Source organism: Daphnia pulicaria, chromosome 7 (assembly GCF_021234035.1).
Source record: "Daphnia pulicaria isolate SC F1-1A chromosome 7, SC_F0-13Bv2, whole genome shotgun sequence".
Lineage (NCBI taxonomy): Eukaryota > Metazoa > Arthropoda > Branchiopoda > Diplostraca > Daphniidae > Daphnia > Daphnia pulicaria.
In genome coordinates this window covers 7,995,065-8,065,412 of record NC_060919.1, presented here as the reverse complement: position 1 = coordinate 8,065,412, position 70,348 = coordinate 7,995,065, and the positions used below count along the sequence as shown (strand labels likewise).

The 70,348-nt window shown below is 39.1% G+C and overlaps 6 protein-coding genes and 1 non-coding gene across 10 annotated transcripts; 3 read left to right on the top strand and 4 right to left on the bottom strand.

The window, feature by feature from the left end:
* Positions 1-304: 304 nt before the first annotated feature.
* Positions 305-2,782, bottom strand: LOC124348371 (geranylgeranyl pyrophosphate synthase-like). 2 transcript variants are annotated; one of them, XM_046798565.1, is made up of 7 exons: positions 2,276-2,782; positions 2,055-2,209; positions 1,850-1,961; positions 1,653-1,773; positions 1,451-1,590; positions 1,100-1,138; positions 305-1,022 (listed from the first exon to the last, which is right to left on the bottom strand). In XM_046798565.1, exons 1-7 carry the CDS (start codon positions 2,348-2,350, stop codon positions 768-770), a joined length of 897 nt encoding a protein of 298 aa, XP_046654521.1. In that variant the 5' UTR covers positions 2,351-2,782; the 3' UTR covers positions 305-767. The 2 variants fall into 2 exon arrangements, with proteins under 2 accessions (XP_046654521.1, XP_046654520.1); XM_046798564.1 differs by having other exon boundaries at positions 1,850-1,994; positions 2,276-2,780.
* Positions 2,783-7,220: 4,438 nt separating this feature from the next.
* LOC124351023 (rho GTPase-activating protein gacU-like) lies at positions 7,221-12,933 on the bottom strand. The gene is made up of 4 exons (XM_046801776.1): positions 12,193-12,933; positions 11,885-12,003; positions 8,378-8,734; positions 7,221-8,305 (listed from the first exon to the last, which is right to left on the bottom strand). Exons 1-3 carry the CDS (start codon positions 12,658-12,660, stop codon positions 8,440-8,442), a joined length of 882 nt encoding a protein of 293 aa, XP_046657732.1. The 5' UTR covers positions 12,661-12,933; the 3' UTR covers positions 7,221-8,305; positions 8,378-8,439.
* Positions 12,934-20,155: 7,222 nt separating this feature from the next.
* Positions 20,156-21,811, top strand: LOC124348492. 2 transcript variants are annotated; one of them, XM_046798714.1, is made up of 5 exons: positions 20,156-20,224; positions 20,357-20,538; positions 20,680-20,855; positions 21,135-21,343; positions 21,409-21,811. In XM_046798714.1, the coding sequence occupies exons 2-5, from the start codon at positions 20,401-20,403 to the stop codon at positions 21,513-21,515; spliced, it is 630 nt and encodes a 209-aa protein (XP_046654670.1). In that variant the 5' UTR covers positions 20,156-20,224; positions 20,357-20,400; the 3' UTR covers positions 21,516-21,811. The 2 variants fall into 2 exon arrangements, with proteins under 2 accessions (XP_046654670.1, XP_046654671.1); XM_046798715.1 differs by lacking the exon at positions 20,156-20,224 and having other exon boundaries at positions 20,347-20,538.
* Positions 21,812-23,217: 1,406 nt separating this feature from the next.
* On the top strand, positions 23,218-27,060 carry LOC124350982 (uncharacterized protein C05D11.1-like). The gene is made up of 7 exons (XM_046801714.1): positions 23,218-23,336; positions 23,447-23,764; positions 23,829-24,792; positions 24,855-24,982; positions 25,051-25,489; positions 25,555-26,442; positions 26,514-27,060. Exons 2-7 carry the CDS (start codon positions 23,458-23,460, stop codon positions 26,902-26,904), a joined length of 3,117 nt encoding a protein of 1,038 aa, XP_046657670.1. The 5' UTR covers positions 23,218-23,336; positions 23,447-23,457; the 3' UTR covers positions 26,905-27,060.
* An 832-nt stretch (positions 27,061-27,892) lies between these two features.
* On the top strand, positions 27,893-30,388 carry LOC124350983 (mitochondrial proton/calcium exchanger protein-like). 2 transcript variants are annotated; one of them, XM_046801716.1, is made up of 4 exons: positions 27,893-28,971; positions 29,049-29,821; positions 29,896-30,021; positions 30,086-30,266. In XM_046801716.1, the coding sequence occupies exons 1-4, from the start codon at positions 28,014-28,016 to the stop codon at positions 30,116-30,118; spliced, it is 1,890 nt and encodes a 629-aa protein (XP_046657672.1). In that variant the 5' UTR covers positions 27,893-28,013; the 3' UTR covers positions 30,119-30,266. The 2 variants fall into 2 exon arrangements, with proteins under 2 accessions (XP_046657672.1, XP_046657671.1); XM_046801715.1 differs by having other exon boundaries at positions 27,895-28,971; positions 29,896-30,388.
* A 36,614-nt stretch (positions 30,389-67,002) lies between these two features.
* Positions 67,003-67,773, bottom strand: LOC124348682 (brachyurin-like). Its single transcript, XM_046798957.1, has 4 exons — positions 67,585-67,773; positions 67,412-67,500; positions 67,208-67,343; positions 67,003-67,140 (listed from the first exon to the last, which is right to left on the bottom strand). Exons 1-4 carry the CDS (start codon positions 67,771-67,773, stop codon positions 67,003-67,005), a joined length of 552 nt encoding a protein of 183 aa, XP_046654913.1.
* A 1,508-nt stretch (positions 67,774-69,281) lies between these two features.
* Positions 69,282-69,353, bottom strand: Trnac-gca. The gene has a single exon. It is a non-coding gene; the product is annotated as a tRNA-Cys (tRNA).
* Between the last annotated feature and the right edge of the window lie 995 nt (positions 69,354-70,348).

The window sequence follows — 70,348 nt, the reverse complement described above, 5'->3', positions numbered from 1 at the left end:
CCCCAAACAGCCCCCCGAAAGTCCCGAAAAGTCCCGAGAGCTACGACCGTCGCTTGAGTTGACGCCTTTGTGATATCACAGGACTCACGAAACTCTCCTCCTTCACGCAACTGACAACAAGCTGCAAGCTAGCGCCATCTGACGGTCGTTAGTCAAAACGTTGGCAACGCCATCTGATGATGGAAATGCGCGGAAATCCAAATTAACGATCAAAAAACAAATAATAAAAAAGTAAAATAAGATTTTTAAATTTAGACAAGTGGAGAAATGGGGGGGGGGGACAAAAATTCCGAACAACGAAAGCTCTTTAGCACTCGAGATCTATTTTTACATGCATCAACGTTTTTGTTGTTGATTTCCAAACAAAGATACAAATTCGTAGATAAGAATCCGCGACAACGCACGGCCACATCGTCCATTACGTAATTGGCGAAATTAAGTAATAATAACAAGGATGGAAATAACGGAGTCAGCATAGACATTGAGGAATCTTGTGTGAAAAGAACACGGATTTGAAATTACACGACCAGAGAAGAATGTGTCATGAAAATAACGAACTAATGGCTCAAGAGCGAAAAATACAACAGTCGTATGTGACTTGGCCTCGTCTAACCCCTTTCGCAGCGCGACGAGTTCTTTCTACTACAGATGTATTTTTAACGTGCACTGATAAATATTTTTTAAAAGAGTTGTGGTTGGTTTTTGGAATAGATGCCAGAGGCTATATGGGGTCGGCATTCCGTCGACTTGATGCTGTCCCAACAGTCTCACCAGTTTTTCAACTCGTCCAGCACGCGCTCCAAGATTGGATTGCCGCCCAACTTTTCAATCTCCCGTCGGGCGTCCAGATCCAACTGGATGAGTGTCTGGCGCGTGTATTCAAACGAACCAAACTTCTCCAACAGGGACACGCAGTAGCGCTTGACGTCCATGTCTTTGGTGCGTTGCCTCAGGATGTTGATGATCTGTTGATCGTCGGGACGGCTCCGAATGGCGTGAATGACGGGGAAAGAAAATTTGCCCTAAATAGCACGTACAAAGAATTTTCGTTCATTTTGAAATCAAGGAATTTCAATTTTCAATTTATTAAAGTAATTACCTCGGTCAAATCTTCGCAAAAGCTTTTGTTTTCCGCGTACTATTTGGAAATAATTAAAAAAAAAGGGCGTCAATCGACAACTCCAGATACATTCATTAAAAATCTCTTGCTTTGATTTGCCATAAATTCCATTAACAATTCTTTGTTCAAGCGGTCGACTAGTAAAATTAAAAAATCATGAATCCGCTTTTGCGTTTACAGATGAATATGGATCAGCGCAAGCGCAGATGACTTTAATTTATACCGGTTCAGCAAAGAATTGAATTATTGAATTTGATGAATAAGTTGTCGTCATCAATGTAAAAGGGAATATTGAACTTTGAATAGACTTGTAACAGAAGATGATTTTACCTCTTTTAAGTTCAAGTTTGCATAGTCATCTCTTATTTGAAAGTATAGTCCTAGTATGGCCATAAGTGGATTCATATCAATTGTAGTTGTACTAAAGAGTTGCATTAGACGAACAGCTAAACCAAACAGTCCTCCAGTTTCTGGGAAATAAAGTGTTATCAATTGTATATAATTTTTATTTTTCAAATTTGTAAACACTTACTTCGAACAATCATAAGTCTGTACTCTTCTTCAGTTGGACAGACATAACTATCTCTCCAGTATATCTCCATTCCCTGTCCCCGATGAAGCTCCAGCAGTTGTTCACAAAAGACTTCAGTGGCCTTTTGAATGAAAGTTTACAACAAAATTAAGTTGGTTCTATGATTTCCTATTGCGGAAAGCAAAATTTTAACTTACTTGAGGATGATTCAAACCCAATACTTTCTCCAATCCTAAAAAGTAGACATAGTTGGCGGAATTGATGGTGGAGGCCACTCCATATATTGAATGGGCCACTGGAATACCTCTCCTGAGAATGGAGTTATCTTCAATATCATCAACTCTAACAGAACAAACCACATCATTAAAGTAAATGTAAAGAATGAGTGCGTAAAAAGATTACAAAAGACTAGCATTGTGCAACATTTGAACAACATTGTTGATGATATTTAGTTTTTCTGGGTTGATGTGCAGCCAGTAGTCGAAAGCCAACGAGAGTTTCACCCGAATCTGCTTTCCCTGCACTTGTAGCAGGTAGGTGAATGGCTGCAGCAGTATCTAAACAAGTGAAATGAACGTCAACATTGAGAGAGGGGCAAGATTTAAGAGTAGTAATATGAATACCTCGTCTTGGGAGCGATCTCCAGATTTACTGTACGGAATATTGGTAGCACAGCCATTACTTTTCTCCCCAGCCATTTCTTCCCTCCGCTATTCGCCGAATAGGGTGATGGAAAACGAATCGAATAAATCCAGACGGAACAAAAACAAAACTTTGGCTGATATTCTTCGTTTCGGTCTATGTATACTCTAGTGGCCACACGTCCACTGCAGTCGAAAACTTTTCCGATGTATTGCGTATCTTTTGTGCTCTCCAATCTCCACCGATATAACGAGAAATTTATCAACGAGGAAAACAACAACACCGCCAACGAATATCTTCACTGAATCTTGAACAAAAACGATTGGCTCGCGACGAAATATAAACCGCAGACGACAAGGCCTCGCGTCCCGCGCAACTCAAACGTCAAATGCAGACAAGTTTTCACAACAAGGAAAAGTTTTGTAAAAACCTTTTTTTCTTCTGCTAGGGTCGCTTGGATACACACCGACTGCACCTTACTTTTACAAAAGCAAACGTGAGAACTGTTGGTTCATACAGAGGCAATGTCCTATAATGAAAACGGGATTGCCAAACAACTGATGACGCATGACGTTTAGTGTACACATTTTCACCATGGAAATACCTGAAGTTCTTTTGCAACAACAATCGTTATTGACGTCATATCTCCTCTCTTTTATCTTCGTTCAAAGACGGAAAATGACAAGAAGCAATAAAAGAATGAGTGAAGAAATAGAAAGAAAATTGAAAAAAAATTCTTGACTCAAATGCTTCTTCAGTATGCAAATAAAATTCTCCCGGCAACACCCAAGCGAAGAAAAAAAAATCCTTGTCAATCACGAGAATGAGTCACACAAAAGATAAGAAAGTTTCCACTAAAAAAACAAAACAAATAAAGTCCCTTCACTCTGGAAGTGATTCGCAGAAATTCTTTTATTCTTTCATGTTCGTACGAATTTGGTCATTACAAGTGGTTTTGATTCTGAAAAACTCGTTCCTTCCTAACAGGTAATATACCGTACTTGTTCTTCAAATTCATTAGCAATATTTCAGCTAGTGATACCTAAAAAGGGGCGGAAGATCGAGTGGCCGTTAGATATCTACAGAACAAAAGAATCAATCGGGGGGGGGGGGGGGGACGACGACGAGATAAAGAAAAAACGATCACTCTTGACGAAAGTTGAGCCCTGCAGATAACAGAAAGTTGTTTCTCCAACCCCCGTGGCAAAAAGAAGTCGTGGATGATATTTCGTGGAAAACACACACGGCAGTATTAGTGTAGGAGGATATACTACTAGTATACCATTGCGGGAAAAAGATATCAAGTCTTTAAATGATTTAGTTGCATTCGTATTGTTATTATTATCCTGCAATGCCATGTTTTATGCAGAAAAAAAAAGAAAAATATCGTGCAGCTCGTTAAAAAAGGCCCCCCCCCCCCACCCATCCGCTGAAAGACGCCCGTATGGACGAGAAGTTGCGCAGCACACAGCACGTCCCAGGAGAAACGCACATAGAGTATTAGTTATATAATGTGTATAGTAGGTTCATGTAATAGTACTACTGCATCAAATAGAGACTGGTGTGTCAGAAAGCCAGCCGAGCAAACCATGAAAAGGGCCAAAAGGCTTTGGAGATATTAGCCGTCGGTTGAATATATATAAGACTTGGTCGTATAGTAGAGACGTCTAGAATATATATAGTAGACTAATGTCAAACGAAGAGTTATTAAAGGAATGATTCACTGAACGGGATTATATTTCCAACAGTTTGATTATGACAGCCGAGCTACACATATTATGAATTCAAATGTCCTTTATTTTATTTCATTTTATTTTATCAACCGCACAGAAAAATTGACGTGAGAACTTTATGCTGCGGTCGATTCGATTACAAACGGAATTCAAGTGCTGTTATAATTCGCCTTCTCGATGTTGGGTGGCGACGGGAGCGACCAAGACGCTTTATTGATGAATAATTTACTAATAATAGGCGAGCCCGTTAAAAACTGATAATCCCGAAAAGGCGGCGTACATCAAGCTATTCATCACCATCACGTCGAAAACGGGGAATATAGGAATAAGACCGACTCTCGGGTGGGTCGTGGGTGTTGGATGGTTAATTACCAAGTGTATGAATAAGTTTCCAACCGGAGAGGAAGCGCGGACAGAATAATGAATGGTCCAGCACAGCCCCCCTATTTCATCCAGGCTGCAGTTTCATTTCCAGCCAAAGGAAACTTGTTCTCTCTTGCGCTGGAGATGAGAACGTCGAAAGTTTCGAGCGTCTCATTTGGCAAATTCCCAATCGGCAGTCGATTCAAGATGAACGGATATATTATAAGTGTCTATCCAGCGGAAGGAGACAACTTTTCTCCCGAGCTCTAGACGCTGTGAGATGCTGTGGATGGCCACATCTATACTCGATGTGTGTGCCATTGCTGCCGCTGCTGTGCGCACATAAAGTCCTTGTTTTTATAGGCCTATATCTCGGCCGCCCTGCTGCGAGGCTTTTAAGACTATGGATTAAGTAGAGCAGAGCAGAGCAGCCGTAGCAATTTAATTACATTTCCAGTGAAATGGATATCCCGCGACATCTCCAGCAGCAGCAGCAGCAGTACCGTAGCAAGGGAAAAGGAAATAGCCCGGAGACGATAAAGTACTACTGCCGCCCCGCCAACTAGTTGTGTGTAATAGTTGGATTCACTTGAATCCAAAGTTAACAATCAAGCTTTAAGCTGTGCGATGCGGCGAGTAGAGGGCGAAGCTTTTGCGTCGGACGACGACGACGACAACGATGGCCAAAGGAGGAAAGTAATCAGATGAAAAGTGAGTAGAGTGCCAATCGCTGTGATGTTGCCCAGCGGCTGAGGTCGGGTCCAGTTAAGCCGGACGAAAATGAATGTGCGCATAGAGTTTCTATTCGATATATGCCGTCTTCAGGGGGAAAAAATAACAGCAACTAGTCGTGCTGCTCGGCCGTGATGGCGCCTATATTTAAACAAAAAAAAAACTTCTCGTGTTATTTCCTGAATCCATTTGCGAGAGAAAATAAAATCAAGAGCCAAGCCAATTGAAAAGAAAATAGAATATACAATACAATGGCGAGTAGACGTACGTAGAGGAGAGCTGTCGGCTCGAGTTTCGCTCTGCGTGACGTGATCGCATCTTGTCTCCCCGGCCCACCAGCAGCCCGTCTGTCACGCTCGTACCGTGCGCCCATTGACCGCGACAAAAGACTCAAAGGAGCGAGGTTCTCTCACGAGTCCTAGATTATCTCTGTGATCACTTTCATCCCCAGCCAAAAGCATTACCGTATAACACAGCAGAGTATACAACTATACATCTCACGACACGGTGTGTGTCTATATGGGATGGCTAGCTGGATGGCTTGATTTCAATAAAACAATGGAAATCTTTTGGGGTTAGATCTCCATTGAATTGGACACTCGAGCCAACATTTGCGAGTCCCTGCCAAGGGCATTATAAGGCCGCGGGAAAATCTATTGGTTTCATTTCAAATCAATTGGGTGTAGTACACGCATGTAGAATTCATATCATCATCCCCTGTACACATTTTTAAAATATGGAGAGTCTAATAAATATGTTATTCCTCTATTTGTCTGATCGTGAATACTAGCTACCACACACACACATGGAATATAATACAATATGCAAGAGAGGCTGGTGCGACACACACACACAGTATACAGACATAGAGACACGCCACAATGTGCGGAACGTGTTCGTATAGTGTCACGGGTCTCCCGAAAATGGAATATCTAATCATCACCAGTCTATGTATGTATAGGAAACAGTATATCCCGAAGAGAAGAAGCTATCCTATACACACACAGCAGCTAGCATAGACATGGGGAGGTTCGTGATCTTGTCCTGATCCACTGCTGCGGGCCAAAGTTTTCTTTCCATATCTTTCACGACTTTTTTTTTTCTTCTTCTTCTTTTTTTCGGGAGATGGGGAGGAGGAGGGTGGAGGCATGTCTGGAGGCGAAACTATTCGGGAATACCAAATATGACTCCGCAGGGCTCGCCCATAGCATCCAATCGGGCAAATGGGATCAACTAGGATCGTCTCCTATCCAGCAGCGCCTTTATGGATGTGAGCCTGTCTGTGTAGAGACAGAAAGAGATATAGACACACACACGCACACAAACCACAACTTCATCGGGATAAAAGGCCAAAAATAACAAAAAAGGGGGGAAATATCAAACAAATAACTTTCAATGAATTCAATTATCTTCATCGCGGGGTTTTCAATTCGCCAATTAATTGACTTTGGTAGAGGAAGAAAAAAAAACTTGTAGCCTAGTTGCAATCGCTGAATACGTCTAGAACGGACATGCAATTCAAGAAGACGCCTGGGGCTATATTAGCGCGTTTCGGTTGCCGAGGACAGCCGTTGCCAAAGTAGCGGGGCGACTGACTGGCACACGCGTGACAGATCGTCTTCAAGAGCACATGTCGTCGAAAAGTCGAATCAATAGTCACCACTCTCCCTATATTCCCGCCCTGAATAATAAAAAAAAAAATGAATCGAGTCAAAAGGAAAAAAATTCAACGAGCGAAAGAATTTCGACGGCGTTGAAAAATCGATTTTGTCGTCAGGTTCCTTATTCATTTTCTTATCCATTCGCCCTCTCTCTCTACTCTTCTCCCTCCCCCCCCTCCCAACAGCGATGTCATCTCGAGTCCATATCCCTCAAGTCAGAAACAGCAGCAGTGTGTACAAAAGAAAGACGTGTGTCCCGTGTCGGCCATATATAGACGCAACGGTGAAGTGTGTATAGAGAACGAGAGAGAAAGAGAGAGACGGACGAGATCTATTGACATTCGGAGCCAGCAGCGTCGTGAGGAGGGGTGGGGTGGGGGGGGGGGAATTCGTCGAATAAGGAAATGATAGAAAAGGGAGTGAGCAGAGAGCGAGAGTCTCAAATTCGACCCGATTGTATTGGCACGAGTATTATACAAAGAGATGCCGAGTATATATTTATATTATATATAGAATATAGTGAGGGGGAGGAGGAGTATATAAGGAATATAAGGGAATAACCCAAGAAGAAGAAGATAAGAGAGAACACGAGATGGCAGAGAGGGGGAGGGTTGGAGAATCCGAGGAACGGTGTTTATATATGTGTACTGCGTGTATATATTATGTTTATATCTATTGTGTAGTAGAGAGAGGAGCAGTAGCAGTCTATACACAACTACTCCGTGCTCGCATTCGTCCAAGTCAATTTCATCAGAATATAACACACACAAAAAAAAACAGCAGTTGTTGTGTAACGTACAAGACTCGGAATGAAGGAATTTTTTGGTTATCTTTTCTCTCTCTCTTGTTTTCTAAATTTTTCTTTTTCTTTTCTTTTGATTCAATTCTGGGATTTCTTGATTGAATTATGAAGACAAGAGCGACTCCCTTTCTTCCTTTTCTTGCGCCCGGGACGGAGAGACCGAAATAAGGAGGAGACATTGGGTGAGTATCGAATGAGAGCAGAGGCCAGAGACAGAGACAGCAGTCACAGCACGCAGTGAGAGAGAGAGAGAAAGAGAGAAAGAATAATAATATACGATATAAGTATAACAAGAAACAATAGTGCATCAGGAGGCAGCAAGGAGAGCAGCAGTGGCAGCAGCAGCTAGATAGATAGAAAAATGTGTGTCTGTAGAGTCTAAATAACGTCGTCAGCTAGGCCAGCTCACCGTTGTACCTCGTACACACAATCAAGTGGCAAGTTTCGGCGGCGGAGCATTCCTAACGATGTCTAGCGCGCACGTCTAGACGTAAGAAGACGTGTGTGTAGTTACACACACACACACACACACACACTGCGGATTGAGATTAGACATGGCGACTCGAGCGGATTACGTAATCGAAAGAAAATCGGCAGTGTGGAGACTGTCACATCGAATCAAAGTGTTTTTATTTCTCAGAAAACAAAAAAACAAAACAAATGAGAGTTGATCTTCCTTGGAGCAGATCGGACGGCCGTGTAATACAACACGCAATTTGCCTGCGTAGAGAAATTCATTAATGATTAATTCGATATCTCTATTTATTTATTTAGAATGAATCAAAGACTTACAGCATTCATTTTTTTCTAATTGGACAGAGCGAGTAGTATTTGAATCGTCGTATAATATTTCATCAGTGCTGTTGCTGTTGTTGCTGCTGCTGCTGTTGGCTATTCCAATCGAATTTACGGAGGACGGCGAAATGGGTGGGCTGGAGCGAGTCGCCGTGACGGCCCCGCTCCAGCGTGCCGGTCATCAGGTAGCCGAGATTGACGTCGGCCGTCGTGATGTGCGACGTCAGGGCCAATTTGAATTGCGGCTCGGATGACGAGAGGTCCGGCGACGACGACGACGAGCTCTTGAACGAGCCGACCACGTAAACCGTTCGCCGGTCGCCGGCGTCGATCAACTTGGCCTGCGTCGTACTCCTTTCGAAATATATTCCCATTTGCAATCAGAAATCAGAAATTAGAAAAAAACATTGAATAGAGATGTGGTATACCGTCTAATAGCTACCGTAATATAGCTACAAGACAACAATTGACGTGTAATGGATGGAAATCAGGGAAAAAGGAAAAACCCCAAAAATTCATTGCGCAGTGCTCACTGGGTTGATTTGGGGGTTAGATACTATAGGCCGCCACCCCCACGCAATAGACGAGAGAGCGATGCAATCAACAGCCAAAGACATCCGGTCCCAACGAGAAGGATGACAGAACCCTCGATCCTCTTTGGGTGTTTCAATAAATAACCCAAACAGTTAAAGGGAAAATCAAAAAACAAAAAAAGAAAGAAAGGAAGGAAGGAGGACGACGATTGAAGAACAAAACGACGAGCGATTGTAGATCAAACAAACCTCCTCCTCCTCCCCGCAGCACCAGGAGAATATATTTAAAAAAAAAAGAAAAAGAGAAAAACTTTTTCATTGGGGGTCCATCTTTCTCCAATTCTCTTTTGTTTGACTCCACATCGTTGATGTCGTCTCTCCTTTGATTTACTGCTGCTCAGCTGTATACATTTAGACGTTGGCGGGATGGGAAAAAAGAAAAAGAAAAAGGAAAAACTAGACCACCGCCGCCAACCAATCGATATCTAACCCCTATTGCCTTTCTCTCTCCCGGACTATTATATGCTGATGGTTGGTTGTTCTCCAGCTATCTACTGTAGATTTGCTCTTCTTCTTCTTATTCTTCTTCCTCTTCTTTCCTCTTTTGATTTCCGGTGCTCTACACATCTGAGGCGAAATGCTATCGACTTGTCTTGTCTGTCTGTCTGTCTGTCTGTTTGTGTTACCTGCCGACGGCAATAACTCTCGTACATCTCTCTATCCTCTACAGTCTCAACGAAATCAATGATCAATAGAGACTGTAGAGCAGCTACACGCAGTATAGAGGCGGATATCGCTAGTTCTATTTGGCAAGCAGAGAATAGACGAGATAGCAGCACAGAGAGAGAGATGGAAAGATTTATAAGCCGCCAATGGCGTCGTCGTCATCGATTTCCCGCGCTCGACAGAGAGAGGAGAGAAGCTGGAGAGGAGAGAAGAGACAGCAGCAGCAGCAGCCGCTTATATAGATAGCGGAAAACTCAGGTTCGACAGAGCGAGCGTGGACTTAGGTTACGTACATCAGAACATCCATCAAGTGACGTCGACCGTGTCCATGTCAAACATTCAACTCGTCTTTGATCGCGTCTATCCGGTCGCGACCAACTTTCAATCACCGGCTCTTATACACACACACGCACATCACACACACACCGGGCCCCTTATACGTTATATTAGCCAGCGTGTATTATTACCCCCCCCCCCCTCTGCAGTTATAATAGTAATAACGTTTCCCTCCAAAACAAACAAATCTATAACTATTTCGAATATTATATTCAAAGCTTTTTCAATATTTGAGCGGGGCGGGCAGGACCGAAGAAGTGAAATAGGATCACGAAACATTGATAATACATTCATCGTTTCTCGTTCAAACATTCATCTCCTATACTAAAAAGAGAATAACACTTGTTTTTGTTTTTTGTCCCCTGGCAACTTGGCATAGTGCTTTTATTTCCGCTGCAAATGTAGCCTAGGCCTATCTAGTTGGGCCAAAGACTATACAGAGAAAAGAAGGAAAAGTTTACTTACTTATATATGTGTAGACTGTATAGCGACTAGAGTATACGTCTGCGAATGTCGTATAAATATATGGCAACTATTAGATCGTTGGGTGGGGCGAGCCGAGCGGGGGCCGGAGAGAGTTTTGGGACCTGGGATGATGATGTTGCTCTTCCTTCATATGTACTGTATAGTACATATAGTGTACGGCTACTGCTGCCGCAGGGCGGGGGTAACATAGAAGAGGTCCAAGGGCTATATCATTCGTGTCTAGCAAAGCTCTAAGAGGATTTCGGGGTCTTTGTAGGAGCCAACGTTCTTTGTTCTTACACGGCGAGTGCCACCACGGCGGCAGCGGCGGTGGCAGCGGCAGCGGAGCGCGGGAGTGTATCAACTAATCGATAAAGATGTTTTTGAAAAAAGAGCCGACAGAGACATGGCTCGTCCTGCTGCTCTGCTACTGCTTCTGGGTCGGAGGACGAACGGACGGACGGTTATTCCAGCAAGGGGTGGAATAATCAAGGAGCTCCTTCTCCGTTTTTATTTTTTTATTTCCACCCCGCAAAACATCAGCAGACTTCCTCTCTCTCGCTCCTTTTGCGTGAGAAAATCAATCGGCATTCAGCCGGTAGCACCAACGTCCACGAGAATAAAGGAGAACGTCTCGTAAAAGGACAAAGTCTCGAGGCCCTAAAGGAGAACGAGCGCGGGAAAATTTGATTTTCTCTCTTTTCTTCCCCTCCACCCACCCAAAAAGGAGCGACAGCCAAAGACCTGCAAGTGAGGGGGAGGCGGGAAATGTTGTACATAACATCATCACCATCTCCTTTGATTCACATCCGGTCCCACATGAAAATAGGAAAAGAAAAAGAAAAAAAAGTTTTCTCTTCCCCCTCTCCCACATCAACACCCGGAAAAATGTCTCGGCTGTTGCGCCTTGCGCCGGACACATTTTTACATAATAACAGCCGTTTGATGTAAATTTAAGATTTTTTTCTTTTTTCTCTTTTTAAAAAGAAAGAAAAAGAAAAAGGAAAAAGAAATGTCGTCCCGTGTTTATGCGCTCGATTTCCCCCCCTCGATAAATATCCCATTTAGGGTCTCTCTAGCTGCACATATTTAGACGATGGGTAACCAATGAGTCGTGTTTACACAACACACGCACACTTTGGTCATCAACCAATAGGAAAAGTGATCCCGGGGACCCCATCACCGTGTCTTTCCCCGTCACGATCGATCGATACCGCGTGTTTGGCTACCTAATAATATCCGCACCGAATATCGTCGTCGTCTAGATATATAAGTTATATAGCTCCCGGCGTCCCATTTCAATGCCATTAAAAAAAGAAAAAAGAAATAAAAAATAAATAACAACCCGAGCACTAGATAGAAGGGTCCTATATGCAATATTGATTTAAACATTCAAGTTTCTACTTGACGGATGATGGGATCGATTTGATTTTTTTTGACTGACCTCCGCGTTCCGGCGACTTCGACGACTTTGCAGCGATTGCGGTTCCACCAAGGGATCGACAGGAGCCAATAGGCGTTGGTGGCCGTTCTGGCCCATCCTTCTTCCGGGTAGAGTAAAACCTTCCAAATATAATAATAGTTGTTTTCCCTTTAATGTCGTTAGATGTTGTACATAAAAATAATAACGTAATTGCTAGAATTGCCGGAATGGCGCGGCTGGGCGGTTTTTGCTGGACACATCTATATAGCTATAATGAAATCTTTGAGCCGGCCGGAGGAGGAGCTGGGCTGTGGTGGGTCTAGCTATACCTTGGTGGGTGTACCGTCGTGTCGGAGTAATTTGGACCACCGGACGTCATTCTCGACGGCGGAATAAGAGTTGTTGCCATTGCTGGATGTGCCGCCGCCACTGATGGGCCCGGAGGGATGCGGAAGCGTTGCCCCGCATCCCGGCCCGCTGCTGCACGGCCGACTGCCGCCGTTATTGGCCGGCTGCGGCCAGAAGCGCGCAAAGGTGTCGTTATCATTGACGGCGCTGGACGAAGTGGGCGACGAAGACGTCGACGAATTGTTGTTGTTGTTGTTGTTCCGGTTTTTACCCATCGGCCGCAGGCCAGCGCCAGCACTAGCCCCGCTGGTTTGCTGGTTGGCCTGCTGCTGCTGCTGCTGCTGCTGGTAATTTTTGTTCTTGACCGGCTGGCCCATCGGATCGACACTGAACGCCGACGGCGGGTGATAGGACGAATGGCGGTGATCGTACGATTGCTGGTGAACCATCTTGATCAGACTTCAATTGGTCGTCCAGCTGTGTACAGGCCAGCAGTTGTCGATGCAATCAAAGATGATGCGGTGATTGGCTGTCAATAGGCGCCGAGGATCGCATTGCAGGACGACACTGGACACATGACCGGCGGGCTCTATACAATTATGTAGCATATAAACCCGCAGCGATCAAAAATACTATACAAAATCTGATAAAAACAACAACGAAAAGAAACGAGATGTAGCAAAATGGACGCAAGTTCGTTTGGGAAACCTTTGCCGCCGCTGTATCCGCGTTCGACTGGCCCTCCAAGGAGCTTTGCACCAGTGTCTATGGTTGCGTGTCTATAAGCGCGGACCAGCAGAGCAGCAGCAGCAGCAGCAGCACGCACGAGAGTTTAGACACGGCGCAAGCGCTATCGATTTTGAGCGACGGAACAACAAAACGTACAATTTCTTTTCTTTCTTTTCTTTTCCTCTTTTTTGTGTTGGGAGGGCTGATTCGATTTCTTCTTCTTCTTCTTCTTTGAGATATTCACTAGTACTATATACTACTCCCGTCGGCTGACTGGGCTGGGCTATGTGTAGTAGCCTAGTAGTATATGATGATTCGATCGTTGGCTGTCGATCGTTTTCTAGCCTCGTTCTTTCTATTTGCCCTTTCACATGACTCGTTTCTAGGCCCGGAGAGCTGATCCAGCACAGCGGATTAAATATAGGCACCGACTCTCGCTCTTCTCTATGGTCGTTTTTTTCCTAGAATTTCCGCATTTGATAGAAGCTACCAGGAAAATCTTGGGCCTATAATATGTCAATGGTAAACTGAGATGCTCGACGGAGCTTGGATGACATCATTATTTGGCCATTGAGTAGCATCAGTATAGTTATACGTAGAGAGGGCCGCTCTCTTCTCTTTTTTTCTATTCTGACAAAAGGCACCAGCACCCGGCTGCTGCCTAATATGCGGTCGGTCGAGAGCACGTGCTCCCGCCCGGCCTATATACACAGAGGAGAGGCGACGAGATAAGACATCGCGTCCGTGTAGGTCATCAGCTTCTTTTATAAAGAAATAAGAAAAAAAAAGGCTATAGAGATGACGGTAGATTCATTAAAGCGGTTCTTCGATTCTTTTCATCGGAGCGTCGGCACCATCAGGACCGCACAGCAGCTCGTTGTGTATTTCTTTGTAGATGGTTGGACAAGGCATAACGTCTTTATTTAGTACTCTACTACCAACACCGACCGTCATTTGCTTTTTTATTGGGAACTGCTCAGACGTGTTAGACGAGCGAGAGTTGGGCCGTATGTTCTTCTATTACCGGCCTTTCAGTTCTTATTGGGGCTAGTATAGTAGTACTATAGTGTAGTATAGCGTCTAGTGTTGTCGGATCCATCAAGTCGTCATTCAAGGAGGCCATCGATCAACCCATCCGTCTGCCATCTGATGGGAATCTGCCCGTCTGATGGGCGGAAATGATCCGCTTCTTCTTCTTCTTCTTCTTCTTTTTTCTTCTTACGACTCGCCTTTTTCTTTTTCCTTCCGCGCTCCAACAGATGGGCCTTTATTTTCTCTCGACCGTCGAAATCTATTTTCTTTATTATTTTGATCATTTGTCTATATGTATTATACCGGTACACTAGGCAAGCAGTATATAGATGTGCTCCGCAATAATATCTAGAGCCATTAATACAATTCACCTTTTTTCCCGTCTATCTATAATCTAATTCGAATTCAATCATCTATATTATAATACAAATCTGCTGTAATTTTTTCCAAGGGCTTCATCATCCAGCGCCGCCAAGTTGATCCGGCAGAGCTTTGGAAATAAATCACTTTTACGCCCGACTTGTTTGCCGTGTGTATAGACAATCATCGTGGAAAGTATGTGGATTTAGGCAAACAAAGGGGAGGGAGGAGGAACAGGATCTATCCGCACCAGCCAGTAATAATACAGAAGGTACAGTACGGTGCATCAGCAGAGTATTTAGACAGGAAAAGGCCATAGGGCGAAGGATACACAAAAGAGAAATGGGGGGATATACTGACTACATTGGCTCTGTTCCCAAAAAAACCCTTTCGCTTTTAAACCTGTGTAGAGGTATAAAGCTTAAAGCCCGAAGCCCTACATTACCCATCGTATTATACGTTAAGTTTATGATATTATCTATATAAAAATAGAGATTTTTTTTCTTTTCTTCCTTTGTTTGGGTTACTTATCAGCAGATTGCGGATCATCATTTCATCCTGATACATTTTTGCAGGAGGAATATACTATATCCCGCTTGTTTGTTATAATAGAATCCTCTCGCTGAAAATATAATAACAACATGAGACACAACAGCCCACTGCGCAATGAATTATATAAAGACGTGAACAGACAACTGCAAGTGCTTCCGCTTGAAACGTATTAGATTCTCTCTCTCTTTTCTTTCGTTTACGTCGTTGCGTCTTGTCTCTCTTGTGTTTGACAGGACACACAAAACTCGTCAGGAAGTTGTTGAATACTTGAAGAGCAACTCGGCGAACCCGAGACGTCGCTCTTATGTCTTTTTTCCCCTCCTCTTTGCCATCTAGCCTACTGCCTACTATATTTGATGCAATTTTTAACAGTCCCTCGTAAATGTAATACTGAAAGATGACGACCATTCTTCCGATGTCTTATTCATCCAACCAAAAGATAATAAAGCCTCAAACATTATTTAGATTTGTCCACTCGAGTTATTCTATGGTATGGTGGAATCAAAACAAGAAATGGCCGGATGACATTCACTCAAGTAAAAAAGAAAGTTATTATTTTCATGTGTGCTACTATCCTTTGCACCCGAGTTGCAGATGGCGCGTTAAAAGAATAACAGACAAAACAAAACAAAACAAAACAAAAAACGAACTAGCAACCGCTCGTTGGCGACTCCCGAATTCGTTTTTTACGTGCAGACAAGCCAGACACACAACTCGATTGTTGTGTGTTTGTATGAAGTGTGTGGCTTTGACGCCCACCAGCCTAGTATACGGTATATATATATAGGAACCCGCCCGGCACAGCAACACTTTCTTTTTCTCCACGAAAAAGCCAATAAAAAAAAGAGAGAGGCACATTTACTTTTTTCTTTTTCCTTTTTATTTCACATTTTTTTGGGCCCAAGTTTTCTGGACAAGTTGGAGTGTGTCGTGCGGTCGACGGAGCGTCAAACTCGCGTATTAATGGCGTCGTCAAGAACATAGACAGCCAACTATATAGCTTCGCTGGTGCTGGGTGCTGGTGCTGCTGGGTGGTGTGTACATGTATATATGATGGCAAACTATAGGCTATATATTCAGGAGCCACATGAATTCATGGCCAGACACAGCGAGCTGCGAGCCGAGTGTCTGCCATTCCACGCATGAACGTGCCTAGATACATGCTGGAGCCTATAGACATCATCCAGCAAATATCGCCGGTTCCTACTATAAAGAAATAAAAAGAAAAAGAAGACCCGCGAGAGAACTGTATGGCCGCCCGCCGTCTGTATCCAGCAGCACTTGTATATTCAGATCTGCTGAATACACTCTAGTATAGACGTATACAACAGCAACAACGGGCGGTGAATGGGCGATACAATATGGCTGGAGTTATGACATCTGGCCCTATAAATGCTCTCGCTTGTTTATTCAAAAGCGCATAGATCGTCTCTCACAGCAAATGGCATAGCTGGCCTATAAAAAGAAAAACAGGACAACAAAGAATTCGCTTTGTTAGGTTGTTTTTTTTTTTCCTCTAGCTCCTTGAATATTATATTCACAAGAAGCCTGATGCAAAGGAGGATCTTTTATGCACACAAGTTTTTTTTTTATTTTCTTTCCTTCGGCAACATTTTGGGCATTTTCGATCGCACAAAGGCCCAGCAAGATTTTCTTATTTTTATTTTTTAATTGCTGTCATATGTTGTGCGGGCGGAGCAAACAACCGCGACCAGCCTGCCAGCGTCACACGAGGATCTAAATCATATTGTCTTAATCAAACCCTCGGCTGTTGGCACCCCTCCCGCAGGCCTGGTAGGATTGCGGAGGAGGAAGTGTGTAGTGTGCTGTGGAGAAATAAGGTCTTGATTATTTGGGCCGCCGGAACTACGGTATGTGTGTGTAACGAATGCTGATTCCGGGGCCGCCGCCCGCCAAACATTTAGGCAGCCCTTGACTAATACACGCTAGACACAGCAGCTATGGCAGCCAGCAGCCAGCAGCCTAGGTCTATAATTGAAAGTGGAAGAGAGATCAATATGTCGTGTTATACTGATGGATACAGAGTGTTTTTAATAAGACGTGTCACTCATTTTTCTAGGAGATTTGAAGACAATATCTTTTATAGTAGCTATACTACTAGAACTCCAATTCGGCTTTGTCTTCAAAAGTCTTTTTTAGGAGGGTATACATTAAGCTTGTATCACACGATAACTTCTTATTAGTTGATCCCTACTGTTGGCAATCTATACCCAGAGGAAGTACGATTCAAGTCCTTGGTGTGATTAGATTAGACAGTATATACAAGGACAAGGAACGTGTACAATAACGGTACAATGTCAGTCTTGAAATCGAGATTAAATCATTAAATGTAATCAGTGGCTGGCTGTTTGATTGTTTCAAAATAATACAAGTGATGTAGCTGGTACATGTTTGTTCGATGTTTGTGTGACTGAAAGGCTTTCATGGTGGCAGTGACCGGCTTATTGACTGTAAATATTTAGTCGGCTGCGCTGTGTGGCGCAACTGTACAGAAAATGTGTCTAGACCCTGCTAATCTCGTGTTTACGATAATCCTGTTTTACGTTAGAGAGTTTCTGTATACGCACACAGCCCAGCAGAACGTGTAGAGTTGCTCATTCCGGTGGAAAGCTTGTATATTAGTAGTACAGGAGGCTCTATTCAAGTCGATGGCCGTTAATGGTTGATGTTAACGAGTTCTAGCTGTAAATGAGCAGCCCGGCACAGCCAATTGTCTTCATCAGTTCTCATTTTCTTGATGAACGCATCTAACATTTCCGTCCGTGTTCAGCAAACAAAGGGCCTGTCGCAATTGATTTGCCAATGATAATCTGTTAGAATGGCAGCAACTTCCAGTAAATTGAGTTGGAAAAGCACCTCGCAGTATATTCGAATAAACACATCCAGTTTTTGCGGGAGTATTGAATTTCCAAACGTAGGTTGAACGGCGGGAATAAAGATGGCAATATAGCTGTTTCTAATAATAAGACGAATTATAGCTATAATAAAAAGATACGAACTGTAAGAACTCTTCTTTGATCAACGGCACACAAATTTAATATTGCGTGTAGATACAAACAAGAAAGGCACACAGCCTCATACACGTTATTAGGTAGGAAATACTCTTACATATCTTTTGAATCCTGAACGATGTTTCAGGGCCGGATGAAAAGGTTCGACTTTCTTGGCACCGTTCAAATTTCCCATCCGGCCTATAATATAATATGTAGTAGAAACGCGGGCGTTGTGTGTGTGTGTGTGTGTGTGTAACAATGGCGCGGGAAATTGAAAAAATCCTTTGGCGCCCGCTCTCGTTGGTCGCTTGTTTATATTCAAAGTCTCTCGACAACAGACAAAATGTAAGCAAATTCCGAGAAATCGGATTAGAATCTCCCGTGTTTGTGTGAAGTTATGGCCGACAAAAAGTCTGCTGTTTGCATAATAATCAAACATTGTGATTTTGACAAAACATGAATAAATAAGAAGGTGACGCAGGATAGATAAGAGCGTGCGTGGCCGTGTGTTTTCCTCTTGCCGTATGGATGGATCGATGCGGTGATGGATTCACGCTCCGCGCGGCAAAAGAAGCCTCCCTCCCTTCCCCCGTTCTCCTGACATCAGCGCATTATTGATGTGGGTGCGGGAGAGCGACAGGTCCTTCAGCTAAACGGAAATGCTACTGGCTATACAGACGAGCAGCTCTACTAGCTTCATTAACCGATACTCGTCCATCAACCTCGACTCGATGACGCGTTGATATCCAATTTCGAATTTCAACCAGTCACGCATTCAGAAGGAGAGATGGCCCTTCATCGCTCTTCTTAATGATTACACATTTCCATCGGCACCGTCGCTATTCCGCCACTGCTGCCGCTCCTGCTCGAGCTCCTTATATTTGATCGCAGAGCTCCAAGACAAATAATTTATGCATCATTGTGCGGGGGAGATTATCACGTTTCACTTGGCTCTCGCCCCGTCACTCTTCGTGATTAATTGAATTATCTACACGGGCGGGCGATTCGAGTGAAATTGACATTTCGTGAGCCGCTAGAACGCGCCAAATTTCTAATGAATTGCCGATTACGTGCAACATGTTTAGCCAAATAGATGGGAATGAACCTGTAAACCTCCCTTTTTTTAAAAATAAAAAGAACAAGAACCGATATGAAACTCGAACCGTTTTTATGAATGAATTTCCGCGGGTTAAATATCTACTGAAATTGGAAACTTTTTGATGAAATGATGCGCATTGTTGCTACGGAGCTTTTGTACAGAGCTGCACTGTACCTGTTCAGATGCAAACCAGTTGCATATCAGCGGGGAATTTCTTTTGGTACGTGCGCCCCACTATCGCACCTGCTAGCGGAGAGTACAACTCGGCCGTCCATCATCATAGCAATTATGACCGATCATGACAAATGAGTTGGTAACGCATAATAGTAAAAGCTTAACAGACATGTCGCCTCGCCTGTGTCTGTTTCAAATGGCCAGCAAACAGCCAGCAGAACAGATTGGGAATAGATTTTGAGGGCGCACCGCTTATTATGTTGGAGAAAACCAAGCGTGATATTACTTTATAAATTGCCTCTTGTAACTTGGTTTGCGTGTTAAAACTTTCGAAAACACAAAACCTGGCCACTAGTTATTGGACAATGAAAACTCGACCAGAAAGACGCGGACAGTAGGCTCGTTTCTGTACGGTACCTCACATCTGCTTGCCAGCTCCAACTTCAAATGGTTGATTTATTATCCCGAATTTCTTGTGACAGACGTAGTTAAAATGTGGGACAACTATACGTCTATAATGCAACTGTCAAAAATTAAAAAAAGTAAAAAAGAGAGACACCTTTCCCAATTTAACTAATCATTTAATTTTGAAAATTAATCACATTTAATTAGCTATAGCTGCAATAGTGCTACCTGTAGTTTTCTGATTTCAGTTATCATTGGTTTTCAAGTAGGCCTACATCTATTGGCATTCGAACTGTGTTTTGCTTGAAATTCTATATGTTGTTCTTGTTCTCAATTTTTCGTATTTCTTTATACGTGTTAATGTTCTCGTTAATGTTGGTAGCAAATGCAAATTTTCTTTTACGGGAGCTCATTGTGAGGTTCATTCTAATTTGGTGAAAGCCGTCTAAGCAACCGCCAAAACTCACAGTTTAGTGTGTATATAAGTGGTTTACATAAAAATGACGAAGTGGAACATGTTGTGAACGGCTAACTAACGAACAGCCTACGTGAAAGGTAGGTACATATAAAGGAGTTGGAAGACGACGTAGAGTACAAAAGAAGTGAATACGTTGGACTGGACGGAACCCAACGAATCGGATAAACACGGTACGATTTCGGTTGCTATTGTAAACTGATTCAACCGATTGCTATCCCAGATTACTAGCGAAGGACATTTATTATTGAAAAAGTATTATTACTAACTGAGTGGATGTGTGTGCTGTTTGTAAAATGATTCAGATTATTTAGTCCCAGTCCGCCCAGTAACTATTTGATCGCTCACCATGAAAATCTGGATGACGTTATCTACTGCTGTTGCATTCGTGATTCTATCAATCCTGTTCTCTCCGGTAGTTAAGGCCGTCGCAGTCACGTCCGTCGTGACGAGCACCGTCACAACGACCGTCACATCTACGAACAAAGTAAGATTTATAGTATAACAAGAAATTCACACATAATAAAATTAAGGTCAATGCCGAGTTTCGGTGTTTATTCGATCCAACAAAATTATTCACGTGTTTACTTTTAATTGTAACTATAAATTCATTAATTGGTCGAGATAGCAAGTTTGTTGCCAGTTGGTGAACGTTACTGGCGCCTGTCGTCGCCGGCGCAACTTTGAATTTATCGACAAGCCAGAGATCTTGACATTTGACGAAGATATTGAAGACGATGTCGACGTTGCCCTAAAAAATGTGTTCCACAGTTCCAATCAGTTTCTACCAACCAAAAGGCTCGGGTAAATATGAACATTTGATTTCAATTTTTAATTCAATGCATGTAACTGTAACCTATTCTAGACCCCATGAAAGTAACGCATTTGGATAAGGCAAAACTAATCTTTAATGATTTTAGCCTACCTAATGTTTGACTAAAAACTTTTTTAAAATCTGGGTCTAAAATCTTATTTTAATTTTGCAGAAACAAAAAAATTTTCTTGTCGATTTATTAGGATCAGCCATAACCTGATCGCGGTAAATAGTAATTCACATAACTTTATTTTTGCTGGTCTCTTCAGCATGGAGATGACACCACTAGTTGTGCTGCCGATGAAGTCGAATGGATTCGCGCCTACGAGACAGGCCGTCCAGCCATCATTGCCGATGTTTCTGTTTAGCCGCAGAAAAGGCGCATACCAAGATGAGTCTCAAAAAAATCGTTTTCTCTTCTCGTTCTTCGGCCCGCTTTTACGAAGGCCTACCTCAACATACACAACGTTTTCAACTGGTAAATTTATTCAGGAAATTACGCTAGAAACACAAAAAAGATTAACTGGTTAAAAACAAAATCAGAAACCAAAACGATCGTCACGACTACTAGCGCCAGTTTCTTTATCGTCGGTTGTACCCCGCGACCTTTTCCTTTCAAAATTTGCCCGACGAAACGCGGGCGATTATAACGAGCCATACATGCAAAGTTGCAAACCCACTCAGCTTAAAGACGATCGATATGCAATTTTAGGTAGGGCTATACAGTGTGTTCCACAAAGGGAGAAATATCCGATAGACAGAAGATGGATCACAGCGACGGATATTTTTAAGAATTTACCATATACCGGTATTATATTTATATTGATTAAAATTTTGTACAAATGTTACACAACATAAAAGTGGAACTAAATTTCCGAACTAAAATACAAATCCTATTTATTGCAACATTCCAGGATATATTAAGATCTCTACCTATCATTATTAGGTATTTAATCATTCTAAAATTACAGTTGCTATTGAAGTAAAAGCATGCATAGTGTAAATACGTTATTACATTATTGTAATGTTTACCGATCACAATATTTCTTGTTGATAGTTAATGAAAAATACAAGTGGAGTTACAGTCGTTTTTCGTTTGGATCAAATATAAAATGAAATTACATACTCACTGCTGCTCTCGTGGTTAGAAATTGACAGAAATCCTTTCTCTTAATTCAAAATATCCGAGTTTAACTTCACAGAACAGTAAATAATTCCCAGGATTTAGCTTTATGGCTTATTAAATTCGGTCATCATGTAGTCAGCATAAATCGCAGTTTTGAATTTCAAACGAAATCTATATTTTCTTGGCTGCGTCAAGAAAAAGATCATTTAAAAACAGAATGCAATCACCAGGAACATATAATAAATTTATAGCAGCACTTAGGTAGCTAACTTCCAGTTTTACGTTTCCTCCAGGTTTTTCTGTTTAGCCTAATCTAAGGTTTGAATGGAAGTAGGGCACACAGTTTCTTAAATGATCTATCGCCAGTTGTTCATGGAAGGAATAATTACTTTTACTAGCTAACGCAACCCATACCGTCGGGTCCCGCCTTCGGTTCCTCCACCAACGAAAATCATGTTTTATTTTTTTAAATTAAATTAAAACTATTGGTACTTTGTTTGAACTTTTTTAAGACCTTTAAGCTGATTGAAGAGGATTTTTATTGTTTACGTCAAATTTTGCACATCGCTGCAACGAAGGAGATTGTCAACCACATTTCTCAGAGATTTCATCACGCAATTATCAATTATAATTCGATTGAAACCTTGTTTCTATGGTTTCATTAGTCATAAATATGGTGAAACGGTTTATGTAGTCGATTCACGAATTTCAAGTTTCACAACAGAATTAGCAATTTTTCGGTACCGAATCATTAATTCTCCGAAAAGTCTCGATGTTTATTCATTCAAAAAATTCGGAAATTCCGTCCAAAGAAAAAAAAAATGTATGCGTATCTTTTTCTGTAATAACTAGCAACTCTAGCGACCCTGCGTTGCCCGCTGCTGGTGGCGCAGCTATGGGAAATCACGTTTGTTTTTATTTAACAAAAACTTAAAACACCCAAGTTTATATTGTTATTATGATAGTATTGTTTTTGATAACCTTGTATCGCTTCTGCGGACGTCACAAAGTGAGAATCATTTTGTTTGGCTTTTTATAAAGCATTTTCAAAGCGTTTACGTTTTTAAAAACTGTTACCTTTTTGCTGATCGCAAAATAAATTCATGTTCATTTCAACTGATAGATAATTTTTTTCTCTTTTTTTTCTTTTCTTGCATATTGAAAATAATAATTTTTTTTTGCGCTACAAAAGAAAGTTCGCTCCTCTTTGAGCAGGAGTGCGGCGAGTGCCCTCTTTTGAGAAACCAAGTTATTCTTTACAAGTTGTGTCGTCTGCAAATACTGCAATAATATCTACATTTGACAGTGATTACTTGCCGTTACTTCAAACTCCCATCACATGAGGGTAAGTGTTCAGTTTGAATAATTAAATTGATTAGAAGAAGCTACCTCTATCCACGATTAACGATTGTTACTAAATTGCATGCATGTCACGTTTTTTCTCTGAATTTCAAGATACACCAAAGATGACTTCTTCAACAGACTTGACCATGAACAAAAGCGAAGCAGATTACGAGTTACTTTTTACCACAAAAGTTAACGGCGTAATACCTGTCCACAAATACAAGTCGAAGAAATCTGCACTCAAAGTAATCATTGCAGAGGTTGATGGCCCAGTAGTGAATGGATACTTTGTTTTAGCCACAGAGGCTCATGACGATGATGGTCTTCCTCATACATTGGAACACCTCATTTTTCTTGGATCAGAATCGTATCCCTACAAGGGTATGCTGGATATTCTTGCTAACCGCTGCTTGGCTTCTGGAACAAATGGTACATATTTAACGTTCAAATGTTAATATTTTTTTTCAGAATTTAAAATATATTTTTCTTGCAGCTTGGACCGATGTTGATCATACCTGTTATACTATGACAACAGCTGGTAGTGAAGGATTTTTGGCCCTCTTACCTATTTATGTTGATCACATCCTTAATCCATTACTTACTGATGCTGGGTTCATTACTGAAGTACACCATGTAAATGGTGAAGCTGAAGATTCAGGTGTGGTATACTGTGAAATGCAAGGCTGTGAAAACACTGGTGAAACCCTAATTCATAATGCTATGCTGAAGGCCATGTACCCTGGCCATTGTGGGTACAAATCAGTCACTGGTGGTCTTCTGAAAAATCTCAGGGAAAGTACAACCAATGAAAAGGTTCGCAATTACCACAAATCTTATTACAGAACAGAAAACTTGGTACTCATCATCACTGGACGCGTGGAAGCATCCCAAGTATTTCAGGCTTTAAAGCCTGTTGAAGATACTATAGTCGCAAAAAGCAAGAAGACCCAGATTCCATTCAGTCGCCCGTGGCAAAACCCAGTTCCACCACTCATGGAATCTATCGACCAACTAATTGCTTACCCTTGTGAGGAGGAAGAAAAGGGCATGGTATGGCTAGCATGGAGAGGTCCGTCCTGTGTATACCAGCTTTACGAGACGTGCGCGCTGATGATGCTTATGGAATATCTAACTGACACAGCCGTCAGTCTATTGCAAAAGACTTATGTGGAAACAACCGACCCGTTGGCAAGCAAAGTGGGCTATTCTTTCATCGAGAACTCAGAATCAGTTGTCTACTTAGCATTCGAGAACGTGCCTGTCAATAAGTTGGGCGAAATTCAGCCCAAGTTTTTTAGCGTTATGGAACCGTACGGGAACGGCGGTAAGTCTTTAGACATGGACCGGATGCAACTGGTGATTCGAAGAAGGATGTTAGAGCAACTGAGTCACCTGGAGAACAACCCTCATGACACTGTAGCTTTTATGGCCGTTGGTGACATTCTCTATGGTCGGAGGTAATTTCAAAAAAATTAATGCTGTGTATTTTTTCCTAAAGGTGATTTTTCATCCTTTTCAGCCATGAAGATTTCAGACGTCGAGTAAATCCGATGGAAGATCTGAGAGCTTTGACAAAAGAGAGTCCTTGCTTTTGGAACGACTTGATCCTGCGATACATGCTCGGTCGGCCGTGTGTTTTGACTCAGGGTAAGTCATAAAACTCCACAAAAAAATTTGTTTTAAACAAAAATACTTAACCTTTATTCTCTTTACAGGCATGCCTTCCAAGAAAGAAATGGAAGCTTATACTACTCAGGAATTAGAACGTCTAGAAGGACAAAGAAGTAGTCTTGGGACTCAGGGATTAACCGTTAAGGCAGAAGAACTCTCTGCCGCTCTGGAGCACAATGATCGCCAAGCTCCTGTGGATCTCATCATGTCTGTCCCTATTCCGGACATTAATTCTATCAGTTATCATTCAATTCAACGATATTGTAATCGCGGAGAATCGTTGGGATGTAGCAGCTTCCCTGGAGATCTTGAGCGAATTCCTGTCCGATTCCAGCTGGACGATGTTAAAACTCAATTCGTTTACCTGTACGCCCTGATGGATACCTCGTTAGTTCCAAATGATCAGCGCCTTTTCTTGCCACTTCTGATGAGCTGCCTTCCCGAGTCTGCAGTAATGCGCAACGGACAGCTAATCCCCTATGAGTAAGATTCGACTAGCTAAAGTTTTGACTGATATTTCATGATTATAACGTCCGTGTGTCATGCAGGTCTGTTGTTGCTCAGCTGAGTGGTGACACGGTGAAAACTCACTCCGCCTTGGGTGTGGACGCCACTGACGCTGACCACTTCTTTTGTGGCAGTTACTGCAATATGGCCGTTTTGATGCTTCAGTTGGAACGAGACAAGTACAGCGAAGGTATTTCCTGGTTGAGCGACTTACTGCGCCGTACCGTCTTCACAGCAGAGCGGGTACGAGTTATTGCCTCGAAAATGGCTAATGACGTGGCTCGCATCAAGCGCAAGGGAAACAAAATGGCGTTGGCACTCATTCGCAATTTAGTCTTTGATGCAAAGAGCAATCACGCTAACTGTTCTTTGATACGGCAGCAGCATTTCCTCCAGAAATTAATTGAAGAGCTTGGCCAAACACCCGATCGAATTGTACGTCTGTTGACGGACTTGCGAGATGCCATCACAAGCCCCAATTGCCTCACTATCCATATGGCGGCCGATATTGGGAGTCTTCCTGATGATGCTATGTCGTTGTGGAATACTCATATGTTCGCAGATTGGGAGGCCACCCAAACTGCCGACAAGGATAACGATGGACTGATGAATCTAGTAGCTGATTACCAGCTATTGAAGGAGGTGTCATCAGCCAGCTCAATGGGTGCTGCGGTGGGCCTAGGAGCGGTCGAATCGTGCTTCCTTATTCAGGCTGTCCGCAGCATTGATGATATCCAGCATCCAGATTTGGCGGCCGTATTGGTCGCCTTGCAATACCTCGGCCAACTAGAAGGACCTTTTTGGCGCAATCTTCGTGCGCAAGGTCTAGTCTACGGCTATAATTTGAATTTAAAAGTCAGCGAAGGACTGCTCTACTTATCGCTGTATCGAGCTTCCCATCCAGTGGTGGCATTCAAAGAGGCCCGCAGGTAATTTATTTGATCAGAAATGTGAATTGTAATTTTAAACTAATTGCCTTTCATTTCTTTTTTTTTTAAAGCATACTTGAAAATCATGCTAGGAGTGACACAGACGATGTCTGGGAATTAAGCCTGCTCGAATCAGCCAGGAGCTCACTGATTTTTGAGTTGGTGGAGCGTGAAAAAACTGTGGGAGACGCAGTGCACCAGTCTGTTCGCTCTTACCTCTCAGGAGCCCCGGCCGACTACAATCGGCAACTGATTCATCGCGTAGCTGCCGTTACCATGGAACAAATGCGACGGGCTTTCCGCCTACACCTAACGGCTCTGCTAGATACCGATCACTGTCGCTGCTCTATTATTTGTCATCCCTCGAAGCTGGACGAATTAGTTGCAGGTATCAGCGCATTGGGGCAGCCAGTTCAGGGCTTCACCACGATGGAAGAATGCCCGTTGGGCCAATCGTGCTAGATTAATCTTTACTTTACCTCTTTGAACGTCATTTTCTATTCGCCGTTCTCTTTCAGCCTGAGTCACCGATTTCCTGATTTCTGGACTTTCTTTCTTGTCTGTGTGTAATCCAATGAATGAAAACGAACTTAATAGATTACATTATATGACAGGAGAAATTAAGTTTAGGATTTATTTTCTTTCAGTGGATTGATTTGTAGCTAACAATTTTGAATACGGGAATTTTCCCTGAGGGGCTCATAATTATTCTTAGATTACAACATTTTTCTATGGAGAATGATTGTGAAACTGGGACGCTGAAACAAATTTTTTACCGTTAGCTCAACCAAGAATAGGGACATTGAACTAGCCAGCCTACGTCATTTCTCCTTGTTGCATTGGCATCGGTCCAAAGATTTCTTGTCGGCTCCGCTTTGTCTGGTAGTTCTTGGGAAGGGGTTGCCAGGGAACGGAGTTGCCAAATAATTAGCGAAATCGGAGCACAGTTATACAGCCTAGAAATAATATTTTTACTTGAAATTTCAAAGGGCCCTCCGCCGACACATGTAGGTCATACCTTGAGGTTAATTTTGTCCTTTGATTAATCACATTTTTTTCCCCTCATCTTTTGTAACCTCGAATGGCGTCACCTTGCAAATCGGTTTGCACATGACTTTCCAGAACTTGCATTTGTTGTTGCCGGAGAAAACCAAGTCACTTAAAATGCAATATAAGTCATGACCAGTCACGCTACTGATGCAGTTCGGATGTGTACAGACGAGCTGACCCAAATGGCAACAAGGCCCCTCCCCAAACATCATGCGATAGACTCGTTCACCTCAGTTGACGTCATTTTGGAATATGCTAGCCAATCGCGTGGGGTTTGGCAGACACAAGGGAAAAAAAGGCCACAGGAAATAAAAAAGGAAAGTACACGTGCAAAAAATCCAGGCGTAAACGTGATTCAGCGAGTTTGGTTCACTTTGCTACCCGCGTTTTAGCTCATTTGAAAGCTGGCAACCGGCTCGAGCACACGACTTCAATCCCAGTTGCCAGTTAAGTGAAAAACAATTCGTACAATTTTTTTATAAGTGAATTTAGTGGTCTTTTATAATTCAGTGTTCTAAAAAATGTTGCGATCTGCTTCGTGTCTCAGACATCCCCAGGTCTTGAAGAGCTTACGACACACAAATCGAGCGATACTGGTACCGAGATGTAGAAAAACACCTAATCGATATTTCCAGACAACGGTTACTCGTTGGGCTGACATTACGCCAAACCGCCCATCGTCTGCAGTAGAAGCTTCAATCCTTTCGTACAAGCTCGATCACAAAATTTCTGAGCCAAACGTGTCCTCTATTTCCGTTAAAAAACCTTCATTAGCCAAAAGAATTTTAGACGAGTTAGTGCATTACTATCATGGGTTTCGATTGTTGTTTATCCACGTCGGTATTTCGGGGAATTTGCTCATGCGCGTTCTTCAGGGAGAAACTCTATCACGACGAGAAAAGAAGCAGCTAGTCACAACAACTTCAGACGTATTCCGTCTTGTACCCTTTTCAGTTTTCATTATCGTTCCCTTCATGGAACTCACCTTGCCGATTTTTCTAAAGCTATTTCCCAACATGCTGCCTTCTACCTTTCAAACAGCTGACGATCGAGAGACTAAATTCAAAGCAACGCTCAAAGTCAAGCTAGAAACGGCAAAGTTCTTACAACAAACATTGGACGAAATGGCACTCACTGGTAGTGGTCACCAAAGCCAGACAGCACAAGATTTTGCTAAATTTTTCCAGAAAATTAGAAGCTCGGGTCAACAAGCCTCCAACGAAGAAATTTTGCGCTTTTCCAAGCTTTTCGAAGATGAAATCACATTGGACTCGCTTAGCCGTCCACAGCTGACAGCTCTCTGTCGCGTGCTAGAAATTGCACCAATTGGCACCAACAATCTACTACGCTTTCAATTACGGATGAAGTTGCGACATCTAGCCGCTGACGATAAGTTGATTCTTAAAGAAGGTATTGGTTCCCTCTCCATCTCAGAATTGCAGGCTGCTTGCCGTGAACGAGGCATGAGATCTCTTGGAGGTAATATTACAGTTCAAACAAAAATGAAAATTTCTTCGCTATATTAAATTTTTATTTTTTCTCAACGTAATATACAGTAAGCGAGATTCGCCTCAAATCACAGTTGTTCCAGTGGCTCGATTTGAGTATGGGCGGGAAAGTTCCACCATCGCTTTTGCTTCTTTCCCGGGCATTGTACTTACCTGAAAATGTTTCTGCTACCGAACAACTCAAAGCAACCATAGCTTCTCTGCCAGAATCAGTAGCTGCACAAACTAGCGATGCCATTAACCACCGACGAGGGAAAATCAACAATCAAGCTCGCATTGAGGCACTTCGAGTAGAACAAGCCAAAATTCATGAAGAACGGAAGGAAACACACGTCGGTCAGGTTGCTTTTGACACCAAAAAGCTCACACTAACTCTGGCCGACGCTGCTCTCTTAGAAAACGCTCTGGAGAGTGTTGGCGTACAGCGGAATAAACAACTTCTCGTCGCTAAAGGAGACCTCACAGATCTTAAAGAAGAAATGGCTGACTACCGGGAAGACATAAAAGAACTGGAGGACCTCTTACAATCCCCCGAAAGAAAGCGTCTCGTATTACGCGAGTCTAAAGCTGCTCGCCGTCTTTTCCAAACCGTAAATCGAATGATTCAGAAACTTGAAAACCACATTGAAGGACCCGCTTTAAGTGAGGGGCAATTAAATACAAAAGATAAGGAAGAAATCGTGTCTATAGAAGAGCTAATCGCATCCATTCGTCGGATCAATGCCATCGAAGACTCGGCCAATCTACACAAAATTGTGCACATCCTAGATCACATTGACGTGGACCGAGATGGAGTAATTACAGTAGAAGAAGTTATGAAGGTAAAAAGCCACTATCTAAAATCAACTCTTTTTCCATCAAAGATTTTACTGATTGTAAGGGTATTATTTAATAGGTAATCGAACTTTTAGAAGAAGAAGGAATTAATTTGACTGCAAAACAAATGACAGAAATACTCGGCGTTGTCAGTAAAGAAGAATTTCTGGAAATGGAAAAGAAAATTGAAAAAACTTTGGGGCAGGTTGTTAATAGCAGAAAACCTGATGCTGATTGTTTAACCAGCCAATCTCTTCTTGCAAAAACAGACGAAAGAAATAATTGTGTTGAACAAATTATGATTGGGGATGTGAAAAATTCCATCAACCGAGAAAAGTTAAAATCAGGACGGGAGCTTCCGAGAGAACCACTGGACATTGCTGAGGTTGAAAAAATCCTTTCGCTTGTTACTCAGTTGAAAACACTATACGCCCATGAGGTTGGACAGAGCAAAGAAAACATTAAACCTATCTTCTTCCGAGCGCAAGCCAGAATAGGAAGTTCGTCTGGCCTAAACCCATAAAAGATGTTTAGATAAATGAAATTCAAACATGTATATGTTCTGATTGAAACAAAATGTACGTAGATGTACGTATAATGCGATATAATGTTGATTTTAATTGTTATTGTTTTACATCAGGAAATAAATTTTAATTTCTGGGAAGAAATTAATCAAGAGCGAGCGAATGTCATCTTGAAAATCTAAATCTAAAAATGGTGCGATTTGTTTTAAACGCTGGCCATTCGTTTTGCAATTCTATTAATGATTTGATAAAGTTTAATTTGATTTATGTATGTAATAAAAATTATTTTTCGTCACGTTACAATAAAAACATATCTAAAAAACTTGGATTTTTTAAGGCTTACTCAGAAATATTGGTCAACAATGATTCACGAATCGTCCGTTTTTTCTATGACAAGAAAAAGTCGAATGTTGCGACAATAAGATCGCGTCTTTGGTAAAACGCTACTTGGCGTTGGGACAGTCAGCCTTCGAGATTATTTAGTTGTAGCTGAAAAGTATGGCACATTTTTAGTGCCATAAGTAGCACCTGAACCCAGCAGCTCAACCCTCAATCTCAACCTCAACCCAGCACCTTGTTGTTTTCCAGCGCTATTTTTTAGTTTTCCAAAAAAACTATGATGACATCTAGTGGAGGGAGAATTAAGCGACCCCATCTACTATATCCATGGGTATAGACCTTATAAAGATCCAAAAATATGGGTCAAGCCGACCCCTTAGCGGCGCGTTGCAGTGTGAAGGGGTGCCGTGAACAGGAGATTTTATTTTGGCTCGCGCTCGCCCCATGTGGTTTGCGCATAGGCTTTTCGGGTAAATCGTGCCCGAGGGAAGAAAAGGGAGAAAAGGAAAGTCTGGTCCCCTCTTTTTTTTCATTCTTTAAAACAACATTTCCCCCTATTTGTCTTTAGGGTCTGTTGGGGTGGTCTCCCTTATAACGTCAGCCTACACCTATCGAGAGGGGGTGGTCACCCCAACAGACCCGAAATGCAAAGAGGGGGAAATTTTGCTTTCGCGAGCGCTAGGTGGCTTATAGGATGAAGCCCGGCATGGCCGAAAAACGAAGAAATTTTTTGAAATTTTTTTCAAAATTTCAATCATAATATTTGAAAAACATTAAAATGGTTTGAAGAGACGGGCTATCCCATCATTTTAAACCAATTGGATTATTTTTAGGTGCAGCAGTTGACGAGAAAACTGCTGCACAAAAAACGAAAAAAAGTCCAAATTTCGGCTACCCCCTCTCAGTTTTTTTTAAATATCTCCCAAACTACAAAAGCTAGGCGATTGCGGTTTTTAGCAATCGACTTAGCGAAAAGTTTTACACAAAACCCATCTATTTGTTTATTTTTAGAACCCCCAGCGACGATTTCCGCTAAATCGAAAACCCCCAAAACGGTCTCTTTGAGTGGCGGATCGCTTGTTAAAAGACAGTAACTTTAATTCATTTAATAGAAAGAATGGATGAAGTGAAGAACAACTTAAAGAAAAAAATGATGCATACAATTTTTTTAAAAATAAATAAAAAACTCATAAAAAAGAAGAAGAAGAAGGAAAACAATTAAGAGGGAAATTGAACTACCCATTGAATAATTAAATTATTACAGTACTATCATCCATATGCATTCCTATTGCCCAAATTTCAAACCTTTTCCCCTCATCCAATTTCTCCCAATCACCGTGTAATTTGGAGCCATCTCCAAATTACACCGGCTACACAACTGGTATATAACCCAGCAGCCACGACATCCTCGCCAGTAGTGGTAGCTGAGCAGTAGCATCAGCAGTAGTGGCAGCCAGCAGCAGCAGAGCAGTCAGCCACAAGTCGTCGACCACTCCATGCTTTCCTCCACTCGCTCCTCGATAGCAGCTACTCTCCCTTTCTATTCTCCCTCTCCATTCTCCCTCTTCATTCTCCATCTCCGTTCTCCCTCTCTATTCTCCCTCTCTATTCTCCCTCTCCATTCTCACGCTTCGCCACTCCTCCCATGTGAACGCTATGTGTGTGTAAGTGTCACAACAGGGCTAATAAACATCCACCTACTCTTACAAGTCTATTACACAAAGGAGGATGCAGGGAAAAGTTAGGGAATTGGAGACCAATAAACCTTTTGATGATTTTGTATCATGTATTATCCAATGGTCTTAGATGTTTTCTTTGTTTGGTTTTTCCTCCTTGTTCTTCTTTTTACGTTGGATCCTGCGTTTAACTGTAGGGCGTGTAGCACGAATGTTACTTGGGTTTTGGGTGTTTTCCTTAAATTGCAGCAAACGACGTTTAACTGGATTTTTCTTGTTCCCCTTCTCTTCTTTCTTTATGTAGTCTTCTTCAATCTTGTTGGTTTCTGGTGAATCTGTCAGGATCCGTGTACTTGCTAATCTACTATAGACGCCTGCGTGAACCCGTTGATGGTATTACCTTAGGAAACAGCCGAATACTCCCCAGTATCACATCATCACCTCAAAGAACAATAATATTGTTGAATGAAAAAATGGGACTGAAATTGGTGAAGTTTCCAGCGAAAGCCTCATCAGCGATGTCTTCAGTGGTAGTTGTAGACTGAGTTGGATCTAAGAAACAAAAACAATATTTACGAATGCTAACAGACACTAAGCGTCAAATACAATATGCATGATTTAACTACCTGGTCTGTCCGTTACTAGACTAGGAGTAAATTGAGACGAAGGAATCGCATTTCTATTAAACGACCAAATTCCTGATTTCTTGAATCCTGGAGTGATGTTTTCGGCAACAATTTTGGTGACAAATGGAACTTGTGTAAGGCTGGCAATGTCTTTTATTCCAATGTGTTGACCAGTATCAACTTTTAACCCCTCATTGTGGCTGTGTCGCAATGCCCGCTTGAATACGAAATATACTGGAACGTCAAGAGGTTGCAGTTTGTACGAACATTGCAGGGGAAAGATTAGCAAGATAATCCAATTGTCTTTTGCTAATTTAAAACATGGAAATTCTCCATTAGCAGTAATACTGGATTCTTCTTTGTGGCCTTAACGTATTGAAAATGAATAACTTAGTATTTTTATCGCCACATCTCCTGCCTGATCTTTGATTGGTTTTAATTTTTTTAAAGCTTTTTTGCTGTTATTTTATATCGTCTTTTTTGTAAAATCTTATATTTTTCAAATTTGTATTCATTGTAATAATCTCTCGTTTTATTCCGGCTTTTATGAAGCTTTAAAAAAGGGATCAAGTAAAGAAAAAGAAATGGCTGCACCCAATAAAAGCCAAAATGAAGACCCATTTTTGAATCTCAAAGCAATTAAAAAAGAAGTAAATTAAGTCAAGAAAGATGTTCTCTTTACCGAAAATGTTCAATCAGTACTGAATAACAAGGTAAAATTGAGTAAAAAGTAAAATTGAAAGAGTTCGCGTACGTTTCCATCAGAAGAAAAGCTCCTGTGTGCTGAAGTGACAAGTGCGACCGGTGACAAGTGACAAGAGCGACTATTAGCCAAGGCCGCACAAGTGGATTCAAAAAAGGAGTCGTAGCGAAATTCTTTGAAATTCTGAAGGAAGTGATAGTTCATTACAATTTTTCAATTTTTCGTATCTGGGACACCGACGAGACAGGCATTCTAACAGTGTTGCCCCCCCCCCCCCTCCCACTGAAAGTCGTCGCTACAAAAGGCCTAAAGCAAGTGCAAAAAAACTGTCTCTTACGAACGCAGCGTTAATATTAATTTGCTTACCTTCATTTCTTCTGGAGGGACGCACATTTCTCCAGTATTTTTTTTTCCACGGAATTTTTTTTGTAATGTCTATGAAACAAGCCGGCCCTGCTGGATGGATAGGCCTTGCCCATCCTTCGAGTTGGATTAATGCAGATACATTTCTTGAAAGCCCCAAACATTTTGTCGCTTGTACGGATTGCAGCAAGCATGAACCTCATCTATTATTACTGTATAATCATTCAAGTCATCTAGATCTTAAATTTATCAACTTCGCAAGAGACAATGGAATTATGTTGTTGACTTTTCCCACTCATTGCTCTCATAAACATCAGCCTCTAGACGTTAGCGATTATGGGCAATTCAAAAATGCGCTAAGGACTGCATTTAATGATTTAACGATTGGAGACGATTGGCAAGATCTGAATCCCGGTAGTCGACTTTTGAGTCATCAGAATGCGGAGCTAAGCCAGTAGCTATATGAACGTTCATTCAGCAAATAAAACATCACCTGTGGTTTTTCCAAGTCCGGTTTATTTCCATTCAAATGTGATCGGATGAAGATTTTGAATCGTTATTTACTACTGATCGATCCCATGGTCTGGTTCATTTCTTATAAATAAAGCTCGCTATTAATTTAATTTATATTTATATTATTATTTAAGTTTCCGCCAGTACCTTCGCTTCAATGGACCTTGCTACAACTTTTGTCAGTGCCGTCGCTTCAATACCGGTCGCAAACCCGAATACTTTTGCGTCACGAAGGGTCGTCATACCTGAAAAAATTAAGCCTTATCCACAAGTTAGTTAGGATAGAGTGCCAACAGCACCTAGAAGAACAACTAGTTGAACGCGCATCCTCACTAGCACACCAACAAAATTCTTTGTGGCAGGATCTTCCCAGAAGTAATGCTAAGGATTCTGCTCCTCGTCGCAAGCAAACTAGGAGAACGCTAAGTGACTAAGAGAATAGCGAACCAGTGGTCGAGTCCGCCGACGACGTTGACTTAAATTTTAACAATTTTCATTTTTGCTCCGGTTAATATCAATTACATGATACTGTTTTTGTCTCCGTCATTAAGCGTTACAGCTAAGGCTAAGTGAAAAATTTCACGTGGTAGTTGCTCTGATTCATTTTTTTATCTTCCCAAACAACTTGTTTTTGAAAAACAAGACAACACAAGAGGTGATAATTTTTTCATCAAATTTTGTATATTTTATTGAACTCATTATAAATTTACGTTTTAACAAAGGAATACTATTAAACAAGTTCCTAATTTTGGGCTAAAAAATTCAAAAAATCATCCTGTTCTTTCAAAAAAAAGTAATTAGCAACAAACAGGATCTAAATAATGAATATAAATTAATTATTTTTCTATCTAGAATACTGTATTTGGAGTACCAAATGATCTAACTGTTAATGTCTTTTCTTCGGGGTAGGCTGTCAAAGCGATTAATGCCATGCCAAGGATCTTATTCAATTTTATAAATGACAAAATGACTGCAGAAGGGCTGGGAGTTACAATTTTTCTTCTCTTTTGTTTAATTGGCAGGATTTGTGAATTGGACGGATTTTGAAAATGTACATAATGTGTTTTTCGTTTGTATCAAAAGATTCTCATATCTCATATCATATGGAATAAAGGTAAAATAATTGCCTTTAAATCTATATATTTGTTTGCGTCCTACATCACATAAATGTAAAGGTATATAGACATAAAGTGACGTTTAATTTTTTTGTCCCATCCAACCCTGTCTCCCCTACATAATAGTTTTTAAATACATATGTTTTACCTCGTTACTACCCAGGTGAACCTCTGTCCAAGAAATGACACTGAAACCACCAGAAAGCCTAGAAATAACACATGTGTTTTATTTTAATTTCTATGCGTCCAATTGCTTGCAATTTTTTCCCCAAATACAACAAGGCTGTCCACCTTAACATTTAAAGAATTCAAGAAACTCTCTTATTAGACGAGGATAACTGTGATGTGCTGGAAATCTTTAATTTTACTCTAGTTTTGAATTTTGTTGTTGTTCTGGAGACCATTTCCTCATTTTTGACCAACCAAGAGAAGCAGCTTTTGGAGGTGTACTATTCAAATGTCATTGGGAACTGGTTTTCCGAAAGCACAACCAGCGCTCTTGATCCTTTATTCTAAAGACCACGAAGCTGATGATAATGTGTTTAAATAATTTGTCTAAATAATTTGTCTGGTTGAGAATGTGCACTAAAATTTCATTAAAGGAAGAGGGAAAGATTTTTTACGTTTGGAATATTATTAAATCAAAATTGAAACATGGCAGTGAGGGCTTTCATTCATTTTCCAAAAATCCATTTCCAGACTAGCAAATAAGGGTTTTCGAATCCCACATTGACATGCACAATGTTGAAAACTGAAGTGTTTAACTTGTGAGTCTCTTGTCGAAAAGAAGTGGTTAAATGGGCTTGGGCATACCTGTTTAGAATGTATACCAGTTTTTGCTTCTCAGTTGCACATGAAATACAAGAAAAAAACCATTAAAGTAATGCAAACATTACTTACTGATCATATCAGATCTGCCTTTAAGAAACATTTTCTTTCAAGTTAACTTATACAATGTGTAACTTGAATCGCCTAGATGATCATCACCTGTGACAAGACTTGTAAAATTTTTTCAGTCCCTCTAAAATATTCATTAACTTAAAAAAAGCACAACTAAAAACCGTTATTCGATAGCTACTTACTGGTAGGTAAGAGGTGCACCAGCCTTCTATGTGTCAGGGAGCCAGGCATGGTTTGAATTCGAACTTTGCAAGCTTCCATTGGGCTCAAAACAATATCAGCATACAACTCAGCAAAGGTAGATGCAGCCAAGTAATAAAACTACGCGACAGTTAATTTATTTGAATTTAACTAGTCGACTTTATATTATAAAGCTGGCAACATTTTTCGTCTCCTCATACATTTTAAATTGCTTGAAATGAACAGTTTATCACGTCAAATTTTTTCACTTGAAAGCAAATCTTACTAAATCTACAACATCTCTTTAACTAAACAAAGGTATTAAAAAATGTATTTTATATAATATTATTTAATATATTTTAACAGCTTTTTTTTATAAATTATAGGACATCTAAAATGGATCAGAACGTTGAAAATGGAGGAAACAATGGAGTACCGGAAAAGGGTGTTTTTTTCTCGATGCCGAAAGCAAACTGAGTACAGGAGTGAGAACAAAATGGAGAAAAATCCTGGGTTTCGGCACCAAAATGTGTCACACTGGTTTCGCACGGAATAAGTAAATAACTTGAAAGAACTAGTTTCTATGTGGTAGCCGGTATATTTCGACTGAGCCTTCATTCCTATAGCCAGACACATATATGTACAACTGCCCGACCCACGAAACGTTGGAGCCCGCCGTCCTTTCCTCACAGCCCGGTTGTCTCCCTGGTGTACGTCTAGTTCATCACAGCGGCCATCCCCACCTCTGATTCGTTGCTGTCGAAATCTCTAAAAAACGACGAATGGGAAGAGTTTCTTTACGGTAAGCTGGCCGACGCTACAGGGAATGCGCAAACGCTTGAATATAGGGATCTAGTTGCCGTTGTGGGGGCTCCGTTACGCAACGATAACGCCAGCCGACGCCTGGTCGAGCACATTGCAACTCTTCTGGCCCTAAATATACTGTCGATATGATTTTTTAGCACTGTCTGCGTATTCTTCGTTGACTGATTCTTCACGGTCGACTCCAGCCGGTCGACTCCTTCCCACGGCATGGTCGGGCTAGAATTCGAACGATATACTTATAACATGGAAGATCACAGCTTTAACCATTATACCAAAGAAGCTATAATTGTTTGAAAAATATCTTGATGTATAAAATATTTTGGTAATGCAAGTGAAAGTTTGGACTTTAACTTTCACTTAAAACTAATTTGAGAGAAAACTCCTCTTCCATTTTTATTCCAAGTTATTAATCCCATGTTACATTAAGAAGCGGATCACATTAGACATTGTATTTGTCTGTCTGGTGACCGTTACATTATATTTATTATTTCAACACAGATAGACACACACAAATGCAATTGTCATTTGTTTCCAGTAAGTTACTTTTTTTTTTACTTTCGTTTTCTTAGGTGTACAACCACATTAAACGTTAATCTTGCGAAAGAAATCGAACAACACAATATTTATAAGAAGGATAGGGGTGATGTTGGAAGCTAAATAGGAGTTAGATTGTTGACACGGATGCAGAAGTCTGGGTCTCCGTCAACGGACTTAATTGGTAGCCACTACTTGCGTGGTATTGCGGCAGACTGTTTGCTACCGTCGACATGGAAGAAATCTTGGCCGTTGTCGCCGATCCATTAAGATTGTGGTGATGCTGCAACAACAAATAATCCTTACCTTCTCTCCTTTTCCCCGTATTAACAATAACAACCTATAAGAAACAATAGACCTCGGCAGCGTCATCTGTCGTATCTGTCCCTACACGCTGGTCTAAATGGATTCTGCATGTTATATTACAAAGAAAAAGATTGTCCCCGCTTAGCAACGTGATTTCATGTTGTTCATTTTTCCTTTTTACAGGCTATCTGAGTCTAGCTGCATCCTTACACAATGTTGCCTTTTTTTAACGGATTTTTTTAAAGAGACATTGTCTTTGAACTTCTTTGGCCAGTTCCTTCAAAGCCGTCAATGCAATTGTTAAGGAAAGATGAGGCCTCACTACACAGAAGGTGAAGAGGGAATTGTACTCGATGGCAAGGAGACTTCTGTTTTGAAGTCGGTTGTCATGACATTTTGTTTTGACAATTGTCTTCTGCTTGTTTCATTATGTCAATAAGGGAGTGTCAGTCAGCAAGGTTTACAACAAAAAGAAACGTTGGGCAGACGACAACACTGTCTGCCGTCATGGAAGCAGATTTTCCATCACTTTAACACAGGGCAGTTTTTTTTAAACTTGCAATCCTGACCATGGAGTGTAATTCCCTAAATCTGGCATCTTTCAGTGGGGGGGGTACGAGTGTTCAATTTATTCTGCAAGGGATTATGGAGCGGTCTCTCTTTCTTCTCATCCTCCTTTCTATTACTAACTTAACTAACTTAACGTCATGATAAATTTGACCATCCAGGGTCTACATAGCCTTCACTGCGTTTTCTCTTTCCTTGAAATTGACAAAACCATAACGCCTTCTCATTTCGATGCTTTCAATTAGTTTAAATTCCTCAAATATAGTCTTTAATTTTTGGGGGTCAATTCATTCGAATTAGTTTTCATAAGGCACTAGGAAAGACAGTGTCATTAGCTGTGGTTTTTTTTAAATTTTCCTGGCGGTCTTGCTCAACTCTTACGAAAAATTCTTCTCCTATTTGATAGACACACAGTTGTTTTTCTTATTGCTTCTTATTACGGTGCAGCCACTTCTTTTCCATTTTTTTCTAGCTCTTTCTGCATTGCCTTCAATACTTTTTCTTTTTCAATTCTTTCTCTTGCTTTTTTCTCTAGATTCTTTTCCTTTTCTTCTGCTTTTCTTTTTAGCCAATTTTCTGCTTCTTCTTTCCCTTCTACAAGGTGGCTCACATCCGCGTCATTAACTTATGACATGAGAAAATCTAACTCCAATTCTTCTTCTTCTTAAAATACTTATTCATTCCTATCACAATTAGCAATTTTTTTTAAATTAGATTGCATTTGTGTACTCGAGTATGTGCGTAAGTTGTACTAATGCAGGTAGACGAAACCAATTAGCCACGGTCGACCCCTGTTTAGGTTCGTAGTAAATAAAACGATTTGTGTTTTTAAGATAAGCACCGCACAATGATTCAATTTTTGTGGTTTTATCGTCTGCTATCGTAACGGTATCTATAACTATGAGTTACTTTACTTTTGTCTTCATTGTCTGAATTTGTTGCCGTACATTAAGGAGACGGTGAAATTTATCGCGATTATAGATCCACAGTGATGCTTTGATGCAATAATTGGTCTTTAAGTCGCTCATACATTATGTAAAATAGTAGAATATAGATGTAGGTGAAAAATAAACAATGATGTTGGTTTGACACAGTGTTTACAGATTCATTTACATGTAGTTTGAAGCATGAATTAGTCTAGCGGCGCCCTTAGTAAGTTAAAAACCCTCCGTACAAACCATTTAAGTGAAGGTATCCGCACAAAAATAAACAAACTTTCGACATTATATTCTTAACCATAAAGCCAAAAAGCCCTTGCCGTCCACTGTCGCAATTTTGTTCCGGACGATCAATGAAAGTAAAAAAAAATCGCATCTAACAACCTGACATTGAAATTGCTGAAATTTTGAGTATGAAATCGGCTTCACCATTTAAATTTAGCAAAAGAAAGTGACGGATTAAATAGTCTAAATCTAAAACTAGTTAACGGGGATTCTTAGATATGAAAATAACGAAGTAAAAACAAAATAGAAAAATTTTGTACTTAACTTATTTATTCGGGTTGTCCAATTGAACATCAAAATTTACGCCAAGGTATGTTTAACTATTCAGGATCCACTTTAAGCCCTTAATGCATCCTGTCTGTCTTCAAAAGTCACAAAAGCATAATTTCCTTGCATTTCGATGGTTTCAATTTGTGTCGTTGTCGATGTGTCCAAACTCCTCAAAAATTGCCCTCAATGTTTTCTTTGTCATTTCTCTCGTTATGTATTGCACACGGAGAACTTTGACCTGAATTCGAACAAAGATAAATGTCAATGGATGTTTATCCTATAAATTGGAAAATGAATAAAACATTAATTAAATCTTAATTTCGACAATGGATTGACATAAGGTTTTAGGTTAAAGTCCAATTTATTAACGCAGTGGCTTCGCTTGTTTCTCCTAGTGGTCTTTCATCTCTGTCCTCATTGACAGATTCCATGCCTTGAGCTCTGTCATTTTGTCTACTATGTGCAAAATGAAAATTAGAGTCATTAATACATTGTAATGACATTCACAGTCAACACAAACTTGGATATTTACATTAAATTTAAAAATTAAGCTCAGATTTTTCTAAGACATGTTCTGTATTTGAATTGAGAAAGTGATTCAACACCGCTAATGCATCATCCCCAGCTATATCTTTCAACGCAACTAATATATCGTGGCTCATTTCACTGCGTACCATCCCTGCAAGCCAATACGGTAATTTTAAGTGTAAATTATTCCAATAATTTTGAAACGAACACGAAACCTATTTGATAAATGTCCTCAAAGTTCTCCTTTTCTTTTCGTTCAAGTCCAAGTGTAGTCGACAAAAAAGAATGCTCCAATTTTACCATTGCTCCATGTAACATTAGCGAAATAGCAGATACGAGATGTCACATTTTTTAATATTGCCTGGGCTCTTCTGTAGACAAATAAAGAAAAAATTTAAAAAAACACTTTGTCTTAATATAGTTGATACAAATTTCGTCAATAACAAGTTTCCCGAGGATTTAAAAAAATATTCTATCAACCATGTCATATGCTTTTTTGTAATCTAGACCCATAATTGCTGCTCCTGTTTTTTTTACCTGTTTAGTTGTTATGTCTCTTCTTTTTTTTCTAAAGTGTTTTTTTGATGAAAAATGTTCTATGATGTTTTAATTTGTTAGAAGGTTTTGGCCTTTAGGTTATGTCTCTATTTTGGATTCCTCCCGTCTGTTCTTCACTAATAATGTATGGTAATATATTCTTGGGGCTAATGGTTAAAATTTTTGCTAAAAATTTATAGACAGAACATGATAGGCTTATTGGTCTCCACTTTCCTTCTTTTGCCCTGCTTCCTCCTTTGTGTAATAGTGTGATAATTTCTATTGATTGTGTCTTACTGAGGTTTTGAAATTTTAAGATGTATGTGTAAATGCTTGTGATTTCTTGTTTTAAAAATGGCAGTCTTTTTATAAAATTCTATGGGTAGACCATCTACTCCTGGGGATTTTCCGTATTAAAGTGAATTTATTGCATCCCACACTTCTTCTTTGGTAAGATTTTTTGAAAAGTTTTCGTTCGTTCAATGCACTTATATGACCTTCATTATAGTGCATTGACATTTTTTGATGATCCTAATGATTCTCTTATTATCACAGAATAAGAATACAAGCCCTGTATGGTCTCTGTATGGGAATTGGATCTCAACTGTCCAAGATTCAAGTTAACTTTTCCTAAGTTTACGAATGATGTGATTTTAATTTACTACCACTGCTTTCTTTAATATTTGTGTCGTTCTAAATTCTATCAACCATGTTCTAATTGTTATGAAAACAGAAAAAAATTATAAATTGTAAAAAGTATACCAGGTTGGTTCATTGTCGTAAATACATATTGTTTTTTTTTGTTTTTCGTTATTTTTAAATAAGAAAAGAAATCAGTTGTTACACAATGTTGATAGGTTTTGTTCCGCCATTCCCGCAGGGCGCCTCGCATCCTTCTGACTTAACACTGTATTTCCCCTCCCCCGTTTTCATGAAGGGTGCCAAATGAAAATCGCGAGGAGAGTATTTATTTTTTTTCCGATTTCATTGAAATTTGGTACAGTTTATGGGAACATATAACTACAAATACTGTGAAAAGGAAAAAATAAATGTACATTGGTTAATTTTATAGGATTTTTAAAGAAAATTTTGGGGTCCAAAAAACAGGTTTTTTAAGTGGTGGGGTATGAACAATTTTAATCGTTAGTTATAGTTAGTTAGTTAGTTAATACAATTCTTTTCATTCAGACTTTGGATTTTGATTTGTTTTCAGGAAACACCATCCAATTCTAAAGGCCATCAAAAAAGAAAAAAAAAACCTAAAAGTGGGACAGACGAGGGTTGCCGCATCAGTCATTAACTGTTTAGAAGCATTATTGCTTCTGTCTGGCATTTTTATCCTTAATCCACTTTACCTTAAAAAAGGTTGGGTGAGAGCTGCAAGCATCCAGGAATCCTGTATTGTAAAATCGAATAAGTGCCTAAATCTAAAAAATCAATAGTAGCTATTGGAATAATAAGATGCAACTGGAAATATCAACACTTTTGTGGTTGGATAGGAAGGAGCCTAAACTGTCATAAGATGATTTTCATATCGTTGGATGGGGAGTACAAAGTGCTACGTCTGGTAAGTGCACGAATATAAAACAGATAAACAAGACAAAAATATAGTTGTTAATAATGTTTATAACTAACCAGTGGCTTTTTGGGGTAGTCCATCTGCAAGAATTGAACGACATAACTTTTTCCATAGGCTAGTCAATTTCCCCATCGCTTTGCTTAGTGCTTGCTTCATTGATAATTGTCTGGTGTCAAAATTAGATAAAGCAATGTCTTTACTCGCAATTAAGTTTAGTGTACGAGAGGCGCATCTTTAATAAAACGAGATTTAATCTTTGATAATGGTGATTGTATATAAAGAGTTTGGCCAGACCTTTATTGCATTGGTAAAATTATCTCGGATTCCAAATTTATATTATTCAAAAGGTCATACGTCGAGTCATTTTTTTAATCGCGATTAGCTGCCTCTTGTAATTCAGTCAACTCTTCAGGATCTTCATCGTCTACAATCTGCTCAACTATTTTCTCTATAGTTGGATGAAATTCGTCGTCATTATGACTATATTCGTTATTTAGAACCTGTTGATACTGTTAAAAGAAAAACATAAAGCGAACGAAAGTAAGATGAAAAAGAAAACTTACAGAAAATTCTTTGAATGCTTTAACAATACGTTCCTGACTATCAAGAGGCAACTATAATCCAACTCATGACTTTCGACATGCAGCTCATGACTATAAACATTCAGGTGTAACAATTCTTCAACAAAGTCGACTTCTCCCCAACCTAAATCTGAAAAATATGATTTTATATACTTATCCAATCTTATGTACGACCACTCCATCTCAAGAGATCTAGAAAACCTGAGTTTTTTCTATAATTTATTTAAAAAGAACATCTTTTTTTTAAATTTCACGTGTTTTCTTAGCAAGACATCGTTTGTGAATGGTTCGTCTGCATCAGTGTATATACTGCTGCAAGATAATCATATACTCCGTAGACCGTCATTATTATCGAATGATTTACGAACCATTCACTACATAGAAAAGTGTTGCTTTTACATCATCAAATTATCGTACGCACACTCTCTCTCAGATCCCTTTCCACCCTATTCAAAAGACTAGTCTGTCAGAAGCAGGATCTACTACGACCTCATCATATACGGATAAGCTAGCAAAACTAACCCCTACAACATTGACTTCGGCCAGATCGAGCCTTTGGTAATCATCCTAGGATATCTTGTCAACCTAAACCTCAACACTAATAATAATCTGAATTACCGGTCTATAAGGTTCAATTCAACTAAAATCTGGCAAATAAGATGCCCCCTGCCTATACCAGCGTGCTTAAGAATAAAATTCAATGGCATCTCTCTGTTCCACGCTCTTATAGGGATAACAGGCCAATCATCTTCCTCATCCGCACCCTGGTCCCCTTCCCTTTTATTCCCTTATATTTTGAAATCCAGTGTCCCATGAGTCCTGATTTCCTTCGCGAGTACATGGATTGCAAGTCAACGAAGAAGAAACTTATTTTTTGATGGATCCAAACAAACACTCGAGCCTGTCAAATTCTCATTCACTACCACGAGCAACGTAGTGAGAGAATCATCGTTTATTCGGATAATTTATATCCGATGACACTGAGGAGACAAATTTTCAAAAGCTTCAAGAATGGCTAAACACGTACTATATTCCTCGCTTAAGGGATTATTGACGATCATGTTGGCATGCCGCGTGCTAAAGTCTTAATCCAATTTTCTACCAACGGAGAATCTCCGGTTCAAGAAGTTGAACGACTAAGCCACATTCTGCAAGCCAATAACGTTGCGGATTCTTACTTCTACAAACTGGTGTTGCAACACACAGATGAAGTGAAATGCAGCACTGATCGCCAAATTTCTTTGGAAATAAAGGTTACTACTTCGAACCAAATATTCACTTAGTAGGATTGAATGAAGTGCAAGAATTGAATTAAAAGAACAAAGAATGGTAGCAGACAAATCTGCTGCAATTGGTCCTCGAGGACATTAACGCTATGGATGAAGTAAATCCAGCAGTTAGCTGTAGAATACATGTAATTAATTTTATTTTTTGTCCAATGTAATAAATCCCGTGTGTGGTGTCGTGGATCTCTACGGGCGGAAGCCTGTCTTGTCTGTTTGGATTTTGTTTTATTCGTGTTTTTTTCTAATTATTTTTATTCTATTTTAGGCATGGCTGATGTCGAAGAAGAGGAAATTTTCAATCGTTTAGGATCCCTTTAAACACACTTTTTTTTCATTTTTGTAATGTTTGAGTTAAATATAACTAATTTCTTTGTGTCTTTGTGGTTTGACTTTGTGGTGTGTCTTTGTTATTGTGTCTTTGTGGTGGTTGTAACCTAATTTCTTTGTGGTTCCAAGTGGATTCACCATAAGGTGATCCATGATATTAGAAAGCTGCCCAGTTATAACCTGCCAACATCCGTAGGTATGTAAGGGCGACTCCATCGGAGATCACTCACGCATTTCGTGTGCCATCGCATCCCTTGTGTTATTGTATGTGCATACCTTGCTAGTGTTATAATACAAGTGCAACCTTTCAACGAATCGTCATCCTTATAACAATCATCTTCAACCCATGTAACGAACTGTTACATAACAAGCGCGAGTTAATTAGCATCAATGGAAAGAAGAAGGAGAAACAAGCGGCGCCAACACTATCACTTGCCACCACCACCTATTTTGTTTTTGACTCTTCTTTTGAAAAATAACAAAAAAATTAAAAATTAGACTGGAGACACAGACGGCAGCGGGGGAGCTACTTTTTCAGCTCGATTATTTCGTTGTAATTTTTTTCCACCTTCTGAAATTTTGACGTTATTTACTATAACCACCACGATAGGAGAAATTTGTAATCATCCCTCCCTTCCCCATTTTTACCACCAAGCTGAGCAATCGTAATCAAAGAATGGGCGAAACTGCCTGGAATGATTTCGCGGTCGATCGAGTCCTCGACACCTAACAAAAAAGAATTAAATTCTGAAAACCCAGAAAGCGTTTTGAGTTGAGAGAGAGAGAATGTAAACTAAAGAGACTGATGCTATAACGATCACGACGATATCATTACAGAAAGTTTCGTTTGCTGGAAGAGAATTTGGCCCCCTACATCTCACCTATTACGTGCTGGCAACTCACAGGCCGAAATACTGAAAGGAAGCGTTAAAATATTATACTGAAAGAAAGACGACCCATTATACGAAAAGAAAATGCAACCCAGGAGCGATAGCTAGCCACACCCAACATATCTATCCATCTTTTGGCTGTGATGAATGAAATGAATGAAGCGTGTCAGAGCACTTTTTGGGTTGAGAGGGTCTTGCATTAAGTACAGTAGCTAGTGGGTGGAGGGAAAATTCGAAGTACCACTGCTGGATTGCGATGAAGATGTAGAGAGCTGCGATGGATCGAATCGTCTGAGCTGTTTCTTGCCGTCGGCCCACAATTTCAATGCAAGGATCCAAGACTGCAGGTCGCGGTCACCCAAACGACCAACTCGTTTAGCGCGATCTTCACCGTCACCGAAAAGAAACGCCGCTCGGGAGAAATGAAAATGAACGTCCCACATAGGCGGAGGCAGATGGTGGCAGCGACAAGGCTGGCCACGATCCATTAGACCTTTAGCCGTCCAGTTCAATGAGAGGGAAACCGTGCTCGAGACAGATCGACTCCGTGGGCGGATGGCGAAGCGATGACGCCGGAACTAAAGGCCCCGAGGGAACACGGAGAGGACTGGGCGAGCGGGAAAAGATTTTACGGTTTTCCATGACGGAAAGGTGAAGGGACGTTGAACTGGAGGTGGAACGGGTCGGAATGGGTTTCGAACTGTACTGTTGGCATTGACACTGGGTTAGAGTAGAAGCCACTCGTCTCCCTGGCCTAGGCCTTGACCCTGGCCTGGCCTAGACCCTGGCCTACTCCGCTGTTGTTGTAAAAAAGGTTGAAATGCAAATTACCTCTGACTGTCCACCCGTACAGATTCACGACACCCCACACGGGATTTTTACGTTGAAGGCGGCAAATCCCTAGTTACGCCCGCAAAGTGAAATTGCAGATCTCCTCGTGTTTCAAAGTATTAAACTAGTTCTGTATTTTTCAAACATTAATTTAAAAAAAAAACCTTCACAAAGTTTTTTTTATTCAGGTAAAACGGGAAAAATTAACAACTTTTATCATCTTCAGGGCTGCTAATGCTGCTGCTCACAATGGTTTCAAACCACTTGTTCGTCATCCCATTCTCTGATTTCCCCAAGAACCATTTTCAAAAGGTGTGCTTCCTTTTCCTGTTGTAGCTAGTAGTAAAAGGTGTAGCTTAGTTCCTGGTCTTGATCCCTGCCTCCCAATTGAATATTTAGTTTAAAGACGTAATCTTGATTTAACAAGAATTATTGACGTTCCCAAGAGCCTCACTTCATCCGAATTACATTACACTAGCGTATAAAAGAAAGCCGTGTACTCCTTAGCAGTTTCACCGTTTTTTGCTTGGAGAATATGCCCTATTCGTTGGGGTTCTTGAGTAAGAGAACCACCGTTCGAGGAAATTTGAATGAGAACGTCCGCACGAGGTAAATTGAATGAAGTATCGGCAAGTCCCTCACTGGTAAAAATTGTTTAAAATTGTGGGTGCTTTCTGAAATTGCAAAGCATCTTGTGCCTTTTTGTCGTAGGTGTTGAGCTGTAAATAAATGGTTTCTTCAGCTTTTCAGCATAGTGTTTCAGAGAATAAAAGTTATCCGAAAAAACGATTATTTTTTCATTCCGTTGCTCGTGGTAGCGAATAAGAAATTGACAGGCTCTAAGCTTATTTGGGTCCATCAAGAAAATAAACTTTTCTTTGACGAGTTGCAAGCCAGATACTCGCGAAAAAAATCTGAATTCTAAAGACACTGTACTTCAGCGCTCGTCACCCGAGCAAGGAATGCACCTTCTTGCACCTAACCCAACAGATACACTCGCCATTCAGATGAAATAAAAATGTGTACAGCACAAGTCATGAGATTATTGGATAAGACTTTCTTTTTTTGTTAATTTTTCGAATGTGTGCATTTTTTTTTGCTTAGAAACATTTTTTTTATTTAAAGAAGATTCCTTTGTTTATCTTCTCAACCAATTAATTATTCTTGATCTAGTTCTAGGTTCATTTGGTATGAAAAGTAATGTGAATATAATTCCATCTTCTCACGGTAATATGTATTCCCAAAAAATTTTACGCTAAAAATCAGCTAGTCTTTATTTGTCAAAATTTGCCAAGTGGAAAGAAGCTAACGACCCGGAATATCAAGCCGAAGGGTACATTGATAAATTGATAAACCAAATTTCTGATAGCTATAAACTAACTCATTTCATCATTTAAATTAAATTTAGACTGGCTACATCAACACTCCTCCCTTAACCGTAAACTGGAAAACAAAATTAGGATAAATTTATCAATTCAAGGTTCCGTACTTAGGCTCCGGGATTTCTCTGATTGTTGGAAAGGGTAAATGTCAGTCTTTTGAAGAATTTGGGCCTGGAATAGAAAGCACAGATATTGATTTACGAGAGATTTCGAAAGCATCGCGTGATAAAGCTTACTGTTGCCGTTTTCTGGACAATACCAATATCTTGAAATAAGTTTCGCAACCAGGCTACTTTTCTTGTTGTCTCTTATGCTTTAACATACCCCGCTTCTTATTTTTTTATTTTTTTTCCACTTTTTGCTAATTCTTTTTCTTTTTTTCGGCCGTGTCTACTCCACATAATCTCTGGTGCCTCGACCGGGGCTAGACGTACGTTACAGTACTCAGCCTCAGGACGAGAGGTACCAGTCAGATGTTTTTTAGTCGCTCGAGGCCTTTCTACATCTTTATACCCCCTTTCATAGCATTCTATCTTCTCTCTCTTCCTTTATCTTCATAAATCGCCATACATTACCACCCGTCCATTTCGTGCGTTTATTTCATATTCCCTTTCCCATATCTAGTCCAGTGTTGTATTCGTTATTTTTATATTTTTGACTGTAATATACGGGTAACACTCGCCTTAAGACGAGTAACACACCCTCTAATAATAATAATAATAATAATAATACCCCGCTTCTGTTGTGGACAGAGAAACACACTGCTGTTGTCGGCTTCCTCAAGTCACCGGTTCACCGTTTAACATGAAAACATTACCAGTAGTAGACCGGCGTATAATTGTGTCTCCCTCATTGTCAGCGTAACAAAAGGCAACAAGAGTGTTGTTGTTGTTGCTACCGAAACAGATCCCATAGCTTTCTGAACCCTATACATATGCCAAAATACTATTAACAGCGTTTTTGTTGGATTTGTCTTGGACGAATGTTTGGCCACTTGGCCAACAGCAAAATTAATGTCAGACGGGTCACACATAAATGAATGACAGCTCCCACAGCAGTACGATAAGTATATTTCTTCAATGAATTCAAAGGATGTTGAGAAACAGTTAGGCGACTATTTGGGTCAGCTAGGGTGCTAACTGCATCACAAGTTTGCATATTAAATGCGAACAAAAGATTTGCAACATACGATGGTTGCACATACAATTTACGGTTGGTCCGGTCACGAGTAATATGAAATCCAACGAAACGATCAACTTCTTTAGGTTTGATTTCAAAATGAGTTTGAGGTTGGGAGGAGGAAAAAAGATCAGAGACAAGTTGGGCATCGTTACACACCAATATAATCAAATTCAGGTTTTTAATAAAAGATTCAGCCTCATCATGCCAACAACAGTTTTTCCATAGTGATTCCACAAGATTTTGGTCGGCATAAAACTAGATAAAGACAAAGTTACTGTCAGACAGTAAAATTATTTTACCTTTTTATGATTAACCTACAACTAATAAACACTAAAGATGCATAAAGTGGAATTATGGAACAACCACTGATCTCTCATGACTCTGGTTGCTGGCTATTAAGCATCATTTAATTTTTAAACTTCGTAAATATCAATTATATATTTTACATATGAAGATGGCTCCTATTAAAAATCGTCAACTTGGTTTCAACGTGGTTCCAGAGCATTCTAGATAATATTGTACCTTAATGAAGTGCAAATGTGTAATCCAATAGGTAGCTATAACCATACCATAAGTTGGTTAATATATATTTTTCAGTTAGAAATTTGCCTTTCAAACATCGTTCGTGGAGAGTTAATTCTTTCCATTTTTTGTTTTTAACAAACTTAGTGTTTCTATTCAAACACCACAAGTTGAGGCAAATTATTGATGAATTAAAACTACTTGATGTTGGTGTAGAAATTGAGGTGAAGGCTTTCCATCGAATTTGCAGATAATTTAGCAAGCCACCAAATCGGCAAATAGGCTTCAGAAAATGTCGGCCTTGCTTGGGAATTCATAGCGAAATCAAAAAAAAATATTATTCAAATTTTTTACTGTACGCCGTCTCACAAGGACAACGAGCAGTCTGCAGCTATGGAGAACGTTTAGCTTTCGAAGCATTACTCGTGGCTGTATGGTCTTCATAACACCAAAATATTGAACAAACAACATATTTGTCCCGTATTTTGTGGATTACCCCCCGACGTGATGCACGAAGGAGTCATCCGGTCAGTAATCCGGAGTAACTCCATCTATACTAACTACTTCTGTAGTACTGTACTACTTCTGTGTAGCAATCAATGAATTAATTACTGATAACTTGGAATTTTTTTATGACAACATAAAATTTTTATTGGCTTCTGAGATATTGCGATGAGGTACTACATTGGGTTTCAGTTTCAGATATCCGATACCATTTTTGAATTTATTATATTCTTTCAAATTTCAAACTAAAGATGTGATTGAAAAACGTTTTACTCAGTCTAAGTTTCAAAATAGTTACCTAAAAATATTTATCGCACATTTCTGGAGAGAAATTACAGCTTTCTGGTTTCTAGACCTAATGCAATGAACCTTACTTTCATTTTTTCAACATATCTGGGATATTGTAAAAACTTAAGTTACGCATTATTCCTTAGACCACCAGTACATTTAGGTACCAAACATTTGTGGTTCTTCATGTTTCTACATAAAAAAACTTAGACTTCTAATTTTAAAAATTTGAAACATCCCAAATTTTACGTTATTTCGGTAAGAAGTGTCTTCATTTCCAGGACTGTCCACCAAAAATGGCGAAGATCAGTTTTAACGTGGGAGGAGCCTATCACCACTTTGCAGAGAGATAATCCTTCGCCCCGAAATAATAATTTTAAAATTAAAAAAAAATACCATGAGAATCTGCGTACAAAACTGATTCTAATGTTTTTTATTTCCACCTGATCTCTTATAAATGCAAAGACCCTCTTCAAGAATCAGTATTATTTGTACTTATTTTAATTTAAAATCCCCAAAAGATAACGTTTGCAATCATTTTTAACATAGTTTGTCGCGAGGGAAGATTTACATTTATATGCAAAGTACTGAAAACCAAACAATTCGTTTCTCACATCCAACAAGCTTTCAAAATCACTCTAGATGGTTCTTTTATAAAAGCTAGTCGATCCAAACAATCTTAAAAATGGTCGAAATTCGGTTTACTCCTGCAATGTTTTAGAAGACCTGAAAACAATTAAGATTTATTTATAGCATCTGAAACGAGTGTAAGTGATGCCTTTGTAATAAATTAAACTCCGTGAAAATAAAATAGTATAATCATGCTCTTGTTTCTTACTTTATGCTTTTTCCCTTTATAAAATTAATACACATAGTTTTTTCCCATTGTTATTTAATTGGAATTTTAATTGAGAACAACAAAGAAATTGTTTCTTGTCATCCATCATCACTACTCCCTGAGACATATATCACACAGGATAACTATAATGAATGCATTCAGATGAAGATCCATTGATATTAGCTTCAACAATGTTAAAGAAATTCTCTTCTTGAAAGGTAAGACAACATTGAGCAGCAACGCATTGGAGGATCTTCAATGGAAGAATTTTATTCATTCTTGTTCCAGAAGTTCTTAACTGAATAGAATGAGTTGGAGAAAATAGCAAGATTGCTGGCGACTACTTCATACTATTCATTCTCGATGAAGTAGGGAAAAAAAATCCGGAAGTTGATTGCAGAGAATTATTTGGATTACATTCATAGTCAGAGTCGTGAGCCATAGCATAGAGACCGTTCTAAGTTGGGCCATAGCGAATGTCTTAGTTCATTGTCGCCTCTTGAGGTAAGCAAGGTACTACTGATTAACGATCTACTACTAGATTTTTCAGGTACTATTTACCAATGATCTGCTCCTGGATTTTCTCAGAAATGGGAAAATCTGTCGAAGAGCGAAGGATATATCTAGCCGAGAGGCACGCACCAAATACATGAGGTTTCCTATAGCCTCTCTGTATGGCAATCGGTAGAGCTTTCTTCCATTTTCTTTTGACGACGTGTTCCAGGAAAATGTCAGGCCTCAACAGTGCTCAGGCGTAAACCACACTCTACGAAGAAAGTATAAAATATGGCGTTACATACTCTGGATGCTTGCTTTAGTCTACATCAGAACTTATGTAGACGACAGACTAAAATTTATTTTTCTGAACCGACAAAACCTTTCAATTGTTGGAAGTAAGTTCCCTCATCAGTTACGGAAATGAAGGCTTCATGCCAAGTTTGATTATCTCGAAATATTTGGAAGCGAATAAAAATGAGTGATAGTTCAATACTGGCTAGAATTTTTCTCGGTAATCAATGCTGTAAATGTGTGAAAAACCCTTATTCAATTATCTGGCTTTGTAGCTGCAATTGCATTTTTTACTGAAGTTTCGGTCACAGAATTGCCAGCTTGAGTCGAAACGTAAGATTGCTTAGGTTGAACGTCTTAAAATAAAGTTTCAAACTCCCTCTTAATATGAGTAACGGTGTTTCATCCATACCAATATTAGACGATGAATGTTTTTCAGCTGTAGGTGGGAAAAAATTAAAAACTATAATATTTGTGAATTCTATTGAAAAAACTGATTTGTTATTTCAATTCATCAAGAAACACATCTCTAAGGATTTAATTTGTTTTCTTCCAACGTAATTCAAAAAATGGTAGTACTTTTGAGTGATTGCATATGCATACCCATAAAAAATATGATGCTTTTCGAGTCAAGTTTCCGTCGGTAGCTTTAGGAATGATAAATGAACGCGATGGATCCAGGAATCTGCAGATGAGAGACATTTTGTCTTGGGCCACGCAATATTTTATATAGAGTAATTGATGAGATGGTATTAATACTTATGTGATTTCGAGTGTTGACAGCACAGGTATTGCTTTTCCACGGAATTCCCAGAAGAAAATGTTAAGCATGTAGTAGATGGTTGCAACCAGCTTCAACGATCGTGCGATTTCCTCTCTCTTCCACACTAGTAATGTTCTGGGATGATGAGTTGTGCTGATAAATTTAAAATTTACGCTAATCCAAAATAAGGCAGCACAATATTGAATGTAAATGTTACTGAACCCTGTTGAGAATATCCAAATATACTTAGAAGAAGGCGGAGGCAGAGGCCCAAAGTACCCGGGCCACTGAGGTCTTGTTGTATTGTCCGTGGTTGTTCGACAATAACTATATAGTGTTGACCTTGTATATTCAGCTGTTTCTAAGCAAACAAAAATAAAATAAAACAATGGGAAGCAGCCACTTGGTGTTATCTCCTCTTATTCCATATTCAGATCTCTCCTGCACTCATACAGCAAACATGTCAGAAGAAGGCTCTTCGACGTTGACTAGCTCGTCTGACTCAAGCTTGAATCCTTCAGATAGAGAAAATTGTCTAAATGGGTAGTGACCGCCCTAAAAGATAAAGAAAACAGGGACTTCTCTGCTACCCCATCTTAGCCGCGATTTTCTACCCCCGCACGTTTGACTTCAACACCAATATTGACACCAAAAAGAAGAGAAGAAAAGAGAGTATCGAAAGATTCCTTTTCGTAAGTTTTTAGACTTAGCAAAGCCAATTTCTTCCTTTCGAACGAGAGAATTTAAATTTATTCTAATCGGACGTCAAAGTGACCTTGACAGCAGTCAAACTTTGGTCATCACAGTTAAAAGAGATATCCTTCAGGTGATTGCATGACATTCTGCCCCAAATCTACCTTGGATTCTTCTATTCTACTAGACGACCACAAGAACCTAATTGAAGGAGATCACCCGTTCGGCCCAGAGTTTTCACTGGTGTACCAGTCACGGTAGCTCCAAATGACGTCGAACGGCATTATTATTTTGAGCGGTGGCCCACATCAACGAGCCAGCAATCAGATGAAAGATCCCGACAGCTTCGGGGTTCAGACGGACAGATATTGAGAGTATCAATTATTTTCGTCAATTCTCTTGTTTTTGGAGGTCAATTTATCGGACGAATTACTGGTGTAAGATACTAACAAGACACTACACAATTTTCTAATTCTACCACGAATTTCCGGAATTCAGTGGTGGGCGATGCACTGGTTAAAATAAGGCCTAATCGCATAATTTGACGCTGCAACTCGCAGACAACGAGGGCGTGGCAACAGACGCATAGCGTTGTTTACACCCACCTTTCCAAGCCCAGACCATGCGCACCAAATCCGTGAGTGGTAACGTTCCAGTGGGCGAGCAAAAAAAATTAAAAACTCTTTGCTTTTGAGCCCCCAAACCCCCCCCCCCTGTGTTGGCTAAGCCTTTAGGCTAAGCGGCCTTGATCAGCATTTTCTTACTAGTTCAATTCCTATTACGCGTTGCAAATTGGGGAAACGAAAAATATTGAAACTTTTTACCGTTTACCCTGAGTTAACTAGGATAATCGCCGATGATTAGGTCTACAATCAATTGGCTTCATCCGTCTAAAAACACACTCCAGGAAGCAACAGGTGCTAGAAATTTCAGCAGACCTACCACGGCATTAATCCACACTTTTTAGCGTAGCCATCCGGAATTTCACGCCAAAGCCGAGCCTTCCTCCGATCGTTACTTGAACCCTGTTGCTGCAACAATGAAGTATTCGGACACCTTCTTACCAATCCCCCTAAGCACAGTGGCTTATATGGGGTCGAAAAAAATGCTGAACCCTTGTCAGTCGGAAATCGGAAATTCTGATATTCCTGTCGGAAAGCTTCAATGAGTGGAATCGGATAGTAATGGCGGCTCTTCGGCACAAGACAAACGAACAACTATCGTTACATTTCGTGGCTTTGAAGACACAACAGTTATTGTCGAACAATTACGGACAATAAGTAATTGTTCGACGCGTGCAATACTCTTAGTATCAATAGGAGTTATTAATTTCTTGGTTGGAAAGTACACCCACACTTCCATTTGCCGAAGAATGAAGACCAAATTGTTTTATTCTGCCAACGGATTGAGAAAGAGACAACATAGACACATTAGAGATAATTGGAGCTGTTTCCATCTTCCATAAAAGTAAAGCTGCGCAAATATTAGATTGACTTTGCTGGAAGGAAGCTCGAGAAAGCCTTCAAAGTTAGTTCTTCACAATTCGGAAATTATTTACCCATAGAAGGTCATCATGATCAATCGAATCTGGAAAAGCTTGCTCTTAGATCAAAGAAGAGATTCAGTTTACCAAACAAAAACTAAATTTCCAACCAAAGAAATTCTCATTGGAAAACGCAATCTTGCCTAGTCAGCCAACGTTTTTGTAAATGAGTATTTTTGAAAAAAAAACAATGCTTTCCCAATCAATTTATTTGTGGAATTTGTAAAACTGTCTTTTTAAAGATTGGACAGATTGGTGGTTGATATTTTTCGCGCTTTAAAAATAGCAGGATACATTATTGATCTTTTCAATGAACATATCTGCAATTTTTTAGATGAATTAGTCAGTGATCCGATCGAGTCTTGAGATGTTGATGCGTGACGTTCCACAGAATGTGGGATGTACTCTAGTTCCCCGGATTCATTAAAAATGCATCAACCTCAAGTAACAATCGGATCCTGTTTGACCATCTGATGATTTTATTGGCGTTTAGTTTTTGTTTTGTTTTTTGTTACCAAGTTAAGGACCACGATAGCTGCTTGAATTCATTGAGGAAATTACTACGATAATGTTAGTCACCGATTGCTTGAAATGTGCAAATCTTGCATTAAATTTTACAGAAATCTAAAGACCTTACTAATAGCTGTTAATTTCAATTAAAACTGTTTTCTTTTAACCCATAATTTGTCCAATAATGAATATTTAATTTTGGAAGGGAACAGAAACAGGGATAACAACGAAAAGCCATAGACTTATAACCCTTAGTTCGGGAATTCTTTTTGCTTTTTATATAATATTTCGATTCCTTGTGACACCAAGAATTTCGTTGTGTCATAAAATATGAAATTTGTGTGGTCGAGTCGCAAAATTTCCCGAAAATACTATACTGAATCGCTGTCCAATAATCAAAAGCCAATGTTTTTAGGCGGAATTTTACAATTCCTTCATATCATCTGAGTAATTTTAGTTTATAACTGTATTTCTTAAGGTTTTGGAGAGTTTGTCATTTTATAGATATTTTTCAGTTGCTACAACTGTAAAAATTCTCAGATGATTTCAAAATTCATTTTTATATCTATGAATATGTTAATATCAACAGACAAGTGAGATTAATAATATGATAATAAAAATTAGAGTTTATTTTTCTATAGAAATTCTTGCTCCTATATTACTAACTAATTTGCATTAGTGCAACAATTGACAATAGACATGTTGACAATGATTCAATGAGAAGGAAAAATAGTTCCTACTGCGAAATATTCAAAAATATGCAGTAAAAATGGGGTTGAATATGTGCAGAGAACGATCTTATTGACGACACGAAACAAAAATATTCACATTAAATTATTTTCTGGTGAATAATACAATTTCTGAGTGTTAACTTTCATGAGGTTCTCGTTAAACCCCTCTTAAATTTGCAAATAATCAATTACTATAACGAGTGACAAAGGCAATATTTTTTTTCCAGCCTGGCACATAAGGGTTCTTCCCCCTACTGGTTCCAGGAGTAGAGAGACGTACCCTATTAAACTTTCTAAGTTTCTTTTTATTTAACCTTTTTCCATGCCTTTTTGCAATTTAGAATTGTTAAATTAGTGTTGAAACAATTCTAAATAGCCAGGAGAAGAATGTCACCATATCGTTTCAATGGGCTTGGATCGGATGCTGAGTTGCATGTATTTGCAATAGCCACTCCAAATACCAACTCCACATTTTTTACTAGAATTAATTCAAATTTATCTTCGATCACCCCTTTTTGCCTTCTTAGTTTCTTCTCTGTTTCTTCTTGATTTATCCTTTTCATTATTTCCTTGGAGCAGGCAGGTGAGTGTCCAAAATGTTTTGTTTACTTTAATAAAACTGGCAACTTCAATGGTTAGCCTACTCTTTTTTAATAAGAAAGCTAGCTACTAGTTGAGAATAGAGAAAAACAATGACGTCAACCCCAGCCAGGGCAACCTCGTGGCGGCCATATTTGGAATCACTTGAATTTTTTACCGTGTGCAGTGCTTTTAGGGTTTTGAGGTCCCTTAGATTACAGTCTGTAGTTTTATTCTAAAAAATCGGTTGCAGTAATAAAAAGGGGAAATGAATAGGGAATTTTTCATGTAGTTATCTTTTTTCGGAATTCCCGTTTATTTATTAAATAAAACATACGGGAATACCAATAGAAGAGGGAAGTAGAAAAAATTATTTAGAAGTGTTAATGATGGGAATCGGTGTTATGTTACCGGATGTCGTGTAAATAATTCAAAAGAATTTAAAAGGAAAAAAGAGTAACATATTCCCAAGTTCCAAAGAATTCACTATGAAAATGGCAAGAGTTAATGTCTAAATCGCGAGTTAATACTCTTGATCTAAATCGTCAAGAATCTGTAGTCGAAATTTTGATGTAAACGACGATTGATTAAAGATCTATCAGGATTAATTACTGCGTTTGGATTGAAAACAATTTATACTTGAATGAGAGATCGCTCACCGTAAGACCTCTTCACGACTGCTACGTGATTGGATATGGTGTTTTGCGACCGAATTAATACTCCTTTCAAAGGAGTAATTTGTAGCTGAAAAATAGGAGTTATGGGAAAAGAAATGTGTTGACCTATCTTCGTAAAAGAATGAACAAGGCACAAAAAAAATGTCAAATAAAGAGGCAGAAGATGAAGTTTTGTTTAATCACTCAACAGAAGCAAACAAAAATTCACGGTTTTAGACGAATGTTTCGTGTTTTGGAATCAAGAGCGAATGATCGAATAGAATCCTATTATATCAATACAAATAATAACTTATTTTTCTTATTTTACACAAACAAATTTATTTTCCCTAGATAGTATGGTGAAATTAGGGAGTTACCACAAACAAATTAGAATTTGAATATTTTATCATGAGCTTTGTTCATATCTGTGCAATGCTCTTCTCTTTAAAACCCCCATGAATCCCATGTTTACAGAAAGGTATAAAAATAATAGTTTAAAATTTTAAACTTTTTCAAAATCTATGTATCTCTACTTAATTGTCCCAATAAATCATTTAAAAAAAATAATAGTTCGAATTCTTTCAGTCTTTTCGTGTAACAATTTTGGTGCAATTCTCATAAGAATAAATGTGTGAAAAAAATAAAACGCACAACCCATTTTTTCCTCGCCAAAATGTGTCCGTTGTTAACACGCGCTCATGGGAAAATGGAAAATTTAAAAAATATTACAGCTTATACATTTAACCACGTACAAGTTCTACCCTAGTTTTATTCTAAAGCTACTTAACTCCCCTTTTACAAGCACAAATTTGCTTTCAGGTGGAACGTTAGTAGTAAGTTATTAACGCAATTCTAGACACTAATTTTGCATACTTTTCCAAGCGTTCCGTACCATTGAGTGACACACAAGGTGTGCTGCTATTCTAGCAGCTTCGGATTTGTTTACTGTTTTTCATAGTGACTCCTCCAAATCTCGAACTCCTCCAAAAGTGAGTAAGTTGAGTAAGTTGAGAACTTAAGTAAGTACCATCGTCTTTTGTAAAATTGTTCATGCGATGTGGGGGGAAATCAGACAGTTTTGGGGAGAATTGTTGCTGTCAAGCGATTTTCTTTTGTGTTCTTTCTTCCAAAATTAATCTACAGTTTAGTTCCACCTGTCTGCTTCATTTTGACATTTCTTATTCTATTGTTTCCTAATTCATTTCTTATTCTATTTCTTATTCAATTTTTGAAATTGTTTTATTTTTTTATTGAAATTAAAAAATATATATTCATTTTATTGACATAAGGAAATTAATGATATTACTCGTTGTGCTTCAAAATTTTTCACACGTTGTGTTTCAGGGTATGTTTGATAACACGATCGCATCTTGAACGAGTCGAAGTCGGTTCTTCCTCGGTAACGGAATGGTCTTAGATTTTTTCTTTACTTCCCTTATCATCCTTGCTCTTGATTTTACGTTGAATCCTGAGTTTAACTTCTTTAGGGAGTGTAGCAGGAATGTTACTTGGGTGGTGGGTGTTTTTCAATAGCAGCAAACGACGTTAAACTGCATTTTTCTTGTTCCCCTTCTCTTTTTTCTTTATGTAGTTTTCTTCAATCATGTTGGTTTCTGGTGAATCTGTCAAGATCCGTGTACTTGCTAATCTACTAGACGCCTGCGTGAACCCGTCGATGGTATAACCTTAGGAAACGGCCGAATACTCTCTAGTCTCACATCATCACCTTAAAGAACAATAATATTGTTGAATGAACAAATGGAATTGAAATTGGTGAAGTTTCCAGCGAAAGCCTCATCAGCGATGTCTTCAGTGGTAGTTGTAGGCTGAGTTTGATCTAAGAAACAAAACAAAATATTTGCGAATGCTAACAGACACTAAGCGTCAAATACAATATGCATGATTTAACTACCTGGTCTGTTCGTTACTAGACTAGGAGTAAATTGAAACGAAGGAATCGCATTTCTATTAAACGGCCAAATTCCTGATTTCTTGAATCCTGCAGTGGTGTTTTCGGTGACAATTTTGAGGACAAAGGGAATTTGTGAAAAACCGGCAATGTCTTTTAGTCGAATGCGTTGACCAGGATTAGCTACTCCACCTCAGAAAAATGAAACTGTTTTAGAAGTTCCCCTGGCTTTGCATCAAAGCCGTTCACAAAAAATGAGGAAAATAATGGCAGAAAAAAATCAACCGCAATTGCCAGCTGTGAATGCACTAATATAAGTATATGAAGAATTACCGAATCCAAAATTGAATTCAGGAAAGAGAAAAACCAGAGAGAAGCTTGGAAAATTCGAATATTGGAAGACATTTTGGAAACAGAAAAACAGCAGCTACCGAGCTGCTTCCGCTCTTCCCGAGCCCATAAAACCGGATGAGCAGCCGAAACCAGAAGTGAATGAGCAGAAGCTGTGGAAACGGTGTTGCGCCAGTGGTCGCGATTGATGGCAGCTGCTCCAATCTTCGGCCTGATCCTGCCCGTCGTCCAAGTCCTTTAGATAGTCCCATTATTACCTTCCATGTTGTCCGATTCATTTTTTTTCTCTTTAAACCGTTGGGAATGTGTGAATCCGGTGCCTTGTAATTTCAAAATTGTTTTTTTTGCTATTTAGATTGACTCATGTGTCGTCTGTATTCCTGGATTTCAAAAAAAAATTCAGTTTATTGTTGATATAGATTCTCTCCACCACCACCGCTTATTTCTTTCACCTTAATTATTCATGTTTATTCATTCCAAACATCACAGGGTTGTCTTGTAGGAATGTCTCCGGAAAATTTCTGAACCCGCTCGAAATTGAATCTGGCTAGTATATATAACATAACATAACAAATAACATAACGTAACAAAGAAAACGAATCAGAAATCAGAAAATGTTGGCCTTTTTTTGTGATCCATATAGCAACTTTGTCTCTTAACAATTCGTCGTGACAGAGTGCACGGCTCGCCACGTTGTTTAAATTTTTTTTCTGTCGCTAGGTGACAAAGGAAGTGATAGAAGAAAATAAGCTGCTGCTAATATTAGATGACACGGGACTGATAGTGTCATCCCGTTCAGATGCACTTGTTCTAACAGATGCTGTAAGGTATATCCTTTAATGTTTTCGAGCACAATGTAGATTACTCTTTAATCATGATTTTTTAAATGGTGTAATTTATCAATACTGTTTCTTAATTATATTTTTAGTGAGCATACACACAAACAAAAACACATCGTCACTAATTGGGTGCACACAGGCACTGTATTATTCCATTATATTAATTCTCCCAATCTAATCCATATATTTGGTAACTTTATTTTGATTTTTTACATTATAAAATTAAATTGTTTTTCTGCTTTTATTGATTTTTATTTTAACTACTTAATATCTAACTATTTAGCTATGAATCTTGTGTTGGTGTGGAAGTGGATCAAGTGGTAGAAGAAAATAAGGTGCTGCTGGACGAAGGTAGCGTTTTACTCTACAATAAATTGTCAAAGAAGTAATTCTTAAAATAAAAAAGTTATGAAATATTTCTTCCTTGTAGATGAAAAGGTAAGTCTTGACCAGAACTATATTAAGCCCAAGGTAAAAGTTAGTTTTCCCCTTTGTTCGTGGAACTGATGAGTTGGGAAAACGTGAGCGCAATCTTAAATTCGAGCACTTTTGACAATTGTATTTTTTCTTGAATAGGTAACCAAACTCACAATATAGTTTTCTCATTCAGCCTTCACTGAGAGTTCTGCTGAGTGTGTAAGCTCATCTTAAAACCCCAACCTCCAAAGTTCGGCGATCCATTCCCCCAATTCCCCTACTTTCGGAACATTATAATGATAAAGATAAAGAAAATGAACTCTTTATGGAGGAATCGTCCCCGGCTTTCCCCCTAGTCCAGGTGTTTTTTTTTATTATACGCCTCATGAAATATTTACAAGATATAGTTTTTGGCCCCCCTATTTTCCTTAAGATGTTTTATTGTATGTATATTTGTTTTCATTCAATCAAAAATGGCTGTAAAAATCAAAGTTATATATTCTTGTCGGAAGTAATACAATATATTTATATTAAAAGTATCTTATTATATATTATTTGAATAAAACATGAATATTTTTAGTGAATACCAATTACAATTAAATTTTTTTCCACTAATAAAAGACGTTTTCTTTATCTAGGTTTTTTCGAAGCAAAGTGCAGAACTCATCACTTATAGGCCAATCACCAAAAATGTGCTATTTTTTAATTCATTTACGAAAAGGATGTATTAGTTTGTGTTACTAGAAACGGTTTAAAAAGATTAAGACAGCAACGCAAAATAATGAATTATATAATTGAAAACTGTGTTCTAGAAGTGTTGGAAGAAATATGTGTCAAAGGGTAAAGTTAATTTTTTAAAATTTCGATACTACAAAATTGAAAGTTTCAGTCATGTACCTTCACAATCGGTTAGCACCAGGAAACATTCATCAATTAAAAAACGCGTTTGTATTTTTCTTCGAAAAAAAAATCGTGACAAGGAAAACATATCACACGTACAGACGTAAAAAAAAAGTTTCTACAAGTTTGTGAGAGCAGATGAAAAGATAATTGGTCTAACGAGGGTTGAGGCTTCATGGTTGCGATTGGAGATTTGTGTGAAAATCAAATTTGGTATTATAAAGATTGCTTTACAAGGTTTTCGTTCAAGGGAAACCAAAATCTACAAAACAGAAATTAAGTAGTAGCGAAACGATTAAAAGAAAACACAGCGAATGGTTGGAAAACCTTTTAGATATTTAACGAGTACAATGCTTTATTATTACCCATTGAAACTTATACGCGATGATTTCCAAATCGTTGCTCTAAAGAACTTTGTCACGAAATGGCTTTGCATGGCTGCAAGCCTTATCTTTGGTGCATATGAAAAAGAAATTGATTGAGCATTTTGGAGAGGACACACAGTGTCACAGCCAAGAAGGAATAAACGATCTCTTTTCATTGAATATCAACACATTCCATAATTAAATAATATTATGCAAATATGAAAGAAACAGTGATCAATACAGAGTTGGAAAAATAAGTATAATTTCTGTGGGCGTAAAACTCATTAGAGATGCCATCCGAAATATGACAACTTCAACAGACACTTACGACGTTGAATTCAACATTATCAACTTCAGAAGAAACTCTAGCGTTTGTGCCAATATCACAAAAAATGTTATTATCAACACTGAACACCAATGCGATCGATAGCGGCCGGCTTCTGCACAGATTATCTTGGCCTAAAAACGAAAAATATTTGAAAATTTTAAGGAATTATTGCGAAAACGTTATAACAAACGATGGAAAATGATCAAAATTAGTGTTTGATGGTTAAGCTATTCCATCTACAAAAGACATGATGCATGTGAAGATAACAAAAACTGTTGGACCAGAAATCGAATGACATGATCCTAATTAACGCTTAAGAATAATTTATTTTCAATTCCAGAAACAAAAAAGGATTTATAATTGAACTAGAAGCCTGAATGAGAAAGGAGTAACTTCTTTTCATATGCAGAGCATGATTCCGACCTAAAAATATCAAATATCACATTATAATGTGCTGTAACAACAACTACTATTGTTATAGGGGAGGGACACTGATCTACTAATCTTATTACTTCACTACTGCAATGAAAGAAATGAAGATATGTACATGGAAAGCGAACCTAAAGCCCAAAAGGGGGAGGGGATATGTAATGTAACTAAACTTAACAAAATCTTTGGAAACAACTTCTGTAATTCACTTTTGTTTTACCATAACTTCATTAGTTGAGACACCACGTCTAAGCCATTAGGTAAAGGAAAAGCTATTCCACGGAAACTCCAAAATATTAGTGTTCACTTTCAAAGTTTGTTTAAAATTTTCTTCTTGTATCAATGGAAGAAATGACGCAGCTGGGGAAAGTGCTATGTGCATTGTATATGGTGACTAACCTAATGATGACATTAACTAACTTCGACACACAACTCTCAAGAAGAAAGTAAACAATAATGCTAGAGTTACGAAGTCCATTAAACCAGAAGAGATTCCTCCAACAAAAGTATCTGTTAAGTTTCATAGTAAAAGTACTTAATTACAGGTATTTGTAAAAAAGTTTTATTACCAAACAGTTGAGTTATAATTATTTGTCGTGTACTGTACATAGGTGTAAATGTTGTTGGGAGTAACAAATTTAAAATAAACTGATTATGGATATGTTCCTAAATGCCCAATTATTCTTTTCTAACACCACAGATCTCCAACCAGTATGGCAAGCCGTTTGTGCCACCTTTAAAGGGAAATGTAATAGGTAATGGTGAAGTTAATCGTAATGGTAAACAGTTAACTAATGGGAAACGAAATGATTGTTTTAATGTGAAACAGGGAAGTAATGCGTACATTACCAAGAGTTTGAAATGCTAATTATTTATTTATACTCAAATTAATGTAATTATACGGCTTTAAGTATGAATTACATCAACCATTACAAATTTATTTGTAAAGGTTTATTTAAAAGAAGAAGTAATAATTTTTTAGACTTTTTCCAATCCCGGAATTAGAATGGTCATTCAATCTTGGTTGTTATTAGGTTTTGTCAGTAGTAACTCGACGATTTCGCCATCTAGGGGTAGGAGATGCGAAAACATTTTGGAATAAATGGTGATCCCCGTAGCGTCACCTATCAGTAGGCAGACAAGGCAGTAGACCAGGCGTTGACAGGCAGTAGCCTGGCAATTGACATTCGTTACTTACTTCTGTTCGGACACGTTTTTCGTTCAAAAGATTTTGTTCTACATTCTGCATTTAATAGTTATCATTTCTGCATATAATTCTTAGTTTCCATTTTTCCGTTCACTTCAATCATGCAGGTATCTCTAGAGAATTTGCAAAGAAGAGAAAAAGGTTTGATTCGGATAATAACCTTGATGTGTTCAAAACTGGTAAACTTTTATTCTCTTTTCAAAATGCATAAAGAGTAAATGGTAATGTTTTCATGAATTTGCTTTGTTTTGACCCCATACGTTTTTCAATGAAAAAATGAGAAGAAGGAAGTAAAAACGCGAGTTTACCTTTGCTACATCTTTTTCCATGTATAGTGGCAAATATTGTGAATATTGCGGAAGTATTAAAAGGATTTCAAATGGACAACTCCTTATAACCACTATTCCTTCCTCTTATTTCCATGATTATTTCACTAGATAGTCTGCTGGCCGCATACCGAACACCATCTGCATCAATCAAAAATACACAATATGCATAAATATCCATATCGAAATGAATTCAAAAATTTACAAAGTTATCAATTCATTTCCCTTTTTGGGTAATTTGTTAAAATATAAGGAATTTACAAGGTTAACTGCCGATTGAGGCATTGTACGAGTCTAAAAACTAAAGACCAGTATTTTCTCTCTCAATATTCCCTAGACGAGAAGTTCACTCCATCAAGGGGATGTATACTAAAACGCCGGGTTCGTCTGAAGCAGCTCAATTCATTTTCGCCGCATTTTCCTTTTTTTAACTCGCTTGGGCAATGGAATTGAAAATCTCTTCAGGCGACTTAAAAATCACAAGGCCAAGTGAATTGGGTAGGTATATACGTACCTTCAATTATAACAGAATCGGCCGTTACGTAGACTCTATTGCTGACCGCGGAATTGGAGAACAATAGGACGTAGCCAATAATGATGTAAACGACACAGTGGGTTTTACTCATCCTGGTGAATTTGGCGCTAGGTGATTAAGAAATTGCATCGGCAAGAGAAGTTTTGTTAACTGTATTAATGAGAGATAAATGCAAAACTTTCCAGTGTAGCGCATACGAAACTCTTCTCTCAATGTACTAGAGCTCTGATTTTCTTCACAGGTAGTCTGATACTGATTCATTTCACGTTTGTGTTCTAGAATTAGAATTGTTTCGCGTGAAATTCCCTTTCCGAGATATTCACCATTCCATTTTATTTGTTGACGAGAGGCATTTTTTAAAAATCTTACTTGTAGCCTATTAGATGGAACTTAATTTTATTCATAATCAACTCCTCCGGAACTCTGGAACTGAAAATACCGGCCTGAATCCATGGATTACCAGGTGACGACCGAACGAATATATCGGGCCACCACCATCAGCCTGTGACAATGAAATATGAAAAATCTTATCTAAATAATATAATACACTCGTAATCTCGTATACCACGCATAACCTGTGGATTCAAAACTGGATTTTAAAAACTCGTTGAAGAAATGAACATTTATCATAGACGTCAAGATGCAATTTAATAGTATTTGAGACAGTATAGCCAATCGTATGACATTCTTATATTTATGAAAACTCTATAAGAGATGCTGATGCTGGGAATGAACACAAAGGAGACACATTAGCACCGTTAAATATTTGTTGATTAATTAAATAATTTAATTAATTCTGGTTTTCCCATGTGTTTCTTGATCCAAGGCAAAAATGAAGACACCCTGGTGTATACAGAACGATATTCTGCGCTTGCACATCCTGCAACAATAAAAACATATAGCAGTACAAGTCATATAAAATATTGATATGAGACTGTGTAATTGAACGTAATCGTCTGAATCAACTCATCAAGTCTAAAACTGACTATACCGGCCTGAATCCACGGAGAACCTGGTGTCGATCTAACAAACAGCGGACCACCACTATCACCCTGAAACAATTCAAGCATTTTATTCAATCGATCCGTTAAATAACAATATGCTCTTTTTCATTACGTTGCAGGATCCTATGCCGGGAGATGTGGTGCAGAGCATACTGCTTTATTTGATTACGAATCCCCACAAGAAGAACAATAAGTAGCTTTTAGCGCATTGAGCCTTGCTAATAACTTCAATTGTAGCTTGCTGTAAGTTAGGTGATAGAGATCCACCTGGATTTCAAACAAAAAGACGAAGACATATACGGTGAAAACTCGTAAATTAATAAATTCGTTAAATTCAAAAATCTCTACATTCAATTGCGATTGTGTACGACTTTCAGACGTCATTTCCCATCCAACTCGCCCTTTGACTGGCGTACTGGTCGTTGGAACTATCTGATGGCAAGGAGACGGGAGATATGGTCGACGTGTAAGTCACGGGTGAGTCCAGCGTCAAAACAGCGACGCCATTTGCCTAGTATGATATGAAACGATAATACAATGAATCTAATTGCGATTTTATGTGCTGTTAAATAACTCACCAAATTGATGTCGGTTAAAAATAACGGATGACGGGCTGCGCTCTTTACCTTTTTAACCACTTGGGCGTCACTGTCAGGGGTCCAAACGTGTATGCTCAATTCTACAGTCAATCGGATAATGTCCCACGGCCAAAGACTAAATATATTAGAAATAAAATTTGTGATGGAAGGATAGAAATTTGCCCCATGAATGATTTAGTTCACCCATAGACACAGTGAGCCGCTGTCAGGACTTTAGTGGGACTAATTATAGTTAAGCCACATCTGAATTGACCGTCTAGTCTTAGTATCCTCTGTGAAGTGAACCATTTAAGATTAAAAGGCATCTTCTTGATTAAATTATCTTTGAAAAAAATTAAGCTGAGAGAATAACTTACTATACCAGGCCAGGAATTCTTAACAGCTTCTGTCCCACCGATGACTCGATCGTCCTCTACGGTCAACGTTTGTGCCGATCCTGCACCAAAAGTCAATTTTTTGCTAGACGCACTGATGTCATTCTCATTCATTGAAGGTGATTTGATTACTTTAATCAACGAAGCATACGTCAATGAATAGGGCGACATTGATGGATAATGGAATTCTGACTGCAGCAGATCCAAATAAACCGGAGTCGTTGGGATTTTTTCATTCAAACTTCCGTCAGACAAAATAATATCGAGTCTGGTTGGATTCCATCAACAATTTTCGTAAACCTATTTAAATTTTACAGATGTCAATTGATGCTGGGGGAGACTAACAACTTAACGCGAGATCACATGTCATCCGTCTTCATCTGCGTAGCGACAAATGTTGTACGTGATCGTGGCTCTTGTTTCCATCAGATTATTCAATTAAGGCGACTTCAAATTTGGGTGGAGACCAGCAAGGTTTTTTCCTCCTATTGTGGTGCGCCATCATTCGCCAGTAACCATATATGATGTTACTATTAGACAAACTATGCTGGTCGTATATGTAAGAGAACCTGCTTCAAGTCACGCGGTTAACACGCACATCACAAGCAAGTTTCTTTTTAAATTAATAACGAGTTCTAGGATTCTATATCTGCTTGCTTAAAGAAAGGACTTGCATCGTAACCTTCGCATTTCATTTTTACTTTATTGTTGGGGGAAATAGAAAAACTGCGCTTCGAGAGTATTTGTAATCATCCAAGGCAAAAACAGCTAAAAGTGTATAAGGCGAGTGGATTGAACAGATACGTAGCCTATCTTCAATAATGCCGGAATCATCCGTTACGTCGACTCGATTGCTACCCATGGAATTGGATAAAAGAATAATGCTGGAAACAATCAAATAGAGATTTTGTCGTCATCGCAACCATTTTTGCAAAAAAAGAGTTCCCGAGTTCCAAAAGTCTTCTCGGACAATAAGATAAAGTAGCACCTATAGCGACAGTTGAACTGAATTGTAGATTTCAACAGTGATATCAATTTCCTTGTGACGTGTGCATCGAAGAAGCCCGAAGTTTTAAACATCGAGTAAGCTCAATTCTTTATAATACACAAGGACTTTGAACTGCTGCACAGGTTTTATTTCAAGTTTTTTTTTCGAAAACTCGTTTGTTCCCACCAAATATGTATGTGCTATAGTGCAGCAGCCGGCTTAACCGGTTGAGGAGATTTAAAAGCAAATCTTCGAATGGCTCCGACTATAAATACAACGAGCCACTGTCAGTATTTTGGACGGAATGTAAAATTAGGAGTTTTGACGCATCAGAAATCCCCGTCCAGCCTCTGTCATTTCAAGAACTTAAAATTATGAGAAATAGACACTGAAAAAGTAGTGTAAAATAAACTGTGCATGGTCGAAAGTGACGCCCAAGGCAAGGATTCGGTTAAGCTTCTATTCCACTGACAATTCGATCCTGTTCTAATATAGTGGACGTTTTAGCAGATCCTGCTTTTCTATTCGATTGTCTGCTCGACGCACTACTGGTATTCTCGGGAAATTGTTACTCTAGCCGAGGTAAATGAATGTTCAAAAACAATTCAACAAGGAATGAGATAAACTAATGGATTACACATACGAATTAATGAAAGATACCAACAACACACACATCTACATTGTTGTTCATAGGGAACACCCGGGTTTAAACCGGGGACAATCCGATCTGCAGTCGGATGCTCTACCACTGAGCTATACTCCCCTACTTGCATGAGGTAATGAGTTTAATGAGCTCGAGGAATGCGTCACTAAAATGAAACACGCTAGATTCCACAAGGCGGTTGAACGATCTCGTATTCACCACTGCTAATATCCACCCAAACAAAATTCAAAATGTCAAATTAAAATGAGATCACTTGTCTTCCGTCTTCTGCTCGGGTGGCAAATGTTGTACGTGACTGTGGAACTTGTTTCCATTAGATTATTCAACTGAAACAACTTCAAAGTTGGGTGGCGACCAGCAAGGTTTATTCCTCCTATTGTGGTGCGTTGGCCAATTGCCATGATATTAACTAGACAAAACGCCAACACAACTTAGTTCACATCACACGTTTAAACACTATATAGCTTAACATGCACAGCAACACTGTTGCTGCAGCAGTTCCTCTTTCAATAAAATTATACGATTTTATGTATTCTCGCTCAAGAAGGAACTTCAAAACGGGTTCATTTATAAAATAAGCTTATCGTCGTATTCAAATTTTTAGTTTGTTGAGACAATATATACTACGCTTACACTACGCTTCATGAATCTTTCAAATCAAACAACAGGGAAAGATAAGTTCTAACAAGTGAATAAGGCTAGTGGATTGAACAAGTAGTCTACGCATCTTTAATAAAGAAGGAATCGTCCATCTTTAAGACTCCATTACTGCCCACAGAGTTGGAAAAACACAGGAGAGAAGAATAAAACTGAAACGACGAAACGAACTGAAAGTTTGAAACTGACGTAACGGTGATGGAGTTGAAAAGACCGACACACCTCCAGAAAGAAAAAACATAGGGACAATGGATTATTTAAGAACATGGCGTCATTTTGGTTCCAACTTTAAAGGGAGAGGAAACAATTTTTCGTTTTTGTTAAAGGAATGGGTGAAGATCAGACAAATGTCCGACTTTGGACTACGTGATAGGATTATTATGATTAAAATAATTACTTATATTTCTAAAACAATATACAATAAAATTCGCAAATGT

Excerpts from the sequence above, each read along its gene's own strand:
- LOC124348371 (XM_046798564.1), bottom strand. The coding sequence starts at position 2,350 with ATGGCTGGGGAGAAAAGTAATGGCTGTGCTACCAATATTCCGTACAGT. Across the intron at positions 1,774-1,849 it reads TGGGTTTGAATCATCCTCAA|GCCACTGAAGTCTTTTGTGA; the intron begins GTAAGTTAAAAT and ends TTCATTCAAAAG. Across the intron at positions 1,023-1,099 it reads TTTGCGAAGATTTGACCGAG|GGCAAATTTTCTTTCCCCGT; the intron begins GTAATTACTTTA and ends CGTGCTATTTAG.
- LOC124348492 (XM_046798714.1), top strand. The coding sequence starts at position 20,401 with ATGAAAATCTGGATGACGTTATCTACTGCTGTTGCATTCGTGATTCTA. Across the intron at positions 20,856-21,134 it reads CTACCAACCAAAAGGCTCGG|CATGGAGATGACACCACTAG; the intron begins GTAAATATGAAC and ends TGGTCTCTTCAG. Across the intron at positions 21,344-21,408 it reads ATACACAACGTTTTCAACTG|AAACCAAAACGATCGTCACG; the intron begins GTAAATTTATTC and ends AAACAAAATCAG.
- LOC124351023 (XM_046801776.1), bottom strand. The coding sequence starts at position 12,660 with ATGGTTCACCAGCAATCGTACGATCACCGCCATTCGTCCTATCACCCG. Across the intron at positions 12,004-12,192 it reads ACGACGGTACACCCACCAAG|GTTTTACTCTACCCGGAAGA; the intron begins GTATAGCTAGAC and ends TATATTTGGAAG. Across the intron at positions 8,735-11,884 it reads GAAGTCGCCGGAACGCGGAG|GAGTACGACGCAGGCCAAGT; the intron begins GTCAGTCAAAAA and ends ATATTTCGAAAG.
- LOC124350983 (XM_046801715.1), top strand. The coding sequence starts at position 28,014 with ATGTTGCGATCTGCTTCGTGTCTCAGACATCCCCAGGTCTTGAAGAGC. Across the intron at positions 28,972-29,048 it reads AGGCATGAGATCTCTTGGAG|TAAGCGAGATTCGCCTCAAA; the intron begins GTAATATTACAG and ends CGTAATATACAG. Across the intron at positions 29,822-29,895 it reads CAGTAGAAGAAGTTATGAAG|GTAATCGAACTTTTAGAAGA; the intron begins GTAAAAAGCCAC and ends ATTATTTAATAG.
- LOC124350982 (XM_046801714.1), top strand. The coding sequence starts at position 23,458 with ATGACTTCTTCAACAGACTTGACCATGAACAAAAGCGAAGCAGATTAC. Across the intron at positions 24,793-24,854 it reads GACATTCTCTATGGTCGGAG|CCATGAAGATTTCAGACGTC; the intron begins GTAATTTCAAAA and ends CATCCTTTTCAG. Across the intron at positions 24,983-25,050 it reads GCCGTGTGTTTTGACTCAGG|GCATGCCTTCCAAGAAAGAA; the intron begins GTAAGTCATAAA and ends TTCTCTTTACAG.
- LOC124348682 (XM_046798957.1), bottom strand. The coding sequence starts at position 67,773 with ATGTCGCCCTATTCATTGACGTATGCTTCGTTGATTAAAGTAATCAAA. Across the intron at positions 67,501-67,584 it reads AGAATTCCTGGCCTGGTATA|AGGATACTAAGACTAGACGG; the intron begins GTAAGTTATTCT and ends TTCACTTCACAG. Across the intron at positions 67,344-67,411 it reads GCGGCTCACTGTGTCTATGG|TCTTTGGCCGTGGGACATTA; the intron begins GTGAACTAAATC and ends TAATATATTTAG.